This window comes from Macaca nemestrina, chromosome 18 (assembly GCF_043159975.1).
Source record: "Macaca nemestrina isolate mMacNem1 chromosome 18, mMacNem.hap1, whole genome shotgun sequence".
Taxonomy (NCBI): domain Eukaryota; kingdom Metazoa; phylum Chordata; class Mammalia; order Primates; family Cercopithecidae; genus Macaca; species Macaca nemestrina.
This window is the reverse complement of record NC_092142.1, coordinates 16,823,829-16,895,917: the sequence shown is the minus strand read 5'-3', so window position 1 is coordinate 16,895,917 and position 72,089 is coordinate 16,823,829. Positions and strand designations below refer to the sequence as shown.

The 72,089-nt window shown below is 42.4% G+C and overlaps 1 long non-coding RNA gene across 1 annotated transcript; it reads right to left on the bottom strand.

The window, feature by feature from the left end:
- Positions 1-49,764: 49,764 nt before the first annotated feature.
- Positions 49,765-51,030, bottom strand: LOC139359737 (uncharacterized). The gene is made up of 2 exons (XR_011616125.1): positions 50,946-51,030; positions 49,765-50,289 (listed from the first exon to the last, which is right to left on the bottom strand). It is a non-coding gene; the product is annotated as an uncharacterized lncRNA (long non-coding RNA).
- Between the last annotated feature and the right edge of the window lie 21,059 nt (positions 51,031-72,089).

Below are 72,089 nucleotides of genomic sequence, written 5' to 3'. Positions count from 1 at the left end.
TTGAAGAGTCAGTTGGTAAAAGTGTGTGTGTGTGTGAGGAGTTATGTGTTCTTTATAAGTTTCAATCATTTGAATTTTTTCCAACTTCCAAGTTTGACTTTTGTAATATTAAAAAGATACAGAATAATATGAAAAAATGGCTAAATGTAATCATGACCCTAGACTGGTAGGCTTTATTATTTTTGGAATTCCTGACATGAGCTTGATGTCTTATCATTCTAACCCAAATGTCCTTGAGGCTAGACTTTGAGAATTTTTTTACAAGAGTGAAAATTTCAAAATAATTTAGCAACTGACCTAAGGTTAACATTTCATAAAACAAGAGTATTTTAATAGAGCAAGAATTAAAAAATAGTGGGACATTTTATCTTTAAGCAAAGAAAATTCTTCCTTAGAAAAGATAGTTGCCAAGCTAATTCAACATTTATATCTTTCAAGCTTTCTTTCTGACTTTCCCTATGGTCTCCTAAGCAACATATAGTTTAATTTCCCTTTTAAAAATCCTAATAGTGTTTGTCTTTTAATAGAAGAAATTTAGTTATTTATATTTACTGTAATCACTGTGTGTTAATTTTCTTTCTGTCATCTTAATTTATGTTGTCTGCTCTTCTACATCTCTTGAGGGTTCCCCTCACTAGATTCTAGCTATTGGTCAAATGTTCTTTCTTCCTTTCATTTCTTCAGTGAAATATAAATGTTTCCTCTTTTTGGTATTTAACTTATATGTACATTTTTACAAGCATAAATATGTTTCCAATCCTGTTTTCTTAGCAATTTCAAAAATTAATCAATATTCTAAAGCCCACTCTCACCCACAAACTAAAAAGGCAATCCTTCATTTCTTCCGTTCTTGGAGATTCATCTCCCAGGTTTTATTTTGCAGAATTTTGGTGTATGATTAATATTTTGTTGTAGGTATGCATGGACTTTATCTATTTGATTTTATGTCATCCCCGTTCTATTTTATTAACTTGTTTAATAACTGCATTGGGATTTTACACCTGCATTGTGAGCAACCATTTGTATGCTCCCCCTGTTATTTCTTTGGCTTTTCTTAGTTCCATTACATCTGTCTAGAAGCACTCTAATGAACCTTGGGTTTCCTGGACCTTTCTCTTATGTGTCAACTTTTCCATTGTAATTTTTATGTTATTGGAGAGAATGCTTTGCCTAGATATTCCATATCACTAAGTCACTAAGTCAATTCATTTTTTTTCTTTTTTTTTGGACATAAGGTCTTGCTTTGTCACCCAGACTGGAGTGCAGTGGTGCCATCATAGCTCACTGCAGCCTCAACCTCCTGGGCTTAAACCATCTTTCCGCCTCAGTCTCTTGCATAGCTTGGACTCCAGATGCATACCACCCCACCCAGCTAGGTTTTAAAATTTTTTTTATAGAGATGAGGTCTCACTCTGTTGCTCAGGCTGGTGTTGAACTCCTGGGCTCAAGTGAGCCCCCTGCCACAGCCTCCCAAAGTGCTGTGATTACAGGCAGGCACCACCGTGCCCAACCTCAATTCTTTTACTTAATTTTTACTTCTACCATCAGCCTTTCCATTTTAGTTTTTAATGTTATCAATTATATTCTAATTTCCAAGGTTTTCTTTTTTGTATTATGAAGTTATTCTTATGAATTACTCCAGGTTTTCCTGTCCAGTATGGCAGCTATTTAATTAGCTACATGTGGTAGTCACTAGCCATTGTGACTAGTTAAATTTCAATTTCAGTTTAAATTAGTTAAATGAAATTGCAATTCACTTCCTTCATTGCCCTGGCCACATTTCAAATGCTCAATAGCCACACGTGGGTGGAGAATGCAATGTTGGGCAGTTCAGAGTTACACAGCATTTTCATCATCACAGACTGACCTGTTGTATAGTGCTGGTCTAGACTGATTAGCATTAGCAGCTAAAATGGTTTTCCTTCAAACACAAGGCAGTCACTGTCCACCAGGTAGTGAAAATGGCTGCTGACAGAATAGGAGCATCGTCATCTTGGACAAACACCACCATTTTGAGTTCCCCACGCTCCTAACCAAAATCAGCCAAAAGTCCCTCTCAGGTTTATTCTCCAAAATAAACCTGTCTTTAACTGTTAAGCCACTTTTCATGTTTCTTTCCTCTTTAATCTTACAGCTGCTTTGAGTGGAGAACAACTACATCCATGTGGGCTTCCCTGCATGATGGGAGAGAAACTTGACTTCTCATTGTGAATGCTCTGTCTTAGTTGTGTTCAGCACAAGTTACTTGGGGCAGAGACCCATGTCCTCTTCAGCCACTTAAACTCTAGTCCTGACTTTATACCAAAAACTGACTTCACAGAAAACCTAGGAGCAAGGTGCTGCAGCCAGCCTTTCTTTCAAATGGGGAATTCGTGTAATTGTTCTGTTGTTCCCTAATTTATGACCCTTAGACCATCCCACAGACCATTGCTTCTTCCAACCTGCTGTCTCCAATCTTTATTTTTCTCCAGAGTTCTGTTGGAAGAACTCAGTTTTACAACTGTCTCCTCTTTCATCTACTTGGGGTTATGGTCTCCTGAAGGCTGTTAAGGAATCACCATTAATCTGATGCCATATATTTTGTCTGTTTCACACATTTCTCAAAACTTTGGCTTGCTGATGGTGACATTTTCCATTTTCCAGCATTGCCATTGATTTATTCTTGCTCTTATATTTCCTCTGTCAAGATGTGCTCAGTCAGCCATCTTGAACTGAAAGGAGTAGCCCTATTTCTTAAGCTTTTGTGTCTACAGAATTAGTTTTATAAATAATCATAGAATGTCAGGGTTGGAAAGAAAATCTGAGATCCAGTCCAATCCATTCGTTTTATAGATGAACAAAGTGAGACTCATATGAGAAAAGTGACTCACACAAACCTTCACAGCATGGTAACAGCAAAGCTTGGACAAAGAGGGCAGTCACTTGTCTCCTAGACTGGCCTCTGACCATTGTCTCCTGCTCTAAGAACCCTGAGTCATTAGAAGAGGTCAACGTCGTCCAGGCACAGTGGCTCACACCTGTAATCCAAGCACTTTGGAAGCCCGAGGTGGGCGGATCACAAAGTCCGGAGTTTGAGACCAGCCTGACCAACATGGTAAAAACCCGTCTCTACTAAAAATACAGAAATTAGCCTGGCCTGGTGGTATGTGCCTGTAATCCCAGCTACTCAGGAGGCTGAGGCAGTAGAATCACTTGAACCTGGGAGGTGGAGCCGAGATTACATCACTGCACTCCAGTCTGGGTGACAGAGCAAGATTCTGCCTCCAGAAAAAAAAAAAAAAGGGTCAGTGTCTCAGCCCAGGCATAGCCTAGGTTCAGCATGGTAGTTGTTCTTTTATACAGATATTTTCTAAGCTCCTCCTAATACAAAAGAATGGGGGACTCCTATATTTAAAAGGCATTTTCGACTGAACTGAATGAAATTGAAAGAATCTTCCCTGTTGGTGGGAGTGTAAACTAGTTCAACCACTGTGGAAGACAGTGTGGCGATTCCTCAAGGATCTAGAACCAGAAATACCATTTGACCCAGCAATCCCATTACTGGGTATATACCCAAAGGATTCTATATCATTCTACTATAAAGACACATGCACACGTATGTTTATTGCAGCACTATTTACAATAGCAAAGACTTGGAACCAACCCCAACGCCCATCAATGATAGACTGAATAAAGAAAATGTGGAATGTATACAACATGGAATACTATGCAGTCATGTCCTTTGCATGGACATGGATGAAGCTGGAAACCATCATTCTCAACAAACTAACACAGGAACAGAAAACCAAACATCGCATGTTCTCACTCTTAAGTGGGAGGTGAACAGTGAGAACACATGGACACAGGGAGGGGAATATCACACACCAGGGCCTGTCGGGGAGCGAGCAGCAAGGGGAGGAAGAGCATTAGGACAAATACCTAATGCTTGCAGGGCTTAAAACCTAGATGATGGATTGATGGGTGCAGCAAACCACCAAGGCACATGTATACCTATGTAACAAACCTTCACGTTTTGCACATGTATCCCAGAACTTAAAGTAAAATTAAATAAAAAAGAATCTTCCTCTTAACCTACAAATTTATTTACTCCAAAAGTTCCTTTCCCCAAGCACAGTTAAAAAAAACCTCAAGGTTATATTTCAAAAGTGTAAGAAGAAAGGGGCTTGGAAAATGCAAATGGTTCCCACTTAGGAATGACCATGACATTGCAGAATGGGTGGGAGAGCAGTGGATATGAGAAATAGGCTTCCCCCTTCCCCAGCAAGTTCTGGGGTGGGAGGTTATTGTCCATCTTAGTGAAATCTTTCATCTTGAGCATCTGCCTAATTGCACTGATCTACAATCTGTTTCCAGTGAAGCAAAGTAATTAATTGTTTTAAAATGCTTTTTGAGACTTTGGAAAACTGACCTAAGGTTAATGGTTCATAAACCTCATTTATGCTTCTATTAGAGATTTTAAAATGTGAGCTGATGTGCTTCTGGACTGGAGAGGAAGAGAGGCCCGCAGAGACCTGCTGTGAAACCTGTAGCAGTGGCTGTAACCAGGGAGTTATTCCTTTTTTTTTTTTTTTGACATCTTAAAGGAAGAGAGGGGGAGCAACACAGATTCTCTGACATCATCTCTCAGAGGATTTGATGTAACGATTACGTGTTAAACTTGGAAAGAAGGTGTACGCTTTCCTGGTTCTAGAAGTTTCATCATCGACCCTCATCTAGTCTACAATGGGGATTGGAGACAGACTTTCCAGTCCTGGCAGAGCTCCTGTTTCCATGTATTTCTCAATAAAACACCTTCATCCCTGTACTTGGTCTCATAGACTGTGATCTTTCTAGGGATACCAATAAAGGCTCTCAGTATGTCTTCTAATATGAGCAATTCATTCCTGGGGATCACAAAGACTGACTTTGGGAATTACGAACTCACATGCATCCAGACACCAGACAGATAGCATAAACAAGTCAGGAAGAAGGATGGAGACTGGGGAACTTGAATAGGCACATCCCTTTCAAAGGGGGGGTCACTGCTTTTCAGTTCTAGCTGGTTGCTGGCATGCAGAAATGTGTGCCTCGTGTTTCCAGAGGAGTCACAAATCCAGATAACAAGTGAAGTCTGACTCTTACTTGGTGCTGGTGACTAATTAAAAAATCGAGACACTTCCAGCTACAAACAACACACAACTGTGATTTCCCCCATCCTGGCCCCTGGTTTGAGATCTCTGGTTTGGTTCTCCCAGAAATAACTATCAAAATGCAAAGATAGAAAAAAAAAATTACAGAAGGAGCAGGACTGGAAAAAAAAAATGCAACAATGAAAGGATGGTTTGGTTCTCCCAGAAATAATTATCAAAATGCAAAGATAGAAAAAAAAAATTACAGAAGGAGCAGGACTGGAAAAAAAAAAAAAAGCAACGATGAAAGGATTACAGAGGCAACAACTTTTTAGATACCAAATAGTCAGTGCCTATGCAAATTCTAAACAGATGTGGCTGACCTAGTGAAGTTCCAGCCTCCAGAACATTCCCCTCCTGGCCCCCATAGTGGGCTTTGCAACATGCAAACTCTTGTTTATTTGAATTCTGGGTCAGGCTAGAGTGGCAGTCATCTCAATAAAGTGGGAGCCTTCAGGAAGGTGGATATTCCTAGGATATTCTCAAGGATAGACACCCTAAGACATTCAAAAAGATTGAATTTCCAAGGTATACTCATACTAATCATTTGAAATGTAACCATAGCAATTATAATAAATCAGTTCACCAAGTGCCTATGTACTAATGTCAGGATAAGTGACTTATAGACGTCGTCTTGTTTCGTTTGCACAACAAATCTAGTAGTACTATAATTATCCCTTTTCCTTTTCATTTTATTTTTTATTTTTTTGAGACAGAGTCTCACTCTGTTGTCCAGGCTGGAGTGCATTGGTGCCACCTTGGCTCACTGCAAGCTCTGTCTCCCGGGTTCATGGTATTCTCCTGCCTGAGCCTCCCGAGTAGCTGGGACTACAGGTGCCCGCCACCACGTCCGGCTAATTTTTTGTATTTTTAGTAGAGACGGGTTTTCACTGTGTTAGCCAGGATGGTCTCGATCTCCTGACCTCATGATCCACCTGCCTTGGCTTCCCAAAGTGCTGGGATTACAGGCATGAGCCACAACGCCCGGCCATAATTATCCCTTTTCTATAAATGGGAAAACCCAGTCAGAGAGGGTAGGTGGTTTTCCTGCAGATCACAGGTGATAACACCTTAATTTTGTTAGAAAATGATCTCCCTCAATCTATGTGTTATTCTTTATCTCCCTTGAGGACACCGAGTAGGAAGTTCAACATAATGTTAAAGTGATTTTCCCCTTCCAACTTCCAAAGATTCCCGGAGTGGGCTTAAAAGTAGGAGAACAGATGGTTGTTGGGTGGTGGTGGTGGTGTATCAATTTCCTTCAAATGTATATCTGGAATATACAAAAACAAACTAGGGTGAGCAGAAAAATCAGCATGTTCTAAAAATGAAAAGACTCTAGCTTTCAAGATATTTATCATTTTGTGTACTCTGGGACCATATGGATAATATCTATCGGCCTAAGATCGGAAGAATAAGGAAGGGAGACCACAAAAGGCTTTGAGAAAGCAAGGGGTAGACACTGAGAGGGAGGGCATGACCTGGACAGTGAATTGCTCATGTGGGTCTTTGAGATGTTTATTTATTTGTATTTATTTATTTTTGAGTGTCATTCTGTCACCCAGGCTGGAGTGCATTGGTGCGATCTTGGCTCACTGCAATCTCTGCCTCCTGGGTTCAACTGATTCTCCTGCCTCAGCCTCCTGAGTAGCTGGAATTACAGGCACATCCCACCACCCCTGGCTAATTTTTTGTATTTTCAGTAGAAACGGAGTTCCACTGTGTTGGCCAGGCTGATCTTGAACTCCTGACCTCAAGTGATCCACCTGCCTTGTGCTGGGATTACAGGCGTGAGCCACCACACTTGGCCTGTTGAGATATTTAAAAACAACTTTATTGAGATATACTTCACATACCACACAACTTTCACGTTTAAAGTATACAATTCAGTATTTTCAGTATTTTTGCAGACATGTGCAACCATCCCCACAGTCAATTTTAGAACATTTTTATCATCTGTAAGAAGCCCTGTACCCTCTAGCCTTCATCTCCCTATTCCCCATCCCTTCCCTGAAATCTCCAGAAAAAGCTCTAGACTTGGCCACTCCTGGAATTTCCAGGACTATCAGTCAGAAGTCCTCTGCCAGTTCATTTTTCAGATTCAACATCACCAATCAAATACTGACGTCTTTGCCCTCTTTTTTTCTCTTACCCCTTCCTTTCTGATAACTTAGCATTTCCAGTCCTGACTTAGGAGAAGGGTTGGATTTATAAACAATTATCCCAGGCATTGTTCAAGAGGTCCCTATGTTTAGAGTGGGTCTAAATGCAGAAACTAGTACTCAGACCTTTCTCCAAGCACCATCAAAGGCAGTACGTCTCAATGCATCTTCACAACCTTTTGTTCTATTTTCTGCATTATCTTGAAGAGACTACATCATTGTGAAAATTTAGGAAATAAGTGAGTTTTCTTCAAAGCAATGATGGGAAGTGGTCATTCTTAAATGATGTCTATTAAGGACCTACAAGTGAATTGAAGGTGCTAGGCATTGTGAATTTTGCAAAGAGATTGTAAATTATTTTAGGGAAGATAGAATATGAACTGTAATTGGAAGGAACATGACATGGGAACAGACCTTTTTCTTAAGAATCAAACTAATTGGGTTCAAATCCTAATCCCACTACTTACCAACTGCACAACATTGGGCAGGTTAGCAAAGCTTCTCTGAGTCTCAGTCCCCTTACCAATAAAATAGAAATAATGTCACTGTATTAGTCCATTTTCACGCTGCTGATAAACACGTACCAGAGACCGGGAAGAAAAAGAGGTTTTAATGGACTTACAGTTCCACATGGCTGGGGAGACCTCACAATCATGGCGGAAGGCCAAGAGGAACAAGTCATGTCTTACATGGATGGTGGCAGGCAAAGAGAGAATGTACCAGCAGGGGAAATGCCAGATGCTTATAAAACCATCAGATCTCGTGAGAACTCACTCAGTATCAGGAGAAAGGTATGGGGAAACTGCCCCCATGATTCATTTATCTCCACCTGGCCCTACCCTTGACACGTGGGGATTATTACAATTCAAGGTGAGATTTGGGTAGGGACCCAGAGTCAAACCGTATCGATCACCTTTTCTACATGGCGTTTCAAGATTGAAATATGTGGGATTGACAACCACCACAACAATTATTATTTCTACTACTACTACCACCACTACCACCACCATTTAAGTGGGCATTTATTTGTTAAGATGTTATAAGTCACTTAACATGTATTTTCTCTCTAACCCACCCAACTAGCTGGAAAAACAACAAGATATAATCCTCCCTTCATAGATGTAAAAAACTGGCTCATATAAGTGAAATAACTTGCCCCAAACCATACAGCTGGTGTGTGTCGGAACTAAGCATTAAAACCAGACTTGTTGGTCACAAAGATGACATCACACCCATTATTGCCACAATGAATTACTACTAGAACAGTACAAGGAGGAATCCAGAACATGGAAAGAGACATTTTTCATTCAAAAGCTAGAAATCCATCTTTAAAAGTCAGGCAAATACTGTAAAATTTAAAATAGGTAATTTCACATTTTGATGGCTGTGTTTAAAACTAAGCAATATCAAGTACGTGGCTTAAATGCCAGTCTGAGGATGAGAGACTGTGTCTAGACAGCTGGTATACCAGCTCCAACACATACCCTGTGTTCCCCCATCCACCCCACAGGCTGAGATGAATTTTTAGGAAGAGATGCTATTCAATCCCTCTGTAAAGGGGCTTCCAGAACATAACCTGCCCTTCCTGGAACAATGTTGTAACATCCCAGGCAGAGAAACTCTGTCCTCTGCTCAGAAACAAACCTTGGGATTTGCCCAGTTTCTTGTCCTTGGGTTCTTGCAAAGTCACCATAATTTGAATTTTTATAAATCAAATCCTATTTCAAATGCAATTGAAGAACTTGCACTTTAAAAGAATCCTGTGTTGAATCCTCAAGAAAATGGAAGACTGCCGTTGAAACTGAATAGCTAATCCTAAAATTATCCATTTTGCGAATTCGGAATTTGGTTCCCAGCCTTGTGAAAACAACCTTTAAACTTCGAAACCAATTTGAAATTCAAGTTTGTGACTGGGTCTTACGGGCACTCCTTATCACCTTGGCTGATAAGCATTTAAATATATTCATTAACAAAAATAATTGTTGTCACAGTTAACTACATTAGCACCTTTTAATTGAATTAGAAATTAGATGGGGGTCATGAATATTTCACTAGGACTCACTGCTAGCCTTCCCAATTTCCATCTTAAAAAATAAAAAATACTGTCACGTAGCATAAACAGGTGAATTTGCAATGTTCATATTCCTGCCTTTTCTTACAGTTTTGCCACAAAAGTCATCCCGGTGTCAAAAATGAATCAAAAACAAATTTTTAACTTTCATGCTGCTCTTCTATGCAACTTGGCATGATGCAAAGAGTTTTCTGTCCTTAGGAAACTTTATATAAATATTTACTCAACACAATCCAGAAACCATCAATCCCATTGCATGCTGAGAAGGCTGGGGTGTTTGAGGGAGAACCAGAGTTCTCAATACCAGCACAACTGACATTTGGGGCCAGGAAACTCAGTGGGAGGCCTGTCCTGCACATTGTAGGGTGTTTAGCAGCATCCCTGGCCTCTACCCATTAGATGCTAGTAGTGCACATGACACACTCCATCCCCTGTGTGACAATTAAAATTGTCTCCAGATAATATTTGTTTGTTTGTCTGTTTGTTTGTTTGAGATGGAGTCTTGCTCTGTCACCCAGGCTGGAGTACAGTGGTGCGATTTCAGCTCCCTGCAGCCTCCACCTTCCGGGTTCAAGTGATTCTCCTGCCTTAGCCTCCTGAGTGGCTGGGATTACAGGCACGCACCACTATGCCCCGCTAGTTTGTGTATTTTTTAGTAGAGAAGAGGTTTCACCATGTTGGCCAGACTAGTCCCAATCCCCTGACCTCAAGCTATCTTCGCCTAGGCCTCCCAAAGTTCTCTGATGACAGGCATGAGCCACCGCACCCGGTCACGTCTCCAGATATTTCGATGTCCAAATCATATCCCACCCTTGGCGGGGGAAAGTTTGCTCCCCAGCTGTGAACCACTAAGAATAATATAGATTCAATTACTAGCCCTGCCTCTTGTGTTTGACCCTTCTCTGGGCCTCAGTTTTGTTTTCTATATGTGAAATAGAAGCGATCCTAACTACCTCACTGGGTTGCTAAGAGATTCAAATAATATCAAGTAAATAAAAGGCATACCTGAGGGTGTGTTCGTTAATTAATATCGGATGTAGTAATAATCTAGTAATAGTAACAGAAGCAGCAGCAACGCTAGCAGAACTTGTATCATGACGTGAGGGAGGGGAAGGAAAGGACTAGTTTCTCCTCTTCTGTTTATACTCCACTCCACTCATGCAAGCGCCCATGTTACTGGGCTGAACCACATTAATCTTCCCTGCTGGAAGAAAGACCCAAGAGGGCACCTTCAAAGGCAGCAGTAGGCCCTCGTCCTGAATCTTTAAGCTGGTTTGACTCACCCTCCATGCCACATGTGCGGTGGATGGTCAAAGCAAGCCCGAGATACGTCCCCAGTGGAGACATCTGAGACAGCATGGTGAGCTTTAAAAAAGGAAATTGGATTCGGAGTCTAAGAGACCTAAATTCCAGACTTGGCTTCTGATTCTGGGAAGTGCTGGGCAAGTTCCTTAATCTCGGTGAGTCTCAGTTTCCTTAGCTTTAAAATAGAGTCAGTGAAAATTCTCCCACAGACTGGTTGTAAGAACTAAATGTGGTAACGCGTGCAGAAAGCCCAGTGTGGTGCTTGACACGCAGTTAAGTGCTCAGTTATCTGTAGTAATTATCATTTTTATGATGAAGAATGTCATGATCTTGGCCTAACACGGTGGCTCATGCCTGTAATCCCAGCACTTTGGGAGCCTGAGGCAGGTGGCGTGTGGATCTCTTTTTTTTTTTTTTTTTTTTGAGACAGTCTTATTCTGTCACCCAGGCTAGAGTGCAGTGGCGCAACCTTGGCTTACTGCAAGCTCCACCTCCTGGGTTCACACCACTCTCCTGCCTCAGCCTCCCGAGTAGCCGGGACTACAGGCGCCTGCCACCACACCTGGCTAATTTTTTTTGTATTTTTAGTAGAGACAGGGTTTCACTGTGTTAGCGGCAGGTGAATCTCTTGAGGCCAGGAGTTCAAGACCAGCTTGGCCACCCTGACAAAAACCCATCTCTACTAAAAATACAAAATATTAGCCGGGCATGATGGCATGTGTCTGTAATCCCAGCTACTCGGGAGGCTGAGGCAGGAGAATTGCTTGAACCCAGGAGGCAGTGGTTGCAGTGAGCCGAGACTGCACCACTGAACTCCAGCCTGGGGAATGCAGTGAGACTCTCTCCCCCCTCCAAAAAAAAGAATATCATGATGGTTTACAGCAAGGTTCCTCCACCTTGGTGCTATGTATGTTGTGGGCTGGATAATTCTCTGTTGCGGGAAGCTGCCCTACGCGCTGTAGGATGTCAGCAGCATCACTGGCTAATGAGATGCCAATAACACCTGTCCACAGCTGTGACAACCAAAAATGTCTCCAGACATTTCCAAATGTCCCATGGAGACAAAACTGCCCCCCAGCCCCCCGAGGAATACCGCTCCACAGGAAGTGGATTCCCTTCCTAGTGTAATTGGTCACTGTATCCTGGGTGGATGCCACGTCTTCTGGGAAGACTCCCTGCCTTCCTTAGGCAGAATTTACCGCTCCCTTCATTGCCTCATAAGTGTGTGTTTGCTCTTCTGTGTGGTCTGCCAGACTGGGAACCCCACAAGGGCCAGCTTCATTCAGATCTGTGTCTGGAGTTGGCACAGAGTGGAGGTTAGTGAACAGAGCAGGAAAGGTTAAACACAAAAGTGGTTAAAAAGTCAAAAAAGGCCGGCGCAGCGGCTCACACCTGTAATCCCAGCACATTAGGAGGCCAAGGCAGGCAGATCATTTGAGGTCGTGAGTTCAAGACCAGATGGCTAACATGGTGAAACCCTGTCTCTACTAAAAATACAAAAAGTAGCCAGGCGTGGTGGCCTGTAGTCCCAGCAACTCAGGGGGCTGAGATAAGAGAATCGCTTGAACCTGGGAGGCAGAAGTTGCAGTGAGCCGAGATCACGCCACTGCACTCCAGCCTGGGCAACAGAGCAAGACCCCGCCTGTCTCAAAGAAAAAATAACAATAACAATAATAATAATAATAATAATAATAAATAATAGATGTTGGCATGGATGTGGTGAAAAGGGAACTCTTTTACATTGCTGGTGGGAATGTAAACTAGCATAGCTACTATGGAAAACAGTATGGAGATTCCTTAAAGAGCTAAAAGTAGATCTACCATTCAGTTCAGCAATCCCACTACTGGGTATCTACCCAAAGACAAATAAGTGTTATGAAAAAGACACACGCACACCCATGTCTACAGAAGCACAATCCGCAATTGCAAAAATATGGAACCAACTTAGATGCCCGTCAACCAACCAGTGGATAAAGAAAATGTAGTACCTATACACCATGGAATACTATCCAGCCATAAAATGAAATAATGGCCTTTGCAGCAACTTGGATGGACTTGGAAGCCATTATTCTAAGTGAATTCTAACTCAGGAACGGAAAACCAAATATCATATGTTCTCACTTGTAAGTGTGAGCTAAGCTGTGAGGATGCAAAGGCGACATACAAGCAATATAATGGACTTTTGGGATTCAGAGAGAAGGGTGAAGGTGGTGAGGGATCAAAAACTACATATTGAGTATAGTGTACACTGCTAGGTGATAGGTACATCAAAATCTCAGTAATCACCACTAAAGAACATAACCATGTAACAAAAAACCACCTGTTCCCCAAAAACTACTGAAATAACATTTTAAAAAATTAAAAAATAAACTGTTGTTTTCTGAGCACCTACTATACACCAAGGACAAAGCCTGAACTGCTTGCAGGCATGATTTCCTTCCATCTTCTCAATGGGTTGGTCAAGTATTTATTATTGTGCCCATTTTACTGATGAAGAACTGCGGTTGAGAGAGAAGAAACTGTTAGAGATACATGGCGAGTATTTGAATGGACTTAGGGTTCGAACCCACCTTCTCCCCAACCTGTGCTTCACCCTAGTGGTCTCCCACCTGCCAAGGGCTTTATCAAATGCATTCCTTGTCCCATGGATGAGATCAGGCCAGCACAGTGGCTCGCACCTGTAATCCCAGCACTTTGGGAGACCAAGGCGGGCAGATCACCTGAGGTCAGGAGTTCAAGACCAGCCTGGCCAACATGGTGAAACCCCGTCTGTACTAAAAATACAAAAATTAGACAGATGTGGTGGCACATGGCTGTAGCCCCAGCTACTTGGTAGGCTGAGGCTAGAGAATTGCTTGAACCTGGGGAGCAGAGGTTGCAGTCAGCTGAGATCGTACCACTGCAATCCAGCCTGGGCAATAGAGCGAGACTCTGTCTCAAAAAAAAAAAAAAAAAAGAGAGAGAGAGAGAGATCAGAAAATTGGGGTGGATTGCCCAAGGTCAGGAAATGAGCTGACCTGCTTGAAGAAACAATCCATTCTGGATCCAAAGAGGAGGCACCTGACATGTTTTTGCTTCTACTGAAAAGGTCATATTAGAGGCAGCGGGACCCACAGTGACACCTTTTGACAATTTCAGAAAGTTCCACCTGCAGTTTGGGGGCAAAGCTGAAGTCAAGGCCTACATCGTCCCAGCCCCTCTCTCCACCTCCAGCTCAAACACCAACTGGCCCTTAGCTCATGGAGCATTAGTCTGCAGGGGGACCAGATCCTGGTGCATGAAGGAGGCATCTCCCATCCTAGACTCGACCACGCCCCAGTGCAGCTGCTTCTCATTATTTCAGAGATTCTGAGAAATACGTTAAATAGGCTAAGGGAGATGTACAAAGTGGACAGCAGACTCCAAAAGGTTAATATCTTCCTTTTCAGATGGTTCCCACAGTTGCCATGGATATCTACTACATGAGGCTTTGCAAGTTCCACATGAAGGGGCCGAAATTAATAAACTCCTTTGAACTCAGAGGAAACAAACCAGGTAGGGCTAAAAATGCTGCAGCCTGTTTATATCCATCTTGGACAGGGGGCCTAGATGTGCAGGTATGTGTGCAAAGGGCATCTGGGTGTTCATCTGTGGGTATGTGTGCATTTCAATCACACATATGCAACTGTATGTGTGCCTTTGGTTTGCCTGTGTATACACATGAAAGACAGTCAGAAAAGGACTAGACTGTCTGCATATCCCAAAGGGCAAAGATTTATTTGATAGTTCCCCAACGAGGCAGCAATATATTCAAGGTCAAGGGCTATTTTTTTTATTTGTCTCTACGATCTCATTAGCACCTAGCCCAGTGCCTTGTGGATGTTCAGCAACTATTTATTGAATAGTTTCATCTGTTCATTTAACAAATAATTTTAAGGGCCTGGCACTGTCCTACGAACAGAGGTTATTACCACAGTGAACAAGACAGAGATTCTTTCTTCATGGAGCTTAGGGGCACGAACGAGGCAGATGAATGGGTTGAAGGATAAATTTCCAAATGAAAATTCATGTAAGTACCTTTCCTGTGGTTCATGTGTGTAAATGTGTACACGTGTGTGTGTGTGTGCGCGCACAGGTATTTATAAACAGACAAAAGAATTACTTGAAAAATGAAGTGTCAGTGAGGAACACAGTCCATGCATAAAAAATAAAGAACATGGGCCGGGTGCAGTGGCTCATGCCTATAATCCCAGCACTTTGGGAGGCTGAGGTCGGCGGATTACCTGAGGTCAGGAGTTCGAAACCAGCCTGGCCAACATGGTGAAACCCCATCTCTACTAAAAATACAACAATTAACCAGGCGTGGTGGCGGGTGCCTGCAATCCCAGCTACTCAGGAGGCTGAAGCATGAGAATCACTTGAACCTGGGAGGCAGAGGTTGTAGTGAGCAGAGATCATGCCACTGCGCTCCAGCCTGGGCGACAGAGCAAGACTCCGCCTCTAAACAAAAAAATAGAATAAAGAACAGGAACTCTGGAGTCAACACGTCCCGTCTCTGTTGCTAATCAACTGCACCTTCTTAGCCAATCAGAGCCTCGGTTACTCACATTGAATATTTTTGGCACACCTACCATGTGTGAGGTACTTTCCAGGGCCTGGGACATAGCAAGGAGCAGGGCGGACATCAATCTCCACCCTCATGGAATAATGATTCTAAACCTCAGTGAGTGCCAGAATGGCAGGAGGCTCCAAGGTGGCCCAGGGAAGCAGGGAAGATGTCTGAAGGAAGTGACTCTTCCACCAAGACATGAAGGATGCATAAGAGTCGGTCAAGTGACAGGGAGAGGGGAAAGGGTCCTAGGCAGAAGAAATGGTGTGCACGGAGGTCTTGAGGCAAGAACAATTATGGCATATTTGAAAAGCTGGAGGATATTGAATACAGTAGAAGCAATGTGTGTAAAGGGGAGGAAAGACTGTATGAATGGGTGTACAGATGTGTCCGTGCATGCGTGTATGTGTGTGTCAGTATGAGTGTCTCTGTATGTGTTTCCAGGCATGTGAGTATGAGCGTGTACCTGAATAAGTGTGTGCATGTATATGTAGGTATGTATGTATATGTGTGGCATGTGTATGAGTGTGTCTGTGTTTTTAAGCATAGTGTGAGTGTGTGTGTCTCCATGCATGTGAGTCTGCATGTGCATGTGTTCCCATGCAAGTGTGTGCAAGAGTCTGAATGGCTGTCTGTGTGCTTGTGTGTCTACGCATGTGCGTGTTTATGCATGTGTCTGAATGAGAGTGTGAGTTTGTGTGTGTGTGTGTGTGTGTGTGTGTCCAGGCACATGAGTGTGGGTGAGTACACATCCTTACAAAGAAGTTTGCAGATACTATGACCAGAAAGCCACAGATAAAGGAATAAGACTTCCTATGGGAGTTCTGTAACCACAGAGCAAAATCAATATTCTAACCAAATTGCTTTTATAGATAATGTATCATGTGAGAAAGGTTTTAATTAAAGCATGGCCTCTAAGAAGGTTGCTCCAAGACTTACAGATTTCACTGTTCTACTCAGACAGAGCTCAGGGCAGGTGGGAGCGAGCTGGGTATTATCTGACAGTCAGCCCTCCCATTCCCCATCCTCCTCTGTGGCTGCCATTCTCACCTGCCTTGTTAGAAATTCGTTTTTTAAAAAAGGCCCTGCACGGTGGCTCATGCCTGTAATCCCAGGACTTTGGGAGGCCGAGGTGGGGGTGGATCGCCTGAGGTCAGGAGTTCAAGACCAGCTTGGCCAATATGGTGAAACCTCGTCTCTACTAAAAATACAAAAATTAACTGGGTGTGGTGGCGGGTGCCTATAGTCCCAGCTACTCGGGAGGCTGAGGCAGAAGAACTGCTTGAACGGAAGTGGAGGCGGAGGTTGCAGTGAGCCGAGATAGCACCACTGCACTCCAGCCTGGGTGACAGAGAGAGACTGTCTCAAAAAAAAAAAAGCATATTTAGGAAATGCTGTTCATGAATGTTCCAGAAAACTATGCAAACATATTGATAGTAAAAGAAATGCAGATGAAAACAAATCACATTCTTTGCATAAAAGAGTAAAAAATAGATTTTAAAATAATGGTATTTACTTGCAGTAAGGGTACAGTATACCAGGTAAGTTGGTGATAGGAGTGTAGATCGGTTCATATTTTCTGAAGGATATTTGAACCATAGTATCTGAAACTTTAAACTAGGCATACCTTTGGATTCAGCATTTCTGCTTCTAGGAATTTAGCCAAAGAAAATAATCACTCAAATGGGGCAGATTAAATGTAAAAAGTTGCTCATCAAAGCATCATGAAGATGAAATTCTTGTTATGACGATGTGATCTTTCCCATAATTGGCCTCTAAAGGCTGAGAACAAAAGGTAATAAGCATTCCACATTTTAAGTATAGTAACCATCAATATTTGGCCAGCCTTCTCCCTGAAAAGTTAGGTTTCAGGTAGTGGTGTGCTGGTAAATGTTTAACCATCAGCTATGGGGTGGAGGTGGAGATGGGGGGTTGTCAGCTGATACAGATTTCCATGTTGTAAATATTCCCACCAGGGCTGATTCTGAGCTTCCAGTGTGCCCTTGCTGAATGCGGAGTTTGGAAGAGATACTAACGATTGGCCCTCACAAGCCAATGTGAGCACCTTCAGCATACGATGGGATAGAGGAGCCACTTCAGCTAAAGCAATGCTGATTCCTTGCAATGCAGGCTCCACAGAACATATAAGTCAGGGAGGGAGAGTGAAGTTATCCTTCGGAGAGGCGCAATGTTGGTGCAGAGAGATTCTCCCTACTTCTGCTGACTTCCCCAGAGGTGCTACTCCTCGTTGCAAAATGAGGGAGGCACCAAGAAAATAGCTCACTGAGTTGGGAGGCATTTATAAGAAGGGGCTACCAGTCTTTCTCTCTCTCTGTCTCTCTCTCTCTCTGCTTGCTGACCAGTTTAGTGCTTCCTGAGCTAAATAAGAAGACGTTGGGACACAATAATGGTGCAGACTGACCACAAGGCTGATAAGAGACTAGGTCTACTTTCTTTCAAGTCTCAGCTTTGCAAGTGGAATGGAAGATGGATGAAGGGAAAGGACACTTTAAATAGTATGTGAAATTGACATTGTCCAATGACCAAGACTGAATCTTCAGAACCAAGTTCAAACAGCAACTTTTAATACTAGGATGTATCTGTCTGAACTAGGCTAGTGATTTCCTTGAGGAAGCCTGCTAGGTAACAGGATAGGAAAAATTTGAAAGGGCAGAGTTAACAGCAGCTCTTAGAAGAGTATATATTTTTCTGATTTTACCTCAATGACTTGAGGCTTGCCAATCAAATTGGTCACACTTTTGAAATAACCTAAGTATCCATCAAGCAGGAATTCAGTTTAATACGGTACCTCCATTTATTCAAACAGCATGCAGATATTCAAAAGTGTTAATACCCATTGTGTGTGTGTGTGTGTGTGTGATCTGTACCTTAATTCAAGTACCACACAATAACCACTGATATATGCTTCTTTGAGGTTTTTAAAACTTAAATTTTATATTCTCATTTTTAACTAGACAGTTAATAACTCTGTGAATTAAAAACATCTTTTTTTCCTTGGGTCTACTCTGATATGGTCAACACTAAAGAATTCAAAATCACAGTATATTCTTTCTACCATAGTTACCACCATGAAAAGATGACTGTAATAAATGAAAAGATGACCACAATAAATAGGTGAGAGGGAATAAAAAGTGATTTACAAATAATTATGTACAATATGACCTTGCTTTTGTAAAACAATAAAAAAAGTATAACCGTATGTACAGGAAAATATCTGGAAACGTACACACTAAAATGTCAAGAGTAGTTGCTCTGGGTGGGGTATGGTATCATTTGCCCAACTTGCCATTCTTTGGTTAATATTTATGAAGTTCTCACTATGTATCACAGACATTGCTAGCCATCCTTACTTTCCTGTTTTATCTAGCACTTTATAGATCTTTTGCCCTATAATTAACATGCATTAAAAAAAAATCAGGACAGGAAAAGAGAGAGCTTTTAGTTTGTTGAAAAAATGACATACTCAGCCCCCACAGTACTTAGAACTCAGCGGGTACTTAGCTTAACATGGTGGCCATGGTTGTATCCTTCTGTGAATCTTGGCTCTTCATCTGTTATAGCTTCTAGAGCAATTGTTATAACAACGACAGTGATGATAGCCTGTATTGATACAGTATTTATTACATGCCAGGGTGGGGTTCTAAATACTGATTTGGCTCACAATAACTATGTCAGGTGACTATCATTCCCAATTTACACATCAGGAAAGGGGCAGAAACACAGTTCCTACAGCAGTAAGTCTCCTCCCTCTATAACTGCAACAGGGCACCGTGTTCATCCCACCCCATCCCTGAAACTGCTCTGATAGGAACAACAGGCCTATACACACAGGCACACACCCAGAAATAGATTGGGATGGGACTGGCCTGGGTTATTGTGAGTGACTCAAATGGTCAGAGGAAACGGTAACGTAACACAGACAAATGCGAGATAATAAATCTGAAGCCAATGAACCGAATGAGAGGGAGAGCACCTACTAAATAAAAAGTCATGAGTCCCTGCAGCCTGGAAAGGGATTTAGAGGTTACTGTTAAAAAAAAAAAAAAAAGTCCTCCTTGAAATTGTCAGCACTTTGTACTATCGGAGTACACTTGGGTATCGAGGGGCTCTTGTGTCCATGCCCGTGGCATCTCTGTCTGCTGATGGAGGTCAGGAGGGAGGGGGTCTGGTCATTCCATCCTGCTGGGGTCAGGCTGGGAGAAGGAGGACTGTTTCTGTGTCCACGGTGGATCCACGCTCATTCTGGGTCCCAAGCAAGACGCTGGGCTGAAACAACAGGAATGTGTCCCTATGGACAGCCCAGCAAGAAGTGGCGTAGGGTGGGGCAGTAGATGAGTTCCAGGATCTCAGAGTAAGGATTTGCACGGAGGCTGGAAAATCTGAGAAAGGCAAAGTACGTGCGGATTGCAGATGGTTGGGGTGAATGGGAAGGATTCAGCCAAACAGGATAGATGACAGCCAGAAAGGAAGTCTACTGGGGGCTTGAATGGTCTAGAAAAGGCTGCTAGAAGATGGGGCAAAAAAGGTCAGATAATGCAAATATCCAGGGACAAAGCCCTCTGGGGGAGGAGGAGAGGTTTTGAGCATGGAGTGATGGTGATGGTTTAAACCAGGCCAGGAGGCTTCTTTTTTTTAATTTCTAATTTTAATTTTTAGAGTCAGGGTCTCACTTTGTTGCCCAGGCTGGAGTGCAGTGGTAGGATCATGGCTCACGGCATCCTTGCTCTCTTTAAGCGATTCTCCCACCTCAGCCTCCTGAGTAGCCAAGACCACAGGTGTGAGCCACAGCACCTGGCTACATTTTTTTATTTTTAGTAGAGATAGGGTCTCACTATGCTGCCCAGGCTGGTCTTGAACTCCTGGGCTCAAGTGATCCTCCTGCCTTGGCCTCCCAAAGTGCTGGGATTACAGATGGGAGCCATTGCGTTTGGCTCCTGGAGGCATGTTTGTATCCAAAGAACACAAACCGATAATTTTAACAAAAGCAAAACTAATTCAGTCTTCACACTTATAAGGTCAATGTTATTATCCCTGATTTAAAGATGAAGAAACTGAGGCACAGAGGGGTTGGGTAACTTAACCTCAGGTCACCCAACCAGCTAGCAACAGAGCTAGGATTCAAACCGAGGTGACCTGGCTGCATCACATATGCGCTTGACAAAGATTCTCAACTTGACCTGACTGTAGTCAGGCTTCTCAAAGACCTCTGTCTGAATAGGTCCTGACCTTGGTCTTTGTCCTTATTCCAGGCCCACTTATTCCATTTTTAGCAAGAATCCTGTTGAGTCAGTTTATGGAAAATCTCCCATCCTCAACTGACTCAACTAATTCAGTCTTCACACTTATAAGGTCAATATTATTATCCCTGATTTAAAGATGAAGAAAATGAGGCACAGAGGGGTTGGGTAACTTAACCCCAGGTTGAAGGTCTACCTTCAACAAAAACCCTGTTAGGTCAGTTTAGTAAAGAATTACCCTATTTCGGGCCGGGCGCGGTGGTTCACGCCTGTAATCCCAGCACTTTGGGAGGCTGAGACGGGCGGATCACGAGGTCAGGAGATCAAGACTATCCTGGCTAACATGGTGAAACCCCATCTCTACTAAAAACATACAAAAAAAATTTAGCCAGGCGTGGTGGCAGGCGCCTGTAGTCCCAGTCCCAGCTACTCGGGAGGCTAAGGTAGGAGAATGGCATGAACCCAGGAGGCGGAGCTTGCAGTAAGCCCAGATCGTGCCACTGCACTCCAGCCTCGGCAACAGAGCAACACTCTGTCTCCACAAAAAAAAAAAATTATCCTATTTCTTAGCGAGCTCCCACCTACCAACCCCACATCCCACTTCTTGCCCGTAAATTCTCTCTTTTCTTACTTTATTTGGAGTTGGACTCAGTCTTTCTCCCCTACTTCAAAACCCCGTTGTAGTAGCTTCCCTTGAATAGTCTTTCTTGAAAGTCTAATGACATCTTTAACAAATGTCATCAATAATGTGTTTTTAATATATATATATATATTTTTCAGCTCACTGCAGCTTCAACCTCTCAGGCTCAAGTGATCCTCCTGCCTCAGCCTTCTGAGTAGCTGGGATTACAGGCTTATACCACCATGCCCAACTAATTTTTTTATTTTTAGTAGAGACAGGGTCTCACTATGTTGCCTAGGCTGGTCTCCAACTCCTGGGCTCAAGTGATCCTCCCGCCTCGGCCTCCCAAAGTGATCGGATTACAGATGCAAGCCACAGTGCCTAGCCTGTTTTTAATATTCTTTCTTTATTTTTTTGAGGCAGAATTTCACTTTTGTTGCCCAAGCTGGAGTGCAATGGCGCAAATCTCTGCCTCCCGGGTTCAAGTGATTCTCCTGCCTCAGCCTCCCAAGTAGCTGAGATTACAGGCATGTGACACCACGCCTGGCTAATTTTGTATTTTTAGTAGAAACGGGGTTTCTCCATGTTGGTCAGGCTGGTCTCGAACTCCCGACCTCAGGTGATCCGCCCACCTCAGCCTCCCAAAGTGTTGAGATTACAGGCGTGAGCCACTGCACCCAGATATGTTTTTAATATTCTTAACCACTACATATACTGCTCTAATGTTAGACAAAAATCAAACCCATAAGGATTCCAGTAAATGCCATAAGTCATTGGGGCCAAGCAGCATTGCCCTGGATCACTTCTAATTGAGTATCAAAACAAGGCAGGAAGGGGAGAGAACAATTCTCTGTTTTGTCCTACACCATAGAGTAGTGTGGGCTTAGAATGGCAACCATCAAAGCTAGAGGGATTCTCTGGAGCCCAGGCTGGGGGCAGAGAGAGCAGCAGAAGAGAGCTCTATGGCGGGAATGACTAGTGCCTAGAAGAGTAGCTCAGGGATACCTGAAAGCTAAAGGAGAGAACCCATTCTTGAGCAACGCTGGAAGAACCACTGAGACACCAGCTGCCTGAAGAGACATTTGCATGAAGTCAAGACTATTGATGGGAGCAGGTGGGGCCAGCAGATGCTGGGGTATTCCAATTGCCCAGCCTGGTGAGCTTGCAAGAAATTGTAAATATTTCCCTCTTTTTCGTGACTTGTTACAGAGAGGCGAGATACAATTTTGCTGGAGAGGGGGAGCAGGGCTGAACAAGTCCAGTTTACTCCGATTTCAAGAATGTTTCTATTAGGCTAAGGAAGGTTCAGGATGCTTCGAGCAGGGAAACGATTTCAAGGTGACCTTGTGGAAGGAGCCAGCACGATGAAATGTTTTTGATCGAGTGGAACAAGATAAGCTGTTCATGTTGCGGAAGGGTTCAAAGCCCTGGACACCAGCTGAAATAAGAAAATTCAATTTCTGGCCTAAGATTGTGCTTTTTCTGCCTTCTGGAAGAATATACACATCTGCCCCTCTTCTACCCCTAATGAAAGCCTCACATTCCTCTGCAGTCGTTCCGACACAAGCAGGGTAGTAAAGGAAGGTTTGCATGGCATAGGTGATGCCACTGGCAGGTACTCAGAAGCAGGGATGGCTGTTTCAGTTCAGAGTCTTCCAGGAAACTTCACACACGGCCAGGGCTGGAACCCGGGGCTATTTCAATATTATTCTGCTTTCTTTTGTTCTCCCACAAAAGACTCCCCATGTTTATTGAAAACACTGCTGTCCAATAGAACTTTCCGCATTCATGGAAATGCTCTATGTCTGTAATGTTCAGTAGGGCAGTCTCCGACCACATGTGACTACTGAGTACTTGAAATGTGGTCAGTGTGACAAAGAGATTCCATTTTTAATTTTGCTTCATTTTAATTAACTTAAATAGCCTCGGGTAGTCAGCAGCTACCTCATTGGATAGCACAGTGCTGAAAGACTCAGTGGAAAGGGCATGATCCTCATGCCCACCCAGACTGGACTTGGCTTCTGCCTCTGTCATTTGCTAGCTGTGTGACCTTGGGTGGGTTTCTTAACCTCTCTGACCCTCTCTCTGATCCTCACCTGAAAAATGGGGATGATGATATCAACGTTGCAGGATTTTGGTGGAAGTGAGTTGCATGCACAGAACACACAGCAGGCTATAGGCAAGTAGTAAATCTTAGCTGTAGTTATTAATTCATAAGTATGTCTGTGGCTTCACAATCGGCTTGGGATTTCTCAGGTGTGGTCACGAGCTCTTGCTAACAATGACGGGGCAAAGTGGAGTTAAGGAATGAGAGGTCTTCTCTGTATTTTGCTCTGGAATTAGAGTGTTGGAGGCAATGGGGATCCTGCAGGGTTCAACCAGCAGGACGAGCTCAGACTCAGCACCCCCCAGCAGGCAGAAGATGGACTTGGAGCATTGTTGGGTGAGCAGGACCAGCCAGCTGCCCTTCCCTGCCCCCAGCCAGCCAGGCCTCCCGGATTATCGCCAAAGTGAGAAGAAGCCCCTCTCCTAAGAGGGCAAGGATGAGGAGAAGCAGACAGGGAGGGAGGGAGGGAGGGAGAGGAGAGCAAAGATGTGAGTTCAATGCAAACTTGGGAAAGACTGAGGACAAAGAGACAGGGACCGAGAAGGAAACAGATGGAAGCAGGGACAACAGAAAGCAGAGACAGGAGGCCATGCAGGGAGCAGGGGGCAGGGAACCTCAAGGGTGAGGCGGGCAGAGACACACAGGAAGCCAGGGACATAGACACAGAGACAGAGACACAGACATGGAGACAGAGATACAGAGAGAGGAAGCTAGAGACACAGAGAGACAGAGACACAGAAACACAGCGACGTGAAGACAGACACACAGAGACAGAAAGACACAGAGATAAACACAGAGAGACGGAAGCACAGAGACAGAAGACAGAGGTAGAAACGCAGGAACATGAAGACAGAGACAGTGAGATACAGAGAAAGAGACAGAGACGCAGAGACAGAAGCGGAAAGAGACACAGAGATGCACATATAGAGAGACTGATACAGACAGATGCAGAGTCAGAGACAGAGAGACAAGCAAAAAGAATAAGTGGGATGGGGAACAAGGCAAGACAGAGCAAGAAACATAAGTCACACACACACACACACACACACACACACACACGGAGAGAGATGGGAAGACAGGCTGAGAGAGACAAAGCAAAACATAGAGAAACAAAAAGATGAGAGAAGAGTGAGTTAGGAGGAGGCAGGGAGGAAAAGCTGGAAAAGGCATGGACGGAGTCGCACAGGGAGACCGCAGAGACCCACAGCAAGACGGAAATACATTTCAAAAAAGAAAAGCAAGAAACGGAGGGACAGAGATGTGGCTGAGTGCCAACGTGAGACTGGCTGGCAGGGGCGGGGCTGGGAGGGAGCGGCCGGATGGGCCCCGCAGCAGCAGCGGGGCAGGAGCAGCTCCACCTAGGCTGGGGGCTTGCAGGGTGCAGCCCTGTGAGGTTCCTCACGGAGCCCTCTTTGTTCCTCCATCTCCTCCTCACCATCAGGCGGAGGGCCTGGGAACTTGGGGGCAGCCAAGGATTCCAGAGCCCCCCTTGCCCGCTCTCCTTCCCTCTAACTCGGGAGTCGTTAATCTTGGAGGGCAGGTTGATCTTTTATTAGCTATCTCCAAGGGTCAGCTTAGAAGTATCTGAGAAGATACTGGTTCCGAATGTCATTTGTCATCTGGAGGCCTGACGGGTGGCCGCATCGACTCAGCCCCCTCCTGTCCTCCCTGGAATTTAGGAAGGCGAAAGCTGCTGTTAACCTTTCCCCTAAATGGAGCTTTAATTCCTCTCTCTCTCTCTCTGTTTGCTCATCAGGGCAGCGCTATGGGAACAATAGGAGACCACAGGCAGGAAGCGGGGATTGCTCCTCCCAGGGAAAGGTGGGGCGTCCCTGCTTCTTGCAATGCCTCCCCCCTACTTCCCAGCCCCCAACATCAGCTGTTCTCAAGCTTGGTCCCATGTGGGACTCTTCTAGGAAGCTTAAAAAATTGCTGAGGGGGCCGGGTGCGGTGGCTCAAACCTGTAATCCCAGCACTTGGGAGGCTGAGGCAGGTGGATCACAAGGTCAGGAGTTCAAGACCAGCCTGGCCAAGATGGTGAAATGCTGTCTTTACTAAAAATACAAAAATTAGCCTGGTGTGGGGGCCGGCGCCTGTAATCCTAACTACTCGAGAGGCTGATGCAGGGAATTGTTTGAAACCAGAAGGCAGAGGGTGCATTGAGCTGAGATCACGCCACTACACCCCAGCCTGGGCGACAGAGCGAGACTCTGTCTCAAAAACAAACAAACAAAAAGTGTTGAGGCATGGGCTCACCCATGGAGGTTGGGATTTCATTGTTCTGGGCTGAAGTTCAGACATTGCAGGGTTCAAACCTGTCCTCAGATGATACTAATGAGCAGCTAAGACAGAGGTCTGCTAAGCTAGATGATCCCCTACCTGCCTTCTCATCATCATCCAAGTCTCAAACCAGGCAATCGTCCTCTGAGAGGCCTTCCCTGGTAACCTTCCCTTGAAACAACCCCCAATCACAATCCCCCATTCATCTTCTGCCAAGCATTAGCAGCTATCTAAACAGTGATTAAAAGCCTGGCCTCTCAAGTCAGCACATGTGGGTTCCAATTCCCGAGCCACTCCTCCATAGCTAGGAGATCTTAGGCCAGTCACTTATTCTCTGTCCCCCCATTTCCCCCTTCTGTAAACTGGGAATGATAATACTTTCAAGGATTCTGGTGTGGATTCAAGGAGCCAACAAAGGCAACGTGCATGGAAGAGTGCCTGGAACAGAGTGAACCCTATATTAGTGTTCGCAATTGTTATTACCTTGCTTTTTATCTCCTCCTGTTTAGCTCTTCCTGCAAGCTTCCTTATGGACCTAGGCCATGATCAGCATCTTCATCATCCCCATTTTACAGATGAGAACGCTGAGGGACAAGAGAGTAAGAAACTTGGGCAAGGGGCTAGGTTTCACCATGACTGTTTGACTGTGGCCCTCCAGAGCTAGTAAGGGCAGAAGCCTGTGCAAGCTGGTAAGAGGCTGGGCAGGTTGGCCTGTTTTACCCTGGGCTGTAGGACTTGAGCTTTCATGGATGTCTGCACGGGAGAAAGAGGTGTTCCAGTTGGAAGAAGCAGCTTGTTCAGCCACAGGAAGCAGCCTGGGGCTTCTGGGAAAGGTACTAGCTCTGGGTGGTGTTGGGAGTGGGAAGAAGTCGGGAGAAATGGAGGCAGGGCTGGCACCAAGAGCTCTGGAGGGAATGTCAAAGATGGAGAGTTGTGTTGAAGTTTTGGTTCTGCATCCACAGAGAGATGGAGAATGACTAGAACACAGGTCCCCTAACTTCCGGTCCTTGGGTCTTGCCCATGGACCCTGGTCTAGCTCTTCGAAATAGTAGATAATTGGGATCTGTGTCTGGAGTTGGTTGGGTGAGATAGTTCTGGGGTCAAACCCCTCTAATCCAGGCTACAAACTCAACGCCTCCATTCTCCGGCTGCATGGCCTTGGGTAAGGTCCACAACCTGTGTCTGTCTCGGCTTCCTCTCCCATAAATGGAGGTGAGGAACCTCCCTCAGAGGATGTGGTGAGGACTGACTGAGATGAGGCATGAAAAGCATGGAGCACTCTGCCCGCCTGAGTAAACAAAATACTCACCATTGCTGACACTGACAACCATCTCCTGGGTGGGGTGGATGAGGAGAAAAATAGAACAGCTGCAAATGATTATTATTGGGATGTGGCACAATAAAGGAAGGAAGGAAGGGAGGAGGGAAGGAGGGGAGGGAGGGGGGAGGAAAAAAGGAAAGGAAAGAAGTAAGGAAGGAGGGAGGGAGATAGAAAGGAAGAAAAGAGGGAGGGAGGGAAGGACGGAGGGAGGGAGGAAGGAAGGAAGGAAAGAGGGAGAAAGGAGGGAGGGAGAAAGCAGGGAGGGAAAAAGGAGGGAGGGAGGGAGAAATGAGGGAGGGAGAGAGAAAGGAGGGAGGGAGGGAGGAAGGAAGGAAGAAAGGAATGAGAGAGAAAGAGAGGGAGGCAGGAAGGGAGGGAGGAAAGAAAGAAAGGAAAGGAAGGAAGGAGGGGGAAGGGAGGGAGGGAAGGAAGGAAGGAAAAAGGAAGGAAGAAGGAAGGAAGGAAGGGAGGATGGCTGAGAGGTTTTCACAGATGAATGACTTTCAGTGGTAAAACCAGGAAAGTCCTAGGCAAACAGAGATGTTAGTCACTCTAAGGGAAGGTCTAAAGCAGTACAGTTTAATTCTTCAAGCGCAAAATCAGTCAAAAGAAAAACAAGGAAATCGGTTCAAGCTACAGCACAACGAACTGAGGTTAGCTCTCATACAGGACTTCCTGGCTACTGACCAACAGGCACGGGTAGACATGCCCTTTAGCAACTGGGAAGAAAGCTCAGAGTCCGGGAGGCAACTAGGAGAAATGGCAAAGCGTCTTTCTGGGAATGGAAGGTCCGTGTTGGCTGCTGGTCGCCCTCTGTACGGGGTCAGCTTGGGCTCCACTCTCCTGTGACCCGTTGTTCTCACCAGAGCCAGCAATACATTTCCAAATGCCAGACATCAGAGGCTCAGGGAAGATGCTCAGCCCGATTCCCACTGGGCAGTTGAGGGGCGGGCATATGCTTGGTGGCATGTGGTAGAAAGATTCATGATAGCCATCCGGGCTGCAGACACCAGGCCTTAACTTCCAATTCCAAGAGCCCTGCGGTGCACACTTCTTACCTGCCGCCTGGCACTGCAGCCGGTCTCAGGCCAGGCAGATTTACAGCATATTATCAGCAAATGAATGGCACAGCTGGTCTTTGTGCTTCAGAGGAAAGGAAAAGACACCGGGGCCTATCATGGGGAGGGGGGAGGGGGGAGGGATTGCATTGGGAGTTATACCTGATGTAAATGACGAGTTGATGGGTGCTGACGAGTTGATGGGTGCAGCACACCAACATGGCACAAGTATACATATGTAACAAACCTGCACGTTATGCACATGTACCCTAGAACTTAAAGTATAATAATAATAATAAATAAATTAAAAAAAAAAAAAAGAAAGGAGGACAGTTCAGAACAAAAGGAGGCTGCAGGATCCGAATGATTCTGAATCCCTTTCTAACCTTCTGTGTAGACAGGCTGGAGCTACAGGGTGGGTGAGGATAAGAAGAACCCTGCAGCCATTGTCTACAGAAGGCACTGAAGTCTACAGGGGTGGGTGAGAGCAATGCAGCAAACCAGGGCGTTTCCATAACAAAGGGGAACACACTGGCCTCCCCACTCCAGCAGAAAGGGCTGGGAGGAGAGAACAGCGTCTCAACTCTGCAGCTCAAACACACTTCCTCATCTGTTGGAGCTCGGTGGTCCAACATGTCCCTGACGCGTGGCCTCCTGAGGACCACAAGGGGGTAAATGAGGTGACTTTAGGATACGGACTGTCCGTATCACAGCCTCTTCTCTAATTCCAGGCAGCAGGACAGGGCCATCAAAAGTACAAGTTTTATTTTTCTCCAACTGGCTATAATGAAAATGTTCAAATATTCAGAAAAGTTGTAAAAGTAACGCGATAAATAGCGCCTAGATTCAACGGCTAATATTTTGTTAGGAATACTCTATCATACCTATTTGATGGATGTGTGTGTATTTTTTCTGCACTATGTGAAGTTGCGGGCATCATGATTCATTACCCCTAAATACTTCTGTCTTCTAGGGAAAAGGCATTCTCCCTTCTACCACCACAACACCATTAGCACACCTAAGAAAATGAAAATTCTATATCATCTAATATCCACATTCAAATTTCCTCATTCGTCCCAAGAATGCGTTTTAACAGATTTTTAAAAATGCATTCTTGCGACACTTCAATCAAGATCCATGCATTATATATCTACTATGTCACCGCATGTAGCATCTTTTCATCTAGACCCACCACAACCGCCTCTACATTTTTATGACATTGATCTCATGTAGAGTCGTTGTCTTGCAGAATGGCCCACATTCTGGATTTGTCAAATCACTTTCCCGTGTTATTTGACATTTTTCTCTGTCTCGCATATCTTCTGTAAACCGGAATTTGAGCCTAAATGAGATCAAGGTTTGCTTCTAGGTAATTTCGTGAATTAGATTTATGCTTTACCTTTCCAGCAAGGAGGCTGTTTAGAGGGGGCGCTGCACTTCATGTGGCATTACATTACTACATTCAGAGGTAAATAACATAAGGGTGTCACACTATCAATGAAGAGAAGTGTGTCACTTGGTCAAGGCAGTGACAGCTGGTCACCTATTGTGAAGACACACTTTACCCTCCTTTACTTTACAAAGGCAGCCATGATTGAGGTTGGAACTAGACAAGATCTCTTTTCTCCACCAATCTTTCTCCAAATGGTTATAGCATCTATTGCTAACACCTGCCTGAAATAATTACTAAACTGCAAGTTTAAAAATGATACTTTTCCCCACTGATAGGCGTATATATTCACAAGAAAGGAAATCAGCGTATCAAAGAGATAGCCCCACTCCCATGTTGGCTGGAGCTGTTCACAACAGACAAGATTTGGAAGCAAACTAAGTGTCCATTAACAGATGAATGGATGAAGAATATGTGGTATGCATACACAGTGGAGTACTATGCAGCCATAAAAAAGAATGAGATCCTGTCATTTGCAACAACATGGATGGAACTGGAGGATATTATGTTAAGTGAAATACACTAGGCACAGAAAGACAGACTTTGCATATTTCCACTCATTTGTGGGCACTAAAAATTAAAACAATTGAACTCATGAAGATAGAGGAGAAGAATGGTTACCACAGGCTGGGAAGGGTAGTGGCAGGGCATGGGGATGGTAATAGGTATAAAAATATAGTTAAATAAAATGAGTATAATTATTTTAGGTATAAAAATATAGTTAAATAAAATGAGTAAGAGTTAGTATTTGATAGCACAACCGGGTGATTACAGTCAATGTAAATGTAATTTTTAATTACATTTAAAAATTAAAAAATAACCAAAAGGGTCTAATTGTAATGTTTGTAACATAGAGCAATGACAAATGCTTGAGGTGATGGATACCCCATTTACCCTGATGTGATTATTACACATTGTATGCCTGTATCAAAATATATTAGATACCCCATAAATATATACACTACTATGTACACACAAAAACTAAAAATTAAAAAATGATGCTTTTTCTGTCTTTCCTTCGTTTCTCGTTCTCTATTAGCTGGTATAAGAATTCTTGGCTGGGTGCCGTGGCTCATGCCTGTAATCCCAGCACTTTGGGAGGCTGAGGAGGGCAGATCATGAGGTCAGGAGTTCGTGACCAGCCTGGTCAACATAGTGAAACCCCATCTCTACTAAACATACAAAAAAAAAAGTGAGCTGGGCATGGTGACATGCACCTGTAATGCCAGCTACTTGGGAGGCTGAGGCAGGGGAATTGCTTGAACCAGGGAGGTGGAGGTTGCAGTGAGCCGATATTGAGCCACTGCACTCCAGCCTGGGTGATAGAGCGAGACTCCATCTCAACAACAACAACAACAAAAATTCTTAAATAAGTTCTTTCATTTTCTTTCCCTCTTCTCTCTAAAAGTCCCTATAGACTTATGAAATTTAGCCATTCAACATATAACAGCCAACTTCTGTCACTCCTCAAGCTAAAATTGTCCCAAATTTGGCTATTGCAAGCCCCATAAACCTGGATTTGGGGCTCTTTTGACACATTTCCAACATTTTTGACGCCTCTTTGCTTTCTGAAACAATTGGATGACCCAAACTCACTTCGTACATCTCTACCCCAGACCCCAGAGTAAATCATTTCTCCAAAGAATGAGGCTCCTTTCAGCAGGGGGTGACATTTTTAAACCAAAATCTGAGCTCCAGACATGATAAGCACAAATTCTGCTGCCAGATAACATGGGTTTAAATCTTAATTCAAATTGGGCATGGTGGCTCACGCCTGTAATCCCAGCACTTTGGGAGGCCAAGGCAAGCAGATCACCTGAGGTCAGGGAGTTCAAAACCATCCTGGCCAACATGGTGAAACCCCATCTCTACTAAAAATACAAAAATTGGCCGGGCGTGGTGGCAGGCAACTATAATCGTAGCTACTCAGGAGGCTGAGGCAGGAGAATCGCTTGAACCCATGAGGCAGAGGTTGCAGTGAGCTGAGATTGCACCACTGCACTCCAGCCTGGGCAACAGAGCAAGACTTTGTCTCAAAAGAAAAAAAAAAAATTCTAATTCAGCCACCTACTAGCTGTGTGGTCTCATATAAATCACCTCACAGTTCTGTATGTCAACTTTCTCATCTGTAGAATGGGGGTAGTAATAATAATATATTCCACTTTGTTACATTGTTGAAAGGATTAACGATGTTCCTCTTTGTAAAGCCATTCAAACAGTACTTGGCACCCAGTGAGTGCTATACAGATGTTTGCTAAATATATATGTGGCCTTACAATTTATGAAGACAGGGTGGAAAAGACCCTCGGGCATCCTGAGACAGAGAGAGAAAATTCTTTTTAAAGATTTTATTCAACTTGGATGAACATAAGTGAAAATATCATTATGTTTATTTTTACTCTCTTTCCTTCTATTAATGGCAAGTCATACTGACATGGCAACTGGTTTGACATGTAGAGTCTTGAATCAAAATTTCCTTCCTAATAATGAAAGTAAATTTTTATTCAAGTAAAATAGAGATGCACAACAAAGCTTCCTTTTAAAATAAGTGTATTTTTAAAAAATCAAATGAGACAATTTTTTAAAAAATGACTAATTCCTAATAGCTATGGAATGCAATATGTCAAAAATTAATGATGATGGAATGACAGCAATCAAGGTTTGGGCAATACTGTAATAAAGGTGCCTGGGAGAGAATCCTTATTCCTAGTGTTTGGAAAGACATTTCATTTTAAAAATTAAATTATTTTAATATGCTCTGGATGCATGTGTTATAAGGTCCACCACCATCTGAGTCCTTCAGGGCTGAAGACCCAATAGGAAAGCACAGGAGAGCTCCATGAGACAACAGAAATGAAGTTGAAAATTCACCTTAATCATATTCTCCCCACCCACCTTTCAGTGAGGAGATGTGGGTGGAGGAAGGGCTTAAATTTCCAGGAGGGCTGCTCCTGGGAGAAGATTGTAGAGTGCTGTGTGGGGTGCTATACATGCCCCCATATATATCTCTATATGCCTTGGTCATAAGTGCTTATTCCTTGGAGGAGGGAAATCTGCAAAAATAAATAGTGAAAAATTAAAAAATAAATGCTCATCTTAAACATAGCATCGGAAGCCATAGACCGTCTGCATTGCAGTTTCTCTATGCACAGAATGAGAACTCCCTTGCCATCCACAATCACCCATGACTTCTTTGTATTAAACCCTGGGCCCCAAAGAGCAGCAACTACAAAATGGGATTCATTGACAAGCAGTTCACAGAGGTCTAAAAACAAACTTAGATAAGAGCCGAGGGTAGGAAGGGGCAAGAATCAAGGTTGACCATGCTCAAGCAGAGAGATGCAAAGGAAAGCAAGGATGGAGTCTGTATGTGGGGTTTGCTCTAGTGACTGACATTCAGTTTTATGCTTTGACATCCAGTCAACTCATCAGCCCTTTCATGAGCATCTGTCACATGCCAAAACCCAGAGGAACTCAAAAGAAACATCCTACAGCATTACCTAATGATTCCACCCATTACATGTGCTCTTTTCACTGATAGCCCTGGCTGAAAACTGAGGTTTTAATCAGGTGGCAATTTCAGGGTCTTTAGAGAACCATCCTACGAGGAGTCACTGCAGGGTGACTATTTCTTGGAAATTGTAGATCATTAAAATGGGACTAGTGCCCCAGCCTAACCTCCCCCCTCCTCCCCTTATTCTTTCCTTCAGTCACTTATTCTCATGCAATTTCCGAAGATGGAAGTTCTCACACCGCCGTGAAAATGATCAGCTGGAACGGGACCCTCTCCAGAGTACATCTGAGGGTACAGTAGATGTAAAGTGGTAGTGTTTTCTCAACCAAAAATTGGGACATGCAATATGCCAAAAATAAGTGCCTGTGGGGACAGAGAGACAGGCTATTTTTAAGGTGGGACTCCCTCCGAAAATCCGGGGTGGAAGCTGATGACAATTGTCATGGGGTGTTCACGCTAGTGACTTTTGCACAAGTGCCATTTAGCGTCTGTCTCTTGCTTTTCTCACATACCCAAAGCATCTGCCAGCAGTTGTGTTTGCATGTGCTTTGCGATAGACAGGGAAGGGGGATGTGAGCCCAGCACTCTTTCCTGTATGTGGAATATAGAACTCCCAGGCATAAACAAGCCCCATGAAGACAGAATACAATAAGGAGGTTGGCAAATGCAGTGGGATGTCCTGATTTTTCTCTCCTCTGGATCCCTGCCCTGAAATATTCAGAAGAAAGCTTCTCAAGTCTGATGTCTTTATAGAGTAATACCTGGAGATGTTTTTTAATTTTACATTTTCTTAAAATGCCAAAATAATTAAGGATAATAGAGCCCCTGCTATGGAATAACAACCATACAATTAGTTGAAGCAAACTCCTGTCAATCTTATAAACAACCGGGGATATAAAATTAAGGACAGCCACAAGAGAACGAAAACTGTGAAGTCAGGATCTGAGGGTGCTGTTTCTGTAAGTGGGCATTCAATAAACATTAGTTCAGAAATTTATGAATAAATGAATTCTACCTAAGTTACAAATTAAGAGCCTGTATATTTTCTCTATGTCTTTTACATTAGATTTGTGAAGAACAGATCTGATTGATTCTGTCCAGACTATGGACTAATTCATCTTAGATCACATGACTCACCTCATCCATTTATCTGTGGCCACAAGGATAGATTTTACAGTAGAAATAGCACTACTTAGTAGATAGGATCAGGGATGGGTGGGGAACTTCCAAAGAAGGAAATATGGATAGAGCAGGCACCCCAAAACTTGATCTCAGCCTTCAGTTCTTTGCTAAGGGCGTGACAAGGATTATTCATTCACTGTGGCTAAGAGAATTATCATGGTCTGGTCTCCGTGATCTTCGGTGGTTCCCATATGGTCTTAGTGTATGTTGGAATGGTTATGTTTTGCTTCTGTTCTAAAGCCCTAAGTTTGCTTCTGAATTACCCATAATAGTGCAGATGCTTGCTTTCTTCCAATGCATTTCATTGCAGGATTTGAGCTCACTCTCTCACAACCCCTTCTCCTCCCCTTCTCACTTTCCCTTACCCATTCCCTCTTGCTTCCTCTCTTTGATTCTCCTCCCTCCCACCCACGTAATTTGCTGCTGCATCTCTGTCCTCTTTCACATGTAGAATTAATATTCTTCTGTGGAACTCAGGGAGGGCTGGTTATTGTGTTTGGGTGAGAAGAGCTAGTTATTCTTCTTTGAAATTTGAGCTACAAACAGGCTCCCTGTTGCATAAGGAAATGTAGCCATGATATTTTCTGTGTAACTATAATGCTATTACATATTCCCCCAGCCCTAGAAAATGCAATGAATGGACACTATGGTTGAATCACTCTTTTCCCAATGTTATGTGTCCTGCACTTATACATAGGACACCTAATATAAGGTTAGTTATCTATACACCATCTAGTCATGACAGTGAGAAATAGGTCTGAGGTCTCATGTTTACAACAGTATAACAAGTTAGTAAGGTAGTACTCTATCAAATGCTGTTGGATCCTCCTAAGAGCACATACAGAATGGTACTTCTTCACTCTCTTGATGTTAGACATGAGCATGTGACTTGGTTTCTCCAATGAACCATTGACAGAAATAGAACATATCACTTATAAGTGGAAATGTTAGCAGCCAATGTGTGATTTTTTTTTCCATCCACTTTTTACCTCTACCACACTGGCAACACTCCAGAGTAGACATTCCATAGGCCTGGGTCCTGGAGCTAGGAGAACCTTCAGTAACTCATGATAGACCTTCCTCTAAGCCACAGCAATATGGGGTTGTTTGTTACTGCAGCATAACTTAGCCTATCCTGACTGATATATATATATATACACACACACACAAAAAAATTTTTTTTCATGAATTTATATATCTGCCCATCCATCTGTTCAAATACATAGTGTGCATTTTCTATGCAAAAGGTGTTTGAATAAAAGAGAATTGATTTTAAGAAGTGATGTCAAATAGGACATGTGATATATTTATATATATATATGCCTACACATATATATACACACATGTATATGTATATACCTGTAATAGGATTGACTGTGGGTGAGGCACAGTGCTAAGTATTTTGAATGAATTAGTTTATGAGATTTTTTAAATTAAAATAAATTTTTGGAGACAGAGTCTCACTCTGTTGCCCAGGCTGGGCTGGAGTGAAGTGGCACAATCATGGTTCACTGAACCTTCCAGGCTCAAGTCGTCCTCCCACCCCAGCCTCTGAAGTAGTTGGGACCACAGGAAAGCACCACCATGCCTGACTATTTTCTTTTTTAAATGTTTTATAGAATCAGGGTCTAACTATGTCATCCCGTCTGGTCCCGAACTCCTGGGCTCAAGCAATCTTTCTCCCTTGGCCTCCCAAAGTGCTCGGATTCCAGGCATGAGTCACTCACCCAGCCTTAGCTTTTTTTTTTTTTGAATCATAAGAATCATTTTATAGTTTAGGAAAAGAAACAAAAAACTAAGAAAAAACAAAACCCAAGTCTCATAGAGTTTCTGTCTCTTACCCAGCATAGTATAGCTAACAAGTCATAGATTTGGATTTCAATCCATGTGTGTCCGCCTCCAAACTACTTAACCACTATGCTATATTGCCTCTTTCCAAACACTAAGATAGTTTTGTGTGTCTTCAGAAAACCATGAGAAAGCAAAGAAAAATAAAAACTCTGCCCTTTCAAATCCTTGCAGCCAGCCAGGCTCTCCGGATTTGGTTTGACAGGCTGTCTTCCCTTCAAAATGAAAAGAGAAGCACATGGACAGAAATAAAGGCCAGCTGTTCAGTGGAGCGAGATACCTGTGTGAACGCCAGCAGAGCCAGGCGATTATTTCAGGAGCTGCTGGAGTTGGTGGCTCTGTTCTCGCCTCCATCTACCCTGGATGCGTGAGCCAGGGCTGACATTACCCAAATAAGGGAGATTCTCCCCCAGATTGCATGTTTGTATACGGACTTAGGAAAATGTGAGAGATTCTGGTGAGAACATACTGATACCATCATTAATCAACACCAGGGAGAGAAAATGAAGGGATGAAAAAGGTAGGTTCTTGTATTAGAATAAGATCTGTGGGAACAGATTAGAAATATTGAGAAACCAGAGAATACTTTTGCAAACACTTTTCCATTCTTAAAGTTTCAAAAGTTAACCAATAAAGGCAGCCCCCAAAGCACTCATGTATTTATTCATTCATTTGAAAAATTGCTTTCTGAATGCTTGCTGTGTAGGTGACTGAGAAGTGAAGATAGAAACAACATTTTATGGAACAAACACTTATATAAAACCTACTATGTATCAGGCATGATTCCAAATGCTTTACATATGTTCATTCATTCCATACTCATTTAAAAAATTCCAGAGAGGTAGCTATGCATTATCTCCATTTTGCAGAAGAGGAAACTGAGGCACAGAGAGGTATCTGTTATCTTGCTCAAAATCATGCAACCTCGGGGAATTTTTTTTTTCTTTCTTTTTTTGAAATGGAGTCTTGCTCTGTCACCCAGGCTGGAGTACGGTGGCGCAATCTTGGCTCACTGCAACCTCCGCCTCCCGGTTCAAGCGATTCTCCTGCCTCAGCCTCCCAAGTAGCTGGGACTACAGGCGCGTGTCACCACGCCCGGCTAATTTTTTGTTTGTTTGTTTGTTTTGAGATGGGGTCTGGCTCTGTCGCCCAGGCTGGAGTGCAGTGGCCAGATGTCAGCTCACTGCAAGCTCCGCCTCCCGGGTTCACGCCATTCTCCTGCCTCAGCCTCCCGAGTAGCTGGGACTACAGGCGCCTGCCACCGCGCCCGGCTAGTTTTTTGTATTTTTTTTAGTAGAGACGGGGCTTCACCGTGTTAGCCAGGATGGTCTTGATCTCCTGACCTTGTGATCCGCCTGCCTTGCCCTCCCAAAGAACTGGGATTACAGGCGTGAACCACCGCGCCCGGCCAGCCTTTGGGATTTGATCGCTGATGGGTCTGGCTTCCACATTGTACTGATAGCATACTACCTCACAGGGTCTTGGTCTTCAAGCTGGCATGTCAGTAGAGAAGAGAGAAAGAAATCAGCATTTTCTGCAGTGTGAAGCCTGTTTTGATTGAGAGATCCGAGGAGAAAGAATTCAGTTCTACTTGGGGACTTTAGGGAGACCTTCACTGAGAAAGAGACCCTTGAATGCTTACATGCATTTGTTAGCCTGGTGGGCAAGTGGAGAAAAGGATCCCTTAGGTGGAAGGAGTGGTTTGAGCAAATGCAGAGGCAGGAGACAGCCTAGGCTCCTCAGGAAAGTGCTGAGGCATGGAATGTGCAAAGGAGGACAGCAGGAGATAAAGCACAAAATGGTACCGGGTCAGAGGAAGGAGGTGCGCCTCTTCCAACTAGGCACTGCAGGGGTTGAGCGTCTGCCTTCTGCAATGCGGATGCACCAATGGAAAAGCATCTGCTGCTTCGTAGCTCTCTCCCAGCTGTGCTGTTGGAAAGGTACCTGGCAGCTGAGCGCAGGGCTGGCTGGGAGGGTAGGTAGCAGAGTTATTAAGAGAGAGCCCTTTAAAATCAGGCAGCTCCGAGCTTGAATCTCAGCTCTCAGTTACCACCTAAGTGGTCTCAGGCAACTGACCAAACCTTCCAGAGCCTCGGCTGCCAAATGGGTTGCTGCAAGGGCTACATATGAAAAGTGGTTATTACTGGATTGGGATGTCGATGTTCCACTTAAAAGGATGTTACTACAGAGTAGGTGAAGGTAGACACATGGCACTACTGCCCTGTCATGAACAGGGTTGTTTCTCCCATCCCACAGTGAAAGGAATTTGTTTGCCCTGATTTATCCATGTTAACACAAGGGGCTTCCTGAAAGACCAAATACAAGGGGAAGTTGATATGCAGTCAGCAGTGCCAATCAAATTGGCTCATGTGGGAAACCAACTCATACTCAGCCTCACAATCAAGGGCTCTAATCCAGAGATGTTCAAACTTTAAAGTGGACACAAATCACTGTGATCTTGTTAAAAGGCAGATTCTGACTCAATAGGACTGGGGAGGAGCCTGGGATTCTGCATTTCCAACCAACTCCCCATGCTGCTATTCCATTGACCGCCATTGGCATGGTCTGGCCCCAATCCACAAGATCACGTTCATCATCCTAAGACCTAAATTATCGAACCCAAGAGTGAAAATGCAACCCAATGCCTCTCGTTAATTGGCTTATTATCTCATCCTTCCATTCAATATTTTCTGAGCACCTACTTTGTTCCAGGTCCTGAGATAATAAAGACATACATAACATAGGTCCTGTACTCAATCAGCTCGTCCACCCTGTGCACATGGAGAAAGAAAAGAGAAGGGGATTGGCCGTTTGGGGGGTGCTCACTTCATATACGACATCTCAGTGACTTCTCCCAACATTCTATGAAATTGCAACCATTCATTACACATTGGAGACTACGAAACTACAGCCTGCAGAGTAAGGATAGCTCAGGGCTGGGGCGCGGTGACTCATGCCTGTAATCCCAGCACTTTGGGAGGCCGAGGCGGGTGGAACACCTGAGGTCGGGAGTTCAAGACCAGCCTGGCCAACATGGCGAAACCCCATCTCTAAAATACAAAACTTAGCCAGGTGTGGTGGCGCACGCCTGGAATCCCAGCTACTCAGGAGGCTGAGGCAGGAGAATCGCTTGAACCCAGGAGGCGGAGGTTCCAGTGAGCCAAGCACTCCAGCGCGGGCAATAGCCATTTGTTGGCATTGGGATTTGAAGCCACATCTTTGGATTCCAAGATCACTACCTCGTTTATACTTAACAATAAGTTGTTGATTGTGTTCTCTTTTTATTTGCTTTGAGCTTGACTATGTCTCTTTAGGTTTAGAGAGTGAACTTTTTTCCCTCATAAATTTAATTGCTGACATAAAGAGGAAAAATCCTCATGCAATTGAACAAAAGGATGTTTACAACCTTCTTTGAGTCATAGAGCTGCTGGCACATGAAATTTATGACAGCTAGGAAAGGGGAAATAAAAAGAAGGGGAAGACCAAGACAGATGTAACTGTGGAAATGGCGTGGTAATATATGGGTTGACATTCTGACACTGTTACATTCAGTTGGGTAACTTTGTGGAGGCCATTTAACCAGCTAATGAAGATTTACTTAATAAATGCTCAAACTTGCCAGAGCTAGACTCCTTAAAACAACCCTATAAATTACAAAGATGGTGGCATGTGCAAGAGGCCTTGCACTTGTCTAAGGATGGAATGCAGTTGCCAGAGTTACAAAGGTCATTGTCTAGAAATCTTGTGGCCGTCCCTGGAGGGCTGAGGGACCTATCAAAGGAGTGACTCCACTGTTTGCACCCCATTCAGATAAATACATACAGATGTTCCTTGAACTTGATCAACTTGCTTCTCAGCATGAATGCAAAATTGATTGGACCCAATCAGAGCTCGTGCCAGTGAAGGCTGGCTGCATACAGAAATAAAATCAGCCACCTCCCATTTACTTAGAAGTCTCTGGCTTAAAATACATTGGAGGAAAATGTGCGCTTCACGTTAGAGCAAGAGCCAAATTGCACAGTGACAAAATTATTCCCATCATCATGACAGCCTCAGCCAATCGTTTCCTTTTTTAATGTGCTGAAAGGAGGCAAGTTGGCATCATTAAAAGTATTTTTTTCCCAAAAATACATCATGAAATATGGAGAAACTAGAAACAGAAGAAGGGGGCCCACGCGTAAATCTAATTCTGAGACCGGACTATGGAGATTGTCTGTTCTGGTTGCACTACTAAGGAAAGAGGTTGTATTTTTTGCCTCCCGCCTCTCTTGATGGCCTGAGGTTGATGTGGATGTAGATTTTTTTCCTTTAATTCAGCTCCCGTATTTCAAGCAGTTCCCCTTTCACTGAATGATTATCCCCAGTAACCTTTGGTCTTCACTCTTCCTTGATGAAAAACTGCAACTGTATCATGTCTTTTTGATGTGGTCTTTCTTAAGTACTTAGTCAAGGAGATCATTGATCCTGCACGCCTTCATTTCCTCTTCCCGAATGAGTCCAGTGTTCCCTTCACCATTCCTTCTGTCTTTCATTACCGAACGAAGTTCTAGAAGCCAAGCCAGGATGCTCTGATGTGAAAACTGCCTCAAAGGGAAAGGTTAACGTGAAGCCAGCGCTCAGCCAGCCTGTCTGAGAGATCCTTGTTCCTGAGCCATGAAGCGATGCTTCTTCATATCCATTTTTGTCTTTCAGCTTCTTTCTCTGGAGAAATTTTTTTTTCTCTAATTCAGCCCCAGCAAATTGTCGGGCTCCTAACTCAGTCTCAGAAATTCTGATTTCCAGATGTCTTATGCCCTTTAATATCTGTTTCGGATTACCACCCTCACCACTGAGAACTGAAAGCATGTGTTTCTTCTTCTGTGCTGAGTTGGATTTTGTTCTTTTTTCGAACCTCATCCTCGGAAATTAGACTTTGCTGTCTTTGGTTGTTTCTAGTACACGACTGAGATTTCCTTTCCAGCACAGTGACTTAATATCCCTTTCTGGAATATTACCTTTGGAGAAAAGGAGTAAATTCTTCAAGATTTTGAATATTCTATAAGACTATGTCCCCATTTTTACTTCAGAGGAAATCGGTCACCATTGATTTTAAGGATGAAAGTTGCACAGATGAAGAGGGAGCATATTATTCAAATCAAAGCCCAGTAATTCTGGGATGATCAAAGGTTTCATCTCACATGTCAAGTCAAATAAATCTGTAGTGTTGTCTCACACGCTGTGGTGAGAAAATTCTGAGGCTGGGTTCAGACTGGATGAGAAAATGTGGTGGAAAAGTTCAGTAATGTCTGCCATAGGTGATATGTTAGGACATCTAGTCACTGTTTAAAATGCTAACTCTTGCATAAGAAAATCCACAGCTTTTCTGATATACCTACCAGATATATTTTAAAGAAGTTTCAAGAAAAAGTCAAGATTTCCAGGGCAAACGATTAAGTGGTCTTTCCCTAAAGCAGACACTTGTGTCAAAAGGTTTTATTACACATGCCAACTCCGATTGATAAGTGATTGTCAGGATGGCGGGGTTAATCTCCATAATTGATTAGTAATGTCTACCACAGGTGAAGACATGGACGTGGTGCTACATGTACCCAGTATTTTCTCTCCTGGTTTAGCTCAATATGCCATTTATTCTGTCTTGGGAAAGTAATAAAGCAATGAAGTTTTTGAAGGCATCGCACAGAGTCAGGGCATGGGTTCGTCTCATATGTGTTAGAGGAGAAGCAGAAATAAATTGAATAAGGCAAAATATTAACAACCCTGCACCCAAGATTTAGAGCATATACTTTCTTCCATCCCATACGGAATATTTACAAACTCTGACCATATATTGGCCATAAAGCAAGTGTCAATAGCATTTAGGCCACTTTCTAAAACCATATAGGAAAATAAAAGTAAAACCCCTACTATGGTTTGAATGTTTGGGCCCCCTCTAAAGTTCACAGGTTGAAACATAATCCCCAATGTGATAATGTTGGGAGGGGAGGCCTTTAGGAGTCATGAGAGCAGAGCCCTGATGAGTGGATCAAAGCCGTAATAAAAGGCCAAGTTCAGCCCCCTTTGCCTCTGTGCTCTTCTGCCACGTGAGGAATAATATGTTCCCCCTCCAGAGAATGCAGGATTTCAGGTGTCATCCTGAGCAGAAAGACGAGACACAAAACTTGCCAGCATCTTGATCTTGGACTTCCCAGACTCCAGAACTGTGAGAAGTAAGTCTCTGTTCTTTATGAATTACACAGTCTCAGATATTCTGTGATGGCAGCACAAAATGAACTAAGACAACTCCTAAACAATTTGATAGCTATGTGAAAAATTCACTATATATTTGCAGTTTTAAAAACATGCTTCTGAATAATTCAGATACTATCTGACATAATTTATTTGTGCATTTTTTTTTTTGCCTTTCCTCATATGAATGCAAGCTTCATGAAGTTGAGGAGCTATGTTCATTGTACTACCCACAGCATATACATAGATCCAAACTTATTTGAGTAGGGTCATGGTGAATAAATGAATGAATGAATATCAACACTTAAGATATTCTATTTATGAAGTACTTGAAGGGAAATGTGTAATCTTAAGTACATATATTAGCCAGGAATAAAGATAGAATATGATTGAAACATTTACCTTGGGATATTAAAAAATAAACAGTAAACTGAAAAAAAGTAGAGTTTTCTAAATGTGCAGAGTTTAGTGGAACGTAAATAGCAGGAATAAGAAGAGAACAAAACAATTATCAGGGCCATTTGGTATTTTTTTGGCAAAATCTATAAATTTTCAAGAAACAAATAATCATATTTCTTATAAAACATTTTTAAAAGAATAGAAAAAGAAGAATGGTGGAGTTGATTTTATAATAAAATATAACCTTTATATCAAAGACAGGCAAGAAAAGTTATATCGATCTTATTTATAGATTTATGTGTAAAAGTTTTAAACAAAATATTAGTAAACAAAAATCTAGCAGCATGAATAGAAACAAACAGATAACCATAACCAAATAGAGTTTGTTCTAGGAATGTAAAGACAGTATAACATTAGAAAATCTATTAACGTAAGTTATTATGTACCAGATTCAAGCTGAAAAATAACCGTCTTCATATAGGCAGAAAAAAACATTCAGTAAAATTTCACATTCATTCATGTGTTAAAAGAAAAATGTTAGCAACTAGGAATAGTAGGAGAAATTCTTAACATTTGAAGCAAATTTGCACTTGATATGACTGTCTATATATGAAAATCAAGACTATCTAGGGCAAACTATCATGTTTTTTTAAAAAACATTCTGAATACAAAGTCAAATAAAATTAGCATATTTGAACACTTTCAACAATAAGTTAGAAGACATCATTTTAATGTCTTATTCATAATAGCAAACAGAAAACAAGCTTCTATAGGATAAATGTATTGAAAGACCTGTCATTATGGGGACAAATATAACATTTAACTAAAGGATAAAAGTGAAGATCATTTGGAGAGGAACACCAGGTTCATGGAAAAAAGCACCATAATAAAGATGGAAATGTTCCAGATTGATCTATACAACCAATGATTCAATCAAAACTCAAGCAGATCATTTTTCATAACACTTGACAAGCAGACCCGAAAATTCACAAAGACATGTTGAAGCCAAGAATAGCCAAAACAATTTTGAATAAGAAGAAAAAGATGAAACACCCGTAAGATGTTAAGACTGGTTATACAACTTAAATAAAAGAGTGTGGATCTGGTGTTGGGAGGGACTATTAGAACAATGTTAAAAATATCTGTGAAAACAATCCAGAATAAAGATGATGTTTGCAGTAAACGAAACTGAATATACAAAAAATTCCTAAAGTCAGTAAGAAAAAAGACAAAACGGAGTAGAAAAATGGGCAAAGGTTGTGAATAGCAATTCATACCTGAAAGAACACAAATCTTTCATAAACATTTTGAAAAGGTGCTTAGGGAAATGCAGTTTTTAAAATCATCTCATAGCCATTGAATTATCAAAGTTTCTTCATAAGGATGTGGAAAATTCACATTTTGATACAGCTGGCGGGAGTAAAAATTTATGCAATCATTTTGTAAAGGGATGTGGAGTTACCTGCTTTGTTACATTGGTTCTGAGACATGCCTCCTCCACCTCCACACGTACTGACCCCCTGCCACATTTTAACATTGCCTGAATCCAAATCCATCTTACAATTGCTGCTTTCTTAATATTTTAAACAACATTTTGGGTGCAACTTACATTAGATGGCCTCTTGGTTTCATAAAATATGTAGTAAATTTGAAGATGTTCACCCTTTTGGATCTAGCAGTTTGATTCCTAGATGCATTTCTAGAAAAATTCACATCTACACACAAAGATATATACAATGCTATTCATTGTCAAATTTGTTTTTCTTTTAAAAGTTTTGCTCTAAGAAGCTAAAAAATTGGTTTCTTTCATGCTTATTTCAGTAAGAATACTGTTGCCTACACACAGAGAAAAATGTATTACCTCCCATAAGAGGTCGAGAAGAGTTGTTTAATTTCCTGACTCAATAATGATCTCAAGATCTCAGATTTATTCTATTTCTCTGCTTTGCCACCGTTGGCTTTTTGATTCATTTATTTATACTTGCTCACTTCCTGATCACAACTTCCCTACCTTAACAAGTGCAGGAGCTTCAAATGATCTCATTATTCCTACTATTATTTTAATTTTGAAATAATTGTAGGTTCCCAGGAAGTTGCAAAGATAGTACAAAGAGGTCTTATATACCAATTACCCAGTTTCTCTCAATGACTGCAACTTCCACAACTTCGAAACAATGTCAGAACCAGGAAACTGACATTGGTACAATGTGCATGTATATAATTTTATATCATTTGATCATATGTTCAGATTCATGAAACCTCCACCACGATTATTTAAAATCAAGATGGGGAACTATTCGCACACCACAGAGATTTCTCTCACGGCATCCCTGTACAGTCTCAGTCATCTCCCTAATTCCAAACATCCCCTACTTTCTGGAATTTTTGTTTTCCATCTCTAACATTACGTTTGACGGCAACACATAGCAACTTACTTTGCAAAGCAGCAAAAAATAAGATGGATGGATGGATAAATGGATAAAAGGATGGAGATATGTGGAGTAATGAGGCACATATAGCAAAATGTTAAAGAATCTGGGTGGAGGGTGTATGGTTGTTCAATGCACAATGCTTTACATTTGTCTGTATACTTGCAAATTTTCATCAATATAATATGGAAACAAAATTGATCTAAATGTCCACCAGGAGGGAAATGAATAAGTAAATTGTAGTATATACTATAAGTCTACTATATGTCTATAACAGACAATTCTATAGCATTTAAGAAGAAGGAACTAGATCTTCATGTGCCAATATGGCTAAATATCAAAAACAGTATACTGAGTAATGAAATGGTACGTTTCAGAATAATGTAGATGATGCAATTGAAGCGAACACCTACAAAATATCAGAAAGGTAACCACCTCTTTGAAGTTTTTTTACCGGTTTTCATAACTGATTATACAATAACATCATGTGTGACACCTGGATATTGTCGAGAACATGGGTGCATGCTATATTCTTTTCACTTTTCGTATTTGAAATGCATTACTATTGAAGAAAATTTAAATTAAAAAAGAAACGCCACACAGGTCTGCATACGGTGGAAGACACTGGCTCAAATTTGGACTTCAGAGAAGTGTGAGTCACCTTCTACACATTCCTTTTATAGTCGCTCAAATTATGGGACACATTTGCCAATTACTTTACTTTAAAGAACAAGGTACTTCGGGGAGAAAACACATTATTCTGAAATGACCTCAATCAATGCTAGCTTTGGATGTTTATAGAGGTCCCATGACAGAATCAGTAAACAAGGAAGCAGGTAAATTTAACATGCATTTAGTAATTATTCCTGGGAGTACGGCCTTACCACTGCAAGTGTTGGTTATCATTATAAATAAAACCTGTAAAGCTACTTGAAAACGAAGCAGACTAAGAGCTTGTATTTTGTAGTCAACAAGCAGATATACACAGAACAGATGTTTTTTTTAAAGAAGCTGTTCATCATATGAAAAAAAGCTCATCATCACTGGTCATTAGAGAAATGCAAATCAAAACCACAATGAGATACCACCTCATGCCAGTTAGAATGGCAATCATTAAAAAGTCAGGAAACAACAGATGCTGGAGAGGATGTGGAGAAATAGCAACGCTTTTACACAGTTGGTGGGAGTGTAAATTAGTTCAACCATTGTGGACAACAGTGTGGCAATTCCTCAAGGATCTAGAACCTGTAATACCATTTGCCCCAGCAATCCCATTACTGGGTATACACCCAAAGGATTGTAAATCATTCTACTATAAAGACACATGCACCCATATGTTTATTGCAGCACTGTTCACAATAGCAAAGACTTGGAACCAACCCAAATGGCCATCAATGATAGACTGGATAAAGAAAATGTGGCATATATACACCATGGAATACTATGCAGCCATAAAAAAGGATGAGTTCATGTCCTTTGCATGGACATGGATGAAGCTGGAAACCATCATTCTCAGCAAACTAACGCAGGAACAGAAAACCAAACACCGCATGTTCTCACCCGTAAGTGGAAGTTGAACAATGAGAACATATGGACACAGGGAGGGGAACATCACATACCAGGGCCTGTCGGGGGGTGCGGAAAGGGAGGAGGGACAGCATTAGGAGAAATATCTAATGTACATGACGGTTGGATGGGTGCAGCAAACCACCATGGCATTTGTATGCCTATATAACAAACTTGCACGTTCTGCACATATATCCCAGAACTTAAAGTATAATAATTTTATATATAAAAAAAGCTGTTCATGCTTTTCTTATCACAAAAGTTAAGATAGTATTGCCTCCAGGGAAAATAATGAGTTTTGATCTTTTGAGGACCTGGAAATATGCTATTTCTTTTTCTGGGTGGTTAGGACAGTTGTGTTTGCTTTATAATAATCCATTGAGCCATTCACATGTTTTGTGGATATCTTTGTATTTTGTTATTATTATTATTAGTAATAGTAGTATTGAGACAGAGTCTCACTCTGTTGCCTAGGCTGGAGTGCAGCGGCGTGATCTCAACTCACTGAAACCTCCACCTCTTGGGTTCAAGCAATTCTCGTGCCTCAGCCTCCAAGTAGCTTGGACTACAGGTGTGCACCACCATGCGCAGCTAATTTTTTGTATTTTTAGTAGAGACAGGGTTTCATCATGTTGGCCAGGCTGGTCTTGAACTCGTGACCTCAAGTGATCTGCCTGCCTCGGCCTCCCCAAAGTGTTGGGATTATAGGTGTGAGCCACCGTGCCCAGCTATTTTGTTATGTTTTACAATAAAACAAAAGGTGTCCTAAAGTTGTGCAAATTAGTACCTGCAGGTTGGAATACAATTTCTAGTGAACTCAAAAATTGCTAGATCTCAAGTACTTTGGATGAAAGTGAAATTAGCATCCTTAGGAAAATTGTGGGAGGAATCGTACCAATGTCAGTTTCCTGGTTTTGAGTCAGGAAAATGACTCAAAAATGTCCCCTGTTATGCCAGAGAAAATCACATAGAAAATGCATGGAAAAATTTGAATGATTTACTGAAATGTAATAAAAGAAGCCTTATATATAAATTATAATTCTGTATATAATTTACATGTATGTGTAACTAAACAACAAACTTACTATGATCACTAGATATGAAGAAATGTTATCAATGTCTCACAACTGTAAAAATGTACTTTGGCTAAAAATTTTTAAAGGGTGAAGAATCTTCTTGTTGAGAAAATGATGATCACCATGCATTTGAGGCCACCTTATTTGTAGGCATAGACAGTTTTTCACAATTATGATAGCTAACATAGGACTTTTCTCTTTTAGATTGTGTATTGCAAATACTTGTTTTAAAAAAGTCGTATCTTGAAAGATCTTTACAAATCATCCACGTTTTTCCTTTTCTCTCATGTAGAGCAAGGAAAGGAGGGAAGAGTTTGATCTTCCTGAAGGAAAGATTGTCCCCCTAAAAACTTGGATATAAAGAAAAATAATAGAGTTGTCAGAAAGATTTCACTCTCCCCATAGTCCTGATAGATATTTGTCAACTCTTGTCAGAATGGCTTGTCATTCTAACACTTTGCTCTTCCCTCAAAAACAAGAAGCTACCAGCACGAAGGCACAAGAGCAATGACTAAGACAGAATCTGCACATTCCTAAATCATTATGCAGGAGGGTGATATGTCAAGATAAATCAGGGCTGAATGGGAAAGAGCTAATGTTTGGTGAGGAAATATTTATTATGGGTCACTATTGCATCATTTCAGAATACTGAGGCAAGGACGGGGAGAGAGGATAAGTAAATTCATGTGATGGAAAACGAAATTTTAAAAACATATTTACAATTCATGGAAGGTCACAATATTTAAGTCCTGGGACAGTTAGAAACTACCTTATTTCACACAATGCCTTTGAAAACCAGTAAGAACAACAACAAAAAAACATGGAGTCCACAAAACAATTTTTAGACAGAAGTGTTGTTTATTTGATAGTACAAAACAAATATAAATTGAGCATCCTGATAGTATATTTGCATAGCCTATTGTTAGGCTACCTTTTGGTGAACATCCAGAGAAAAGTTCTTTCTGGTATTGATTACATGAAACTGGTACCTTCCTATAGGACAACCAATCACAAAGTGTGAAAGTGATGTAAGATCTCTTTGACGCACCTACAAGTTTCATTGTGGGTGTTTATGGAAACTCCTTGTCAAATCTCTGTTTTACATGCTATTAGTATACATAGTCACACACAAGACTGAAAGAATTGTGCGCGGCCCAGATCTAGGAGAGATGTCTGATAGTAGGGAGCTTGGGACTTCAAGAAGTCAAAAGACTAGATTGATAGGAGGCAGTGCTTAATGCAAAGTAGGCAGTCAGTAAATACTTGTTGAATGAATGAAGTAGACTAGATGGAGGTCTAGGAGTGGGCCATTTAAGGTCATAGATACATATGAATCCAAGTATTCAGGGACTCAACTGACTTCTGGGGATTGGGAAAATTCCAGCGGTCTTTCCACTCACTCCAGAGATGGGGAAGAAGACTAGTTCAGCAAAGAACAATGATGCAATTAGGCTATGACTACTACTAAGGGGTGGAGTTTTCCAATATAAGCATTTTATCTCTTGGATTAAAAACACTGAGTGGGCTGGGCGCCGGTGGCTCAGGCCTGTAATCCCAACACTTTGGGAGGCCAAGGCGGGTGGATCGTGAGGTCAGAAGTTCGAGACCAGCCTGGCCAATATGGTAAAACCCCGTCTCTACTAAAAATACAAAAATTAGCTGGGTGTGGTGGTGCGTGCCTGTAATCCCAGCTAGTCGGGAGGCTGAGGCAGAAGAATCGCTTAAACCCGGGAGGTGGAGGTTGCAGTGAGCCAAGATCGCGCTACTGCACTCCAGCTTGGGCAACAGAGCAAGATTCCGTCTCAAACAAACAAACAAAACCACACACACACACACACACACACACACACACACACACACACAACACCACTCAGTGGTTTCCCACTTTTTGTAGAAGAAAGTCCAACTCTTTACTATGATTGTGCTTGTTCAACTTCTTCCTGAAGCAGATCTTGAAGATGGGGAGAGGTGATAAGTAAATCCATATGATGGAAAATGAAATTTTTAAAACATATTTACAATTCATGGCAGGCTAGCATATTTTAAGTCCTGAGACATTTAGAAACTACCTTATTTCACACAATGCTTTTGAAAACCAGTAAGAACACAAAACCATCATTGAGTCCACAAAACAATTTTTAGACAGAAGTGTTGTATATTTGATAGTACAAAACAAATATAAATTGAGCATCCTGATGGTATATTTGCATAGCCTATTGTTAGGCTACCATTTGGTGATATCCAGAGAAAAGTTCCTTCTGCTATTGGTTATATGAAACTGGTACCTTCCTATAGGACAGGTAGGAAAGATTTTGGTGCACGTCATTGATGAAGGAAGTGCTTCCAAGAGAGCTGGCTAGAGAAGGAGGAGGTAAGGAAGAATGTGACTTGAGGCCATGTTCTACCCCCAGCCTGACCCCAGAGGGAGTGGTGGAGCATAAATTGCATCTCAGAGTTTGTTCTGCCTCAAGACAAGGAAACTAGGGACTTGTGCTCCCCACCAGTAGGTTAACTGCTATAGGATATTCCAGGGGGTGCCAGCTCAGTTCTCAGGATAGGTGAGGTGGTTCCAATAGACCCAGAGCAATCTTCTGTAGAAGGTCGCACATGCCAGTCATTAACAGCAAGGCACACAGAAGCTGGCGGAGGTATACACAGAGCTATTAAAAGAGATTGGAGGAGATTTGGAAGGGGCAAAATACATGTCTGCTACAACAGTCATTTACAAGCCCACATGACGTTGTTCCACCAAGCTCGCTACCCTCCTCTGTCCCGGAGGTCTCTGTATTAGCCAAGGTTCTCCAGAAAAACAGAACCAATAAGTTACATCTTTCTCTTTCTTTTCTTTCCTTTCTCTTTCCTTTCTCCTTCCTTCCTTCTTTTCTTTTATTTCTCTTTTCTTGTGGGAGATTTAAAATAGGGAATTGGCACACATGATTATGGAGGTTGAGAAGTTCCACGATCTGCCACTGGGAAGCTAGAGACCCAGAAGAGCTGGTGGTGTAAGTTCCAGCTCAGGCACAGGAGAAGACAGATATTGCAGCTCAAAAACAGGCAGAGAGAGAGAATTCTTTTTCTTCTTTTTTGTCCTAATTGGGTCTACAACTGATTGGATAAGGCTCATCCACAATGGGCAGGGCTTTATCTAATTTCTACCAATTCCAATGCTAATCTCATCCAGAAACGCCTTCACAGACATACATAGAATATCTAGCTACATATCTGGGTACCCCGTGGTGCAGTCAAGGTCACACATAAAATTAACCTTCACACTCTCATCATTAGTTTCTGCACTCAAGCCACAAAGGTTCTGTACCTGGAGTATGAATGTATAGATTGAGCTCAGTCAAGGCAAAATAAGGTAATGCTAGCCAGGAGAGTTTAGGTGCTGAATTCTGAAACCCCATCTCTACTAAAAAATACAAAAAAAAAAAAAAATTAACTGGACATGGTGGCACATACCTGTAGTCCCAGCTACTAGGGAGGCTGACGCATGAGAATTGTTTGAGATCGGGAGGCAGAGGTTACAGTGAGGCAAGATTGGGCCACTGTACTCCAGTCTGGTAACAGAGTGAGACTCTCAAAAAAAATTTTTTTTTTCATTGAGGGATGATTAGAAACAAATGTTTAAAATGACTCTGGGAGAAGGAAAACAATAATAATGATTTTAAGAAATTAAGAAAGACAGGCCGGGCGCGGTGGCTCAAGCCTGTAATCCCAGCACTTTGGGAGACCTAGACGGGTGGATCACGAGGTCAGGAGATCGAGACCATCCTGGCTAACACGGTGAAACCCCGTCTCTACTAAAAAATACAAAAAACTAGCCGGGCGCGGTGGCGTGCGCCTGTAGTCCCAGCTACTCGGGAGGCTGAGGCAGGAGAATGGCATAAATCCGGGAGGCGGGGCTTGCAGTGAGCTGAGATCCGGCCACTGCACTCCAGCCTGGGTGACAGAGCGAGACTCCGTCTCAAAAAAAAAAAAAAAGAAAAGAAAAGAAAAACAATTCTAAAACCATAGGTATCTAAAGCTCAAAGGAAGCACCTCCTTTATCTAAGACTTTTCAACGGGCACCTCAAGGACCCAGATGCTCAGAACTTCCTGAAGTTCACACAGGGATTTGGTAAGAGAGCCTGGCATAGACCAGGATTTTTTTCAGCCCTGGACCAATGCACATTTCACGTGTTTCATGTAAAACTTCATGTATCTGTGAACAGAGTCCAAGTCTCTGCATCTCATTAACCCGCATTCCTACAAAGGTGACGCTTTGGAAAGAAAGTAAATGATCTACGTGGTCAGATTACACAGCTTTGGGATCCTTCAGAAGAGATATGTTGTCTTGCTCTCTGAGTGGTGAGACAGGGAACAGTCAGAGCAGAGAGAGAACACCCAGAGAGCTGCCACATCGGGGCAAATGTGTATCAGGAATCAGAAGCAATGCAGAGCTCGGAGAAGGGGGAGAGAATTAGTTCAGCGTGGGAAATGGGCATTCTTCCTGACGCCTCACCCACTCTTCATGTCTAAAGTTGACTTCTTCTATTGCTGCTTAAAATCCATCCAGGAGCTGACGAGGTAGGGGGTGAAAACATGGAAAAAGAGAAATGAAAATCTAGTGAATGATAATGAAGGTTTTATTTATCATCCGCTAAATCAGCGTCATTAGACTCAGCTATGTGAGTCTAGTTTTACAATTCTCTGTCTCACCACTCAGAGAGCAAGACAACATATCTCTTCTGAAGGACCCCAAAAGTGTGTTATTTTACGACGTAGATCATTTACTTCCTTTCCAAAGTGTCACCTCTGTGGGGGATGTGGGTTAATGAGATGCAGAGACTTGGACTCCGCCCACAGATACATGAATTTTTGCGTGAAACACGTGGAATGTGCATGGGTCTAGGGTTGAAAAAATCCTGGTCTATGCCAGGCTGTCTCACCAAATCCCTGTGTGAACTTCAGGCAGTTTGAGCATCTCAGTCCTTGAGGTGCCTGTGAAAACATCTTAGATACAGGAGGTGTGTCCTTTTCGCTTTAGATACTTACGATTTTAGAACTGTCTTAAAGACAAGCTCACCTATGTGAGTTAGCTTTACCATTCTCCCCAGCGTCTGTTTCATTCATGCATTTATTCGTTCAAGCATTTGTTGAGCACCTACTATGTGCCAGGCACTGTCCTCGATGCTAACACTGGTGGCAGGAAAGCAGTAAGATACAGTAATAAAAAGCAGATTTGGTCCTAACTCTAGGCAAATTTTAAATTTCACAGCAGAGCTAAGTAAAATAGGTAGACAAGCCTACATTTTAATTAAATTACCCTCTGTTCCATGGCTGGCACGTGACAAGCATATTTTCTGACTTTGCAGGGGGAAATGGGCTGTGTCATATGTGCGAGCTCCACTCTCCTCTGGCAGGCTTCTTAATCCATGTTTGAGGGCAGTCAGGACTAAATGAAATTGTGGGAACAAAAAAACGAAAAATGCAAAAAAAAAAAAAAAAGTTTTAATTGGCTTACTCTGATCTCCCTGCTGTGATTGTATCACACAGTTGGCAGCTTGTCACTTGCAGTTGCTAGGCAACTCTGAGCGGTAAGGCAAACGTGTCAGCCTGTGTTTCCCATCTTGTTGCTTGAGTCTCCCAGTGTCTGGGACTGACGTCTGGTTCTACCTGACCCTCCACAGGGGTCTGGGATGCTCCATGCAGCCCCGTGAATAAGCCTCTGACCTGCTGCTCAAAGCTGCCTCATGGGGAAGTAATTGATAAAACTTCAGCCCTTATTCAACAACTTAGCTCTCTAACTGTGACCTTGCTGGAATGGCCCCAGGGACCCCGTCTGAGTCTTCCCAGCCCCTCAGGTACGTCAGCAGAACAGGTGTGAAGGCAGAGACAGGAGAAACATAATACCTGCCTCCTCCTTACCTGGTGAGCAACACACACTTGAAAGTCCCATTCTGATGTCATCTCTCCTATTCACGCTCATGGAGCCTATAGAGAATGGGCTTTGCAGTCAGACAGAGCAGAGTCCATCTGTCACATACAAGCCATGCGACTTTAAAGCATATTCTTAGCCCCTCTGTACCGCTGTTTTCTCATCTCTAAAGTGAAGCTGAGGTGGAAAGGTCCTTGAGCCTAGGAGTTTGAGACCAGCCTGGGCAACATAGCAAGATCCTGTCTCTACAAAAAATAAAATAAAATAAAAATTAGCTGGGTATAGTGGTGTGCACCTCTAGTCCCAGATACTGGGGAGGCCAAAGCAATAGGATCACTTGAGCCCAGAATTTCAAGACTGAGGTGAGCTATGATCACCCACTTCACTCCAGGCTTGGCAACAGAGTGAGATCTCATCTCAAAACTAAACAAACAAACAAACAAACAAACAAAAAATGTGGAGCTAACGCTACTTCTATCCCAGGGTGGTGTTGAAGTTTTCCTGAAGAAAAACAAATGTAAAATGCTTAGTGCAATGCTAGCATATAGTTAAAGCTCCACATTTTAGCAATTGTTATCCAGGCATCCATGAAGAACTTTGAGGCATTTGTAGAATCCCGGAGCTGAGAAGGAAGTTAGCTAGTGATTGCCGAGTCTCCTCATACCTTAAATCAGGAATTTGAGACCCAGAGAATCAAGAGTGTTGTACTCAAAGCTGTGTCACTGGGATTGAAACTGAGGGCTCAGTTGCCACCATAAAACTTTGCCAGGATTGGGTATGAAAAAGAGTCATCCTGTGTTAAACACATCTTGCAGGCAATGGGTAATAGTATTTGTGTTGAGTAATCAGAGAGGCACCCAATGGACACAGCTACCCAGAAGACAGCCTGTTTGGTCTGAGCAAGTATCATGTGCTTCAGACAGGGCCATGTCTCATAGCAGATGTCTGGTTATTTCCCAGCTGGCTGAGAGAAGACGATCCACCCTCTTTACCATGGCACCAAAGATGTTTCTTAACCTGACTATGGCTCCCACTACCGTCAAATTCTCCTCCTCCCCAATCATCTTCCTGTTGATCCTCTCAGACATGCCAGGGAGGCTCCTGCCTCAGGGCCTTTGCATGAGCTATCCTTTCCCTTTGCTTGGAACACACATATCCATATGGCTCCCTCCTTCACTTGCTTCAAGTTGTTGCTCAAAGATCATGCCCTCATGGAGGCCTTTCATGAGTTTCCTATTTAATATTGCTGCCCTCTCAAGCACTTTCTCTCCTCTTTCCCTGCTTTTCCTTTATAGGACTTGTCACCACCTGCTTCACTGCCTATGTGTTTGCTTGTCAGTCATGCCCAATCCCCCACCTCTACACTGTAAGCTCCACAGGGGCACAGATTTTTTGCATTCAGTTCATTGCTGTATTCCCAGTGCCTAGAACTGCACCTGGCACACATTAGATGCTCAATAAACATTTCTGGAATACACAGAAACCTCTGTCTGTGAGGTTTCCTCTGCCCTGCACTGCCCCATGCTCATCGTCCTCACCCCTACTCACCCTTCATGATACTGCAACAAGCATCTCCTCCTTTGAGAAGACGTCTGTCCTCACCTCCTCCAACTGGAATGGGGACCTTGCCATGTGACTCCATAACATCCTGCATATCCTTCCAGAAGGGCAGCCATCAAATTGTTGCAATAACTAATTTGCCTGGTATCCCACCAGAGGTTTGGCCTGTTCTACAATTAGAGGGGCAATGAAAGAAAAAGAAGTCTTCCTCTGATTAACTTCTCTGGCTGCCTGTCAGACACCAAGCTTCCTGCCTCCCATTCCCCGCCCCAATCCCAAAGCATTTCCATCTAGACTGAGTCACTTAAGGGCAGGGCTTCATGTCATCCATCTTTATATTCCCAGCATACAGTGCAGCTCCTGACATGGCATAAGGGCACAGCACTGTGGCTCAAATGACAATAGTCAGGGCTCACCTTGAGCCATGAAATTGGCCTATAAGGGCTTTCCAACCTTGGCACTTGAGACATTTGAAACGGGAATTATTTGTTGTAGGGGCCTGTCCTGTGCCTTGTCAAATGTTTAGCAGCATCCCTGTCCTCAACCCATATGCCGATAATACGCACACCAAGTTTGCAACCAAAACATCTGCAGACATTAGCAAATGTCCCCTGGGGGCCACACTTGTCTTCCGTTTACTATGAATTAATTCATTAAATCCTCACAGCAATGCTATAAGGGGGTACTGTCATGAAATCTAGACTACACATGAGTAAAGTGAGGCTCAGAGAGGTTAGGCAACTCACTGAACATCACACAGCTAGGAACTGGCTGAATCAGGATATGAACTGGGCAGTCTGACTCCAAAGTTGAGGCAATTAACCTAATGAATTAATGTCAGGAGTTGGGTGGGGAATGGGGACGGGATGTTTATTACATCCAGGCACTATTTTTAGTTTGTATATGAATTGCTTCATTTAATTGTGCCCAGCCTTTAACACAGTCTTTGTTATTTCTAACATTGTACAGAGGCGGGAATTGAGGCACAGAAAGCACCCGCTAACTGGAGGCAGAGTGGCCAGAATTCAAGCCCATGCAGTATGACTCTAAAGCTTATGGTGGTGGGAGGTCGGGGGCTGTTTCTACCCTGCTCCAAGTCTGCACAAAGTCATGCTGCCCTTTACTCAGCCTTCCCTGCCAGGACAGCCTTGGCACAGTCCCTGTGTTCCCTCTAAAATAGCTTCACTGCAACTCACTCTCAGTGTGCCCGACTCCTGGGGCACCGACCCCTGAGGGTCATGATGAGCGCTTTCAAGTTCCAAAGCGGTCTTATACACAAAGCCAGCCGCACCAGGGGAAACTGCCAGAGGCTTCCCCAGGGTTGGGACTTCCAAAGTGGGGGCAGTCTTTGTCTTCAACCAAACCAGGCTTCACAGAAAAGCATGAGGAGAGCCCAGAGGGGAGATCTTAGGGGTGTTTTCAGAATATCATGAAAGTCTCCTCTGACAAAAAAAAAAAAAAAAAAAAAAAAACAGAGAGAGAGAGAGAGACGCAGAGAACTGTGAGCACCTTCCCCAATCCCCTCCTTTTCAGTAGTTACCAAAGCAGAGATGGTGTGTGTTTCAGAGGCATCTCCTGACATGATTGCCCTGATGTTTAAAATAATGATCAGATCATTTTCCCACAACCATTTCATCCAATGAGCCCAAATAGGATTATTGAGAAATTGCAAGGTCTTGCAGGAAATCTCTCTTTTGACCTTGGGCATTGTTAGTCAGGATGACTCACAGGAAACAAGATCCCCTTTCGTTGTTAGAGAGGACAATTCTGCAGCCTCTTCTCCAAACAGGGTGATCCCAAAGTGGTAAGGAAGAGACACTCTGAATGGCAATAATTGATCACCTGTGCACCCAGACACAACCACCCACTGTGCCCACAGGATGGGGAGACGTGGCATGTGACTGTTTCTGCGAGTCTCCACTGTGAAGCAATGTCAGCTTCTCTTATGCAATACCCTCAGCTTCAGCGAGATGCAGAGAAAAAGGTTACACTAGAGCACAATCAGTTCTCCTTCAAAGACTTTTTTCTTTTTCTTTTTAAAAAATTTTTTAAGACAGAGTTTCGCTTTTGTTGCCCAGGCAGGAGTGCAATGATGCAATCTCGGCTCACTGCAACCTTCGCCTCCCAGGTTCAAGCAATTCTCCTGCCTCAGCCTCCTGAGTAGTTGGGATTACAGGTGCACACCACCAAGCCTGGCTAATTTTTGTATTTTTAGTTGAGACAGGGTTTCACCATGTCCAGTCTGGTCTTGAACTCCTTACCTCAACTGATCTGCCTGCCTCAGCCTCCCAAAGTGCTGGGATTACAGGCATGAGCCACCATGCCCTGCCTTAAGACTTTTTCTTAAAAACACAGCTTGATAAGTAGATGAGGATAGTGAAGACCATATAAGGAAAGAAGGATGAGGGCAGATTTGTACTGTCAGATACTGAAATGCACACTTTAGGTACAATAATTGTAATGATAAATATGGATGGGCAAGAATTGGCAAAAGGATCAATGAATTAACATATACAGCTCCAAAACAAACAGTACACATTCTTTCTTCTATCCCTTCTTTCTTCTACACCTGCACACACATACATGGGCACACACATGTACACAATAAATTCAGCACTGTAAATCAATAGAAAGAGAAAAGTTCATCCATCAGATCAATCAATGTACCTTGGGAAAACAGAAATCACTCTAGGTATTTCAAACAGAAGGGACTTTAATACAGGGAATTGATTACAAATGTGTAGAAAAATAAGAGGAGCAAAGTAGACATTGCCCAGGGATTAACACCTGTAGGATGCCAGTAACTTCTCTAGAGCTGGATGATAAAGACAGACATTATCAAGATCCCATGAGTTTGCAATACTGCTGATGCTGTCGTCAGAAGCAGAAAAACAGTTTCACTTTTCCCATTTGTGAATCTCACGTGATCAACCTCATTGGTCACCACTGACCCACACCCAGCTGCCAAGGAACTCTGGGAATATAGTTTTCAGGTTCCCCGCTGTGGTGTAGAGCGGGATAGACATAAGGACAGGCAGAGGGCTGAGATTTGACAGACCATTTTTGGTAAAGAGGATTTATTTGATAATGCTACAGAAAGCAGTGAGTGGGTAACTGAGCAAAAACAAACATTTTCGCTTCTTGCTGTAAAGCAAAATCAATCCCAAGTTGTGCAAAGGGTTAAACATACACACTAATATTGAAAGACAGAAAGGAAAATAACAGCAAAACAGAAAGATATGAGAAAAATTTTATGATTTAAGGGTGACCAATAACTTCCTAAATATTGAGGCAATGAAAAAGTTACGAAAGAAAAAAGTTACATATTAGAATAAAAATAATTTCTAATGGTCAGAGAGATGATTAGGAATTAAGTAGTCTGGAAGGCATATTTACAATACATATTAAAATGAGCTTAAGACCCAACCTATTACCCAATAAAGATAAAACTATAAACACCAGTAATTCTACTGGAGAAACATGGGCATATAATGGAAAACTATGCAGCAGGGAACAGGATAAATTTTAGTATAAACATTAACATGCATGAATCTTAATAACAATTTTGGGTGAAGTAAATCACAGAAGAATATTTACAGTACTGTGGCATTTATGTAAGTTCACAAACATATATAATAAACTTCGCTGCTTACAGATGCATGAATGTGTGTTATAACTATTTAAAAATCAAGAAAATAATGACCACAAATGTCAGAATTGTAGTTACACCAGAAGGTGGGAGGAAAATAATTAAGAGGGACATCCGGGAGATTCCTAAGGTACAGAAATGCTCTTTTTCCTTAGCTGAGTGGTGGGTAGATTAATATTTACAAATTATTATTTAAATTATACATACACATATTTATTTTGATATGTGTCAAAATAAAACTGAAAAACAAAAATACAGACCTAAAGAAAAATGTTAACCATGAGGTAATTTGAGTCAATAATCAACGATATTTTGAATCAAAGAACCATCAATTTAAACAATGAGATGAAAATTGATTAATAATCAAATTAACAAAGATTCTAGATCTCGTAATTCTCATTGTTAGCATGGATGTAATGAAAAATCCTATTCTCTTGGTGGGGGTATAACTCGGTTAAACATTCTGGGAAAGCAATTTGACAATGCCTATCAGGAGAATTTTAAAATGTCCATGCCTTAGGGAAATGGCTTGAAATTCAAATAAAGTTTTTATAGCTAAAATCATGGTCATTTTAGTGTTTTTATAATAGTGAGAAATTTAGAAACATTATGGGAGTAAGTAAATCATGATAGATATAATGAAACATTACACAGCATTTAATGATGATTACAAAGAGACTGTCATTATCACAGGGAAATGCTTATGTCACATTATTTAGTGGGAAATGCAAACTGCAAAACTTTATACTCAATATGATCTCATCTACTAAAGAAAAACAAGCATATTGGAAGGGTATTTTCTTTCCACGCAGTCACGTTACATTGCATTTCAGCTTTTAGCTTGGCATTATTCCAAGAACATTCTCTCGTGGCAAGGAGATGGGAGGTTAGGTCATTTCCAATGACCATTCATTCTTCATTTCTATCCTGACTCACATAGGGATGGAGGAAGAGGAACTACTAGTTATTTCATGTTGTCTTGGGCACCATGTTATTCCTACATATTATCCCTGTGAGACAGAAAATATCACCCCCATTTGAGCATTGGAGAAACGGAGTGGGCTTAAGGCACCTGCTTCAGAGCACGCAGCTAGTAAATGGCAAGGTAGTATGTCTGATTCCTAAACTGTTTCTGTAAACTCCCTTCCTTCCCATATGGTAGAACCCTTGAGTCAAGCCTCTGTGATATTACAGCCTTAATAACTTGGCTCAGAAATCAGTCTGCCTGGGCTGAGATACTGCCTCCACTTACTAGCTATGAGACTTCAGGTAAATTTTATTTAATTTCTCTGGGCCTCAGTTTCTGCATCAGTAGAATGAGAATAATAATGCCTTCCTTATAAGATCCGATGCATATAAAATATTAGGAAAGTTCTTGGCACTCAGTAGAAGTTAGCCAACATTGCTGTCTCTACTAGGGTCTGAGTAAATAATAAGGACTTGTTTGAGGTTATTTACACTCTCGCTTGCCCAGAGTCTCCAGGGGAATACCATCAGCGATGATCTGGTCCAAGACATACTTTCACAGATGGGGACATGGAAGACCAGAAAGGTGAAGTGAGTAAGCCAGGCCACCCAATGGTAAGTGGTCAGGGGTGGTCCTGACTATTAGTGCATATTCTTTCCATCAATGTACAGCATTTCCCTGACTGTAACCCCCTGTGACCAACTGCCAGGAGGACCAGCCTACAACCTTGAAAAAGACAGCCATCTCTTCATGCACACACTATTATTTATGTATATATTATCAGGGCTGCTCTCTCAAAACCCTGGGAGGTAGGCAAGGTGTCTCTCCTTGGTCCCATAAGGAACTGAGGCAAGAGCCTCAGAGTTCTTTGCACAACACCATGGAACCTCCAAGAGCTTTGTGTCTTGGCTACATTAGATGACCAGCTTCAGATCTCTGTTTCTTATAGGCAGGAAAGAAGTTAGGCTAGTGAATGTTCTCACCCTGATTTCTCTGTCTATCTCTCTCTCTCTCTGTGAACAGAGGCTCACTCTGTCATCCAGGCTGGAGCAGTGGTGCAATCTCGGCTCACTGCAACCTCCGCCTCCTGGGTTCAAGCGATTCTCCTGTCTCAGCCTCCCGAGTAGCTGGGATTACAGGTGCCCACCACCATGCCCGGGTAATTTTTGTATTTTTAGTAGAGATGAGGTTTCACCATGTTGGCCAGGCTGGTCTCAAAGTCCTGACCTGAGGTGATCTGCCCGCTTCAGCCTCCCAAAGTGCTGGGATTACAGGCATGAGCCACCATCCCCGGCCTGATTTCTCTCTTAAACTCCATGGTACCAGCTGTTATTCACCAACATCTGTTATTCATCAATGTAGACAGGGAAGCAGCTTCCTCCAGCTCTTCACTTGTGGGGCTAACCCATTAAGCTCTCCCCGGAGCTCAGGTGGCCAAATGTGGGGACTGTGACAGAGGTTAGGCCAGCGGGACAGAAGTGATGCCATCCTTCTTCCCAACACCACCCTTGCTGTCTACAGCCTTGAGGTTACAATTCCTGCCTTACTTATGCATGATGTTAGCCTGTGATGCTTTCTGATGCCTGACAGTAACCAAAACTCTCATGAGCTTCTGGTGAGGGTATAAATTGGGGAAAAAAATCCTTGCAATGTTTCCTAAGGCTAAGTGTACACCTCCCTATGATCTAGCAGTTCCACTCCTAGGCATATCCTTAAGTGAAAGAAGTGTTTATGTTCATCCAAAGATATTGATGAATGTGTTTATGACTGCTTTATTAACACAGGCAAAATTGCAAGTAATCTAAATGTTCAACAATAGGAAAATGGATAAATAAATTATGGCAATATTCATTCAATAGAATTTTGTGCAGCAGTGAAAAAAAAAAGCGAAGTACAGCTTCATGCAACAGTGTGGATGAACCTCGCAAATATAATGATGAGAAAAATAAGGCAGAAACAAAAGAAAACATACTGTAGAATTCCATTTATATAAAGTTCAAGAACAGGTAAAACCATTCTATTGTGCTAGGAGTTGAATAGTGTTTACTGTTGTGGGCAAGGCTCTACTGATTATTAAGGGAGGAAAACTTCTGGGGTGATAGAAGCGTTCTGTTTCTTGACCTTGGAAGGAGGCTCTATGGGTGTAACACATGAAAATGCATTATGCTTTACATTTAAGAAATGTGCACTTTTCTTTATGCATACACAATATTTAAAAAAACAAATTCTGCCAGCTGGATCACTAAGGATTCATTCACCAAGAACTCAGAATAATCCCTAAGTAAAAACCCCTAAGAGAAGTTATTGTTTAAGTCAACTGGTGGATTCTGTATATACCAAGTGCATTTTTCTTTCTCTAAGACCCAACCTAGGCTGGGATATATCTCTCGTCTCGGAGGTGTTGCTGGCATTGTAGTCCCTGAGCTGCTGCTGTGTGTGTCTGTCTGCCCCTCAGACCACATGCTCAAGAGCAGAGACTATGCACCATTCATTGCCTTTCCCCAGTACATAGCACAGTGCCTGGCTTAGACATGCAGTAACTATTGATGGAGCATATGAAGGAGTGAATGCACAAAAGAACGAGTGAATGCACAAAAGAACGAATGAATGTGGCACACAAAAATGTGATCTATGACCATAATTTACAAAGCTCCTGTGGGGCTGTGAGCTGTGGAATCATTCTTTAGGCAGCATGATATCAGCCAGTGCTTCTCACCCTGGGGAAATTTTGCACCACAGGGGTCATTTCGCAACATCCAGAGTTAATTTTGGTCACCACAACTGGGGATGGGAGGTGATGTTATTGTACCTGGAATAATGCTAAATAGCCTACAATGCACAGGAAAGCACACCTCTTACACACACACACACACACACACACGAATCATCCAACTCAAAATGTCAGTAGCACTAAGATTGAGAAAACCCTGATATAGAGGAACAGGAGCTAAACGCAGGAAGAAAGCCTTGAGTTCAAATGTTAATTGCCTACTTGTTAGCTGTGTGACGATGGGTAAGTTGCAAAACCTCTCAGATCTTTCTCCTTCGCATTAATAGGGCTGATCCCTACCTTGAAAGTAGATGAGAGGATTAAATGAACTGAACTATGTGAAGTGTCTGGCTCAAAACATGAGCCCAGTGAGACTTAGAGACCTTCTCCCAGGAGCCCAAGAGACCTTCTCTTCTCCACTCTGTTTCTGATCCCCCTTCCCCAGAGCCACAAACGGGCAATTTTTAGTAAGAAAAACAGCTGTCAAGCATTGCTCCTTCTTCCTCTTGCTGAAGAAACTATTGAAGAGCAAGGCTGCCTGTGAAGAATGCATTTTATTTGCCAGGTATGTCAACAGCCCCTGTTCCTAATGAAATGCGTTATTAATAGATAAAGTCAACATATTCAGAACTCAGGCCCACGTTGCATCCCAATGTAATCTGCCATTCTCCCTGCCTTGCAGGTGTCCTCTAAGTCTGCCTCTGAAAAACCGATTCTGATTTTCCCCGCTTTCCCTTGCTTTTCTCTAAGCCCCAACAAACACACTGAGTTCCCAAGAGATACAGAGCAACGTCACACACAATACTAGCACTGTGTGCAAGTGGCAGAGACATGTGAAGAAAGAACCCAGCCTTGTTCTTTGCAAATGGGAAGTAGAATTTCCCGCAGGGCTCAATCTAAGGCTTGCTACATTTGTCCCTTCCGCCCCTTTATGTATTTATGAGAGCGGCCGGCCCCTAGGCAATCGGAAGCTGGAGGCTTGTGTGTGCTGATTATGATGAAGTTTTGCTGTCCTTGGTGCTGAAAAAGTCTCCAAGTGCTAAGGATCATGATTTTTCATTACTCATATTGCCTAGGGAGTATAAAATGGGGCATTAACATACATGTTAACATTATTTTATCAAATGCTTAGTATAGAACATTCGGGAAACATACAGAATGAAAACAACAAAATAATTAGTATTTACTGAGAGCATGCTACTTTTAAGGCATCGTTATTGACTTTATCTTGTGAGCTATGCACTATATATGCCCTGTTTTTCAGATAAGGAAAACCGAGGCAAGAACAGTTCCATTCACATGAACTTTCAGTGACAGCCACATCAACAGAAGAACAGTTGGGCTCCTACAAAGACCAATTGCACCGCTGGCTCTGGCTCCAGTCTTTCTTCATATTCTCCACAACCTGGTTTGTTTTGGTTCCCACAGGTACCATTCCCTCTCCTGAACCATCATCTTTGGTCTTTCTACTATACCATTTTCTCACTGGCACACAAGCATGCCTCAGGATTTCTCGTCTTACAGAAAAGACGCAAGAGCTTTTGGCCATTGCATCCAAACCTCGAATAACTTTCTCATTCCTTTCCTCCTTTTCAAGGAGGAGTTCCTTGATGAGTGGTTTTTAGTCCTTGTTTCTAGGTTTACACCTGCCATTTTATATTATTTCCTCAAATCATGCCCCTCCCAAAATGGACCAAGTCAAAATCAACAATGATAATCCCATTAACATATCCTATGGTTGCTTCTTTGAGCACTTGTTTTAGTTTCCAGCAAATTTGACATCAGCAACTACTCCCTTCTTCTTAAACTACTTATTTTTTTTCTCTTTACAATTATGTCACCATAAAATCCTAGTTTTCCTCCTAACTCCATGACCCAGATTCTCAGTCCTTTTCCTGGACCCTTCTCTTCTGCTCCCCTTAAAATACTTTGTCCCAGGGCTCAGTTTCGGGAAGCCTTCATTTTTCCAGCTCTACTCCTCATCCAGTGAGCAATCTCATCCATTCCCATGGCTTTAAAAATCATCCATATGTTGATGCTTGCTAAGTGTATATCTCCAGGTTGAGGCAATTATATATCTCCAGGCAATCATTCAATTGTCTCTCCAATCACTACTTAGATGTCTTATAATCTCAAACTTCAAAAAATTAAAAGGTACTTTTGATGTTCCCCCAAATTCACCTCCTACCCTAGTCTTCCCCAACTCAGAAAATGCCACAACTTGGTTTCCCAAACCAAAATCCTAGCAATCATCTTTTATTTCCCTTCATGGTTCACAACCAATCCTCCAATCAAGTTCCACAAACTTAGCCTACAAAATATACCCCAATGTCATCCACTTCTCTCCATCTCCCATGCCACTACCCTAGCATCTCCACCCTCTCTTCCCAGGATTGCTAGGAAGCCTCATTTTTAAAATTTGAGCTTTGATTGAGTAGGTAGTACACATATTCAAAAATCTAACCATACTGGCTGGAAATGGTTGCTCACGCGTGTAATCCCAGCACTTTGGGAGGCCGAGGCAGGTGGATCACTTGAGGTCAGGAGATCGAGACTATCCTGGCTAACATGGTGAAATCCTGTCTCTACTAAAAATACAAAAAACTTAGCTGGATGTGGTGGCATGCACCTGTAGTCCCAGCTACTCGGGAGGCTGAGGAAGGAGAATCTCTTGAACCTGGGCGGTGGAGGTTGCAGTGAGCCACAATCTTGCCACTGCACTCCAGCCCGGGTGACAGAGCAAGACCCTGTCTCAAAAAAAAAAAAAAAAAAAAAAAAAAAAAAAAAAAAAAAACACCAAAAAACAAAACAAAAAAAACCTAACCATATCAAAATATATACACCTCCATTCTCCATTGCTCCAGTCCCACCTTTACACTTCACAGGTAACCAAATTTTCACTTTATGCTTAAAGACTCCTTCAAGAGTCTTTATGGAAATACAAAATGTCCATTCCCCCTGTGTTTTTACAGAATTGTTAAAATATCACGCATTCTATTCTGTTCCTTGCTCCTTTCACTTTGCCATACATCTTGGAGATCTTCCCACATGGATGTTAAAGAGAACATTCTCTTTAGTTGCTTAGCATTCCATCATGTGGCTGTGACAACATTTATTTAACTGGTAATCTATCCTTTGACAATTGGGTTGTTTCCAATATTTTCCTACTTCAAATGTACCGCAATGCTCTTGTATATAGTATTCTCATACATGCCATTATATCTGCATTATGAATTACCAGAAGATTATGGAATCAAAGGACACATGCAAAAACCACTTAACTGATTTCTCTGTTTCTTCTCTTGACTTCTACATTACATTTCCAAGGGCACCTACAGTGGTGTTTTTCAAAATGTAAATCATATTAGTCTGCTCCCCAGCTCAAAGCCCTCCAGTGGCTTTCTGCTGCATGTATATGGATTTAAATGCCTGCTTTTAGTCTCCAATATTTACTTTTTTTGCACTTTACCTACTTGGCCACTCATTAGGCTCCAGCAATTTGTTATATTTCTAGAGCACACCTAACTCTCCTTGCCTTGAGCCTTGCTCATCTCTCTACCTGGCACACTCTTCAATCAGATCTTCACATTTTCCCTTTCTAACAACCAGATCTTTACATTTTTCCCTTCTTATCTTCAGATCAGCTTAAATATCACCTCCTCAGGAAGTCTTCCATGACACATCATCGGAAGCCCTCCACCCTCACCATCACTGCTGACACCATTCCGGTATATCATTGTGTTTTATTTTCTTTATTGCTCTTCCTCTTTCTATCCCAAGCTCTTACAACAGCGTCTGACAACAAATGTTTGTTGAATGAAGGATTGTTAACATCTCAGTAAATTTACTTCCAGCAACTTTCCAAAAAAGTATTTTTTTAACACAGGTGAGATGAAATAATGCAAATAATTTTCTGTCGTCCTTTTATCAGCTAGTATTATATTCAAGCATTTCTCCAGAAAATGAAAACTTCTTTGCAAACACTCTGTTTTATGAATTCAGGACAACTTATCACAGGGAGAGATTATAACTTTTTTTTTTTTTTTTTTTTTTTGAGACGGAGTCTCGCTCTGTCACCAGGCTGGAGTGCAGTGGCACAATCTTAGCTCACTGCAACCTCCACCTCCTGGGTTCAAGTAATTCTCCTGCCTCAGCCTCCTGAGTAGCTAGGACTACAGGCACAAGCCACTACGCCCAGCTACTTTTTGTATTTTTAGTACAGATGGGGTTTCACCATGTTAGTCAGGATGGTTTGGATCTCCTGACCTCATGATGTGCCCACTTCGGTCTCCCAAAATGCTGGGATTTCTGACGTGAGCCACCGCACTCAGCCGATTATAACTATTTTAATCACTCACTTTGTTAGGTAGACAGGTTTCTACAATTTTTATTATTTGAATTAACACAACAATAAGCATATTTAAGCAAAAATACTTGTCTGTAACTTTGAATGTTCACTAAAACTGGATTTACTAGGTCAAAAAGTTAAAATCTGTTTAAGCAACCAGATTTTTTTTTTTAATCAAATAGCTTCTCAGAAGATTGCAATAACTTATAACCTTCTAGCAGTAAATCACCCAGTCTTCAGCAGCTTTCGTATTTTCTTCAGTATTTACTAATTTAATAGGTAAAGTGGTTCATTTTTTAAATTGTCCTTTCTTATAACTAATGAAGCTGAATATTTATTTAGTTCATCTTTAACTGATTCATAACATTGTATCAACACCCATTTCCACGGGCTTACAAAGAGTTTGGCTGTATTAAAGCCCAATACATCAAGTAATATGGCTGTGAATTTTCTGCCATGGAAAAAAAAAGTCGTAAACCACCTATGGGATTACAGCATAAGTACTACTTGCTTTTCTCTTACTTTGGGAAAGAAGAAGCTCCTTTACAGTGCAATTTTCAGGAAATGCATTGCACTTCCCTTGTTTTCCACATAGGGTGTAATTTCCAGCATCACTGCAACATCTTCCAAGAGTGAGGCATTTCAAAATCACCGAAAGATATTGTGAAGGCTCCATCATGGAGGTTCCATATAGCAGCTTTTGTTTTGCATTTTCCTGAGCCATACGTCTGTTTAGAACCTACCATTAACTTTGATAATTTAATTTTACCCCTTTCCTAAGAATCAAATCCATGCACATGCCAGTATCAGCAAAATAACATCAATTCTCTCTTCCATAGCTTCAGCTAACCTTTAAGTGAATCTTAAAATTTTCTATCACCATCTTCCAAAACTAGGGATTTTATCCAATAATATAAAATTAGCACGTTATAGAGGGTGCTGCACAAATAGCCTACATGGATTCACAGATGACTTTAAAAATTCAGTGAGCCAAGAATCCCACATTATTGATTCATGTTAACAAAACGATGGAGCACAGCTAATCTTTAAAACACATGCTGGGCAGAATGACATTTACAAATGCAGACAGACGGAAACCAATTGGGCATAATTCTTTAAGGATTAAACTGATGGCTGCAATTAGACCTAAGAAGGTAAGCAGTCTCTCTGCTGGGAACTGAGACTCAGCCTCCTGGGTCCAACTCTAGTTTTCTCTCATCCTTGGTTAACCATGGTATTCCACTGTTCCACTGACCGGCTAGTTGAGTAGAGTTCCCCATGACTACTCAGGTTAACTAAATCGGTTTGTAAAATATGGCATGTTACCACTTTGGCTTGCCTCTTTGACTTTTAATAACAACTGCTCTGAAGGGGGCTATGCTTAGGATCATCATAGTTTGATGCTATCAGTGTAGAACACCAGATGAGCCCAGCAAAGAGCCTGTAGGGACAGAATATGGATATATTCCTTTGTATATGCCCTCCCCCTTCTCCTCCCCTGCCCCTTCCCCTCCCTCTCCCCCTCCCCCGCCCCCACCCCGCCCCCTCCCTCCCTCCCTCCCTCCCTTCCTTCCTTCCTTCCTTCCTTCCTTCCTTCCTTCCTTCCTTTTCTTACTTGTCTCCCTCCCTCTCTCTCTCTCTCTCTCTCTCTCTCTCTCTCTCTCTCTCTCTTTCTTTCTTTCAACAGAGTCTTGCTGGAATGCAGTGGTACAATCTCGGCTCACTACAACCTCCGCCTCCCAGGTTCAAGCAGTTCTCCTGCCTCAGCCTCCTGAGTAGTGGGATTACAAGTGCCCGCCACCACACCTGGCTACTTTTTGTATTTTTAGTAGAGACAGGGTTTCACTATGTTGGCCAGGCTGGTCTTGAACTCCTGACCTCATGTGATCTGCCCGCCTCAGCCTCCCAAAGTTCTGGGATTACAGGTGTGAGCACCTCACCCAGCCTAATTATGTTTTTCTGTTTAAAGAAATATCTAGGCTTGACTCATAGGTCTTGGTCTTAGGGAACAATTCTGTCTGCCATTTCAGAGTTGTTTCAAGTAAACGTCACCCAAAGAACAGAAACTCTTACAGTCACCCAAAGAACAGACAACTCTTATAGTCTTAAAATTCATAATGATTCTGCTTATTAGAAAAGCAGAACAGTGATAGGGTGAGAAATATTTTGCAGCCATGCAGTGTAACAGAAAGCACCTATGCTGGGAAACCAAATTCTGTCCCTGTCACTTACTTACACAGTAAGGGCTCCATACATGTTATTATGTCCTAGTTTCCCCATTCTACCTACATCCAGCAGGGTTATTTTGAGACTCTCTTGAGATGACTCAGGGAAGCTCCTAAAAGAGCCTAAAGCACATAGTCTTGAAAGAACTGCCATCCACATTTGATGGTCTCTTGGCTCACTCTCTCCTCATGCTCTCACCATGTTCTTTTCCTTCTCTACTCTTTACTATGCGCTTACATTTTGGGAACCAGTGAGAATACACCCAAAGAAAAACTCCAGGAGAGGGGACAATTTTAGGGACATGGAATTAGCATTTCTATGATAGTTAGGACTCTTTTGTTAAAAATGAGTAACAAACAAACAAAAACCTTGAATTGGAGAATGGAGGTAAAGTACTGGTCGCATAGAACACAAGTTTTGTCCCAAGGGCATCAAATCTCCTTGACAGGCTCAAACTCAGTTTGAAAATTCATAATTATTCTGTTTAACAGAGGGAGAAGGGAGACTGATGGATGGAGGATGGTGGCATGTTTACTTGTTGCAGTGGTAGGGTAGAACAAAAATTCCAACTTTTGAAATAAGACCTTCATGGAGTAAGTCTCCTCTACCGATAGGCTGTGGAATTTTGGGCAACTAACTGTATTAGTCCATTTTCATGCTGCTGATAAAGACATATCCAAGGCTAGGTAATTTATTTAAAAAAAAAAAAAAAAAAGAGGTTTAACGAACTCACAGTTCCATGTGCCTGGGGAGGCCTCAGAATCATGGCGGAAGGCAAAAGGCACATCTTACATGGCAGCAGGCAAGAGACAATGAGAACCAAGCAAAAAGGGTTTCCCCTTATAAAACCATCAGATCTTGTGAGACTCATTCAGTACCTTGAGAACAATACGAGGAAAACCACCCCCCATGACTCAATTATCTCCCACTGGGGCCCTTCCACAACATGTGGGAATTATGGCAGCCACAGTTCAAGATGACGTTTGGGTGGGGACACAGCCAAAGCACATCACTAACCTAACCTCCTTGAACCTCAGTTTTCTCATCTGTAAAATGGAGATAATTATGACCATAGTAAATGGGACTAAATTCATGACTCAAATGATATCATCAAGATTCACTTTCTTTTTTAAAATATCAATAATTATTTTACTTTATGTGGTATACATTTAAGGGGTACAAGTGCTATTTTGTTACATGCATATATTGTCGAGTAGTGAACTCTTGGTTTTTATTGTGTCCATCACCCAAATATTGTACATTGTACCCATGAAGTAATTGATCATCACCTGCTCCACTTCCATTCCTTCACCTTTCCAAGTCTCCAATGTCTGTTGTTCCATACTCTATGTCCAGGTGTACACATTATTTAGCTCTCACTTACTTCTCCATCTTCCAACCCTTTTGCCATGCAAGTTTTGTTCTTAAGATCCTAGGTGCTCCCAGCTTCTCCAGCCTTCCCCTCGGTTAAAGTCCAGCTAAAATGCAGGAGCTTCACCCAAAGTCCTGATGCTGTTTGACTGGCCTGGGGAATGTGGGTGCTGAGTGAAGCCTGAGAGTCCTTTTCCATCTGGAATCCTGGAGTCAACCCTTCCCAAACTGTGTGGATAGAAAATGGAAATGGGCTGGGCGCAGTGGCTCACGCCTGTAATCCCGGCACTTTGGGAGGCCGAAGTAGATGAACCACCTGAGGTCAGGAGTTCAAAACCAGCCTGGCCAACATGGCAAAACCCTGCCTCTACTAAAAATGCAAAACAAACAAACAAACAAAAAAATTAGCCGGGCTTGGTGATGGGCACGTGTAACCCCAGCTACTTGGGAGGCTAAGGCAGGAGAACTGCTTGAACCTGGGAGGTGGAGGTTGCAGTGAGCTGAGATTGTGCCATTTGCAGAGCCTGGGCAACAGAGTGAGATTCCATCTCAAAAAAAAAAAAAAGGAAATGGAAATGATAAATGCCTAGAGTGATGGATATCGCAATAACCCTGATTTCATCATTACACACTGTTTGACTGCATTAAAATATCACAAATACCTCATAAACATGTACAACTATTACATACCCAAAACAATTAAAAATGAAAAAGAAAGTGGAAGTGATGGATTCCCAAATAAAATAGGAAGCTGTAACCAGAAGATGAAAAAATGAATGCACCAGAGGCAAAGCACAGTTGTTTACCATGTTTGCCCAGCTGAAAATCAATGGCAATGTTGTTTGTCAGTCATTCTTAACCCTGGTTGCAGATTAAAATCACCTGGGAACTTATTTAAAAAAAAAAAGAATGGCTGCTATCTGGGCTTCAACCTCAGGAAGGTTAAATCAAACTCCGAGTGCAGGAACTGGACAGTGGTGGTTTAAAAGCACCCAGATGATCCTAACATTCAGTCAGTGTTGAGAACAGTGTCTATGTAGACTTGTGTACACATCCAGATGGGATATTTAGGTGGGGGATTTTCTTCTGAAACTTCTATACAAGGCGCTTGTAGTCCCAGCTACTCGGGAGGCTGAGGCAGGAGAATGGCGGGAACCCGGGAGGCGGAGCTTGCAGTGAGCTGAGATCCGGCCACTGCACTCCAGTCTGGGTGACAAAGCGAGACTCTTGTCTCAACAAAAAAAAAAAAAAAAAAAGGAAACTTCTATACAAAATTAGAATCCCCATCTAAGTTGGCAAGACTGCAAATTTAGAAGACACTAGGATCTTGTCAGTGTTGCTACTTCTCAAGTAATTACAGACCCTCAGAGTCTGAAAGATTCGGACTATCAATGAGTCGCAGCCTCCATTCAAAATATGAATCAACTCCAGGGCAGTCTGATGTCCAGTTTTTCTTGTATGTCTCTGATAATTGTGAACTCATGACTTTGTGGGGTAACATAGTCTATTTTGTTTTTGTCATTGCTTTGACTTCCTAAGACCTACATATGAGAATTCTGACCTGAAGCTCTACAAAATCACCTCTCTGTAATTAATATGACTTAAAATGTGTTCTTTGTTATCTGGCACACATTCACAGCTAGTTAGCG